Here is a 54,223-nt window from a genome sequence, read left to right on the forward strand (position 1 = left end):
AACTACAGAAAGTTAAAGTGACATCTTTGTTATTGCTTTGTCTGATCACTGGTCAAAAATTATTTTGCTGTAATGCTAGATGGGAAAAAAAGATGTTTGGTGTTTTGCATAAACATTACTGAAACAATAAATACTTTTCTACATTTATGCAGAGCCATCACTGTATTAGCACTTTGGAATGGAGTACAAGGATACAGTGGAATGAAACAAACTCGGGTACCCCAAATTTGTGTTCTACGTAACTAATGTACTTTCCAGTTGTGGAGTCCTGATTTGGAAGTGTGTGGGTGACTGGAGGGAATAAAATCTGTGTCTGTATTTGTGTCTGACTGATAACCAGCTGTAAGCCAGCTCCCTGGAGTCCTTGCTGTGGTTCTTACTATTTATTAGCTAAATTAGAAATTTATGGCGCACAGAAATTGGGGGTAGGGGGTGGGAAAACAACATCTGAAGATCAGAGCGGGGTCTATTTTGGTTGTTTGGCATTTTAATGTTACCAATCTCATCAGTAATGTTCGGTTGGCTGTTCTGGCCTTTTAATCCTGGAGGTACGCAGTTAGCTACCTCATGGAAAATGTGCATCATTACCACTCTTGGCCTGGTGTGCAACAAACATGCCAGCACACAAGGACACACATTCAAATGCGCACTTATGAACATACACACACACGCACAGGACTTAGTGTTTTAAAGCCAGACATAACAGAAAGCAACTTTGTCTGATGCTGGCTTACAATATTTCAAATGTCTGATCCATCACTTCCTGTTCCAGTGTGGGTAAAGGCGATCGGGGGAGGTGGGTGTTTTTCTGGGCATTTCAGTCTAATGAGCAATTCTTTCGCTGAACCAGACAGTGTATGGGGTGGCTGCCAGCCTCATTAAGAGCAGCTCTTAATTGCCCTTTTCTAGCCAAAACCCAAAAGCTAAAACATCTGCTGGACCATGAACCGTGTTCCTCCTCCCTGTACCCTCTTCCGCAATGCATTTTGCTCTGCCACTACTGACATCACAAACTTCTAAAACCAGCAAACGACACCATTGTAAGATGGCCTCAATGTGACATATTTTATGTCACGCTGTAATCATTATTATAAAGTCATTAGGAATCAACAACTACTGTTATTAAGCTGATAATAATGGAAATAAAAGAAAAAAATGACTAAAGGTTAAAGTACAATGGTTTTTTTTATATTAAAATGAAAATAAAATAAACTGTAAATAAAGGATGGAAGTAGGCACCATGAGCTTAATTTGGTGGAGCAGCTTGATTGTCACCATCTTGGCTTTTCAAAGGCGCACAAAAGAGATTTAGTTTTAAATGTTATCTGCTATTGCTAGCACTGGCTAGCTAGCCTGGTTAGCAAAGTACAACCCAAATTCCTTATAGCATTGAAAAGAATGCTACTTTTGGCTAATGAAAAAAAAATCTAAAAGTGTTTAAATTTAACCTCTAATATAATTTGAATGGGATTATATAGAAATGCACCCCAGTGCAGTTGTCCTGAGGGGAAACTAATCATAATTATCTTTATTTTTTGCCTTTTAACATGAACATTTATAATAGCACCATTCCCAAGTGGTCACCAAAGGAACTGCAGTTTTGGCTTCATGTTGGCTGCTTTGTTAGGACACTGCCAGGCACAGAGCTGTGTTTCACAGTAACAGAGCTGGAGGCCCGAATAAAGCTTTTGCAGTAATTTTCGTACTTAATTTGGCATTGGGTTTGTTCATCACCCATTGCCACAGCTACCAGTTTTCTTCTTCCTTATATTTTGCTGATAAATTTCCCCTTACTTGACACACTGTCATCACCAAATAGCAGCAGTTGAAGCAGAAGTCCTTTTGAAGTCACCAGTTCCAAATGCACGTGTCTTGTGCCCCTCTCTCGCAATAGCTGATTTCTTTAGAAATTTTTGTGCTGATTCAGTACGAATTAAACAACCTTGAGCTCTGCATCCTCGCCGCTAAACTGTTGCTCAACTTCCCGAGCAGCTGCCTCCTGCACTTGGGCGCGCTGATTTAATGTTTTCAAGTTACTGTGACACGAATCAGATTACAGGAAATCATGTAGATTTAGTCACAGAAAGTTATTGACAGACCAGCTTTCCCTTTGCAGAGCATTTAAAGGAGTGCCTTTCAGCTGATTGTTTCAGTGTTTTTTGTCTCCTTTTCTCATCACATAGCTGTTCCGATTGAACAGCTGTCCTTTAGCAGCACCAAAACAGTGAAACATGGCATTTCCCTCCAAGTTATTGAAACCTACAGCAAACACTCAAAGAAAACTTGAAACTGAACGTGACCACAATTCCAAATTAATGCTCTGTGTCTACTGCATATGCAAATAGGGAAATGTTTTCTTCACAGCAGCTTTTAGGGGAATAACATCACAGTGGTAAGTGGCCAAAAAATTAACAGATGCATGTTTAAACTCTTACACACTTGCTTTCAAAAGCCAGATGCACACGTATTCTTCGCCTGTAATGTCCAGTTTGGAGGAAAGTACAAGCTGTTCCCAAAAAAGCTAAAATAGCAACTGTTTGAAAAAAAAGGAAGAAGGTATACCTACATTCAAAAGATGCATACCTGTACAGCTTGAAGTAACTTTAAACAGTGAATGGAAAGTGCTGAAGATAAATAAAGTAGCACAAGAAGGAACGCAGTTGATTTGATTTACTGTACCATGTCCCAGATCAAAGCTAAGCTCCACATTGCCATGGTTGCATATCTTTCCTTGTGTCTGAGCTGAAGAAAGTTGTAGGAGACTGTGGGAGAGTTTAGCCTGAAAAGACCTAATGATAAGTTTCCCAGATATAGAAAGGCTGCTTGGAGACTGATAAGACAAGCAGATTGGACAACATCTTATTGTCAGGTGCCCAAGGTCGCTAATTCCCAGTGTGTGGCAGAGGCTTTGATGATGAGTCACCGTATGGTCAGTGTGTTCTTTATTCACTCTGTGATAGATAGAGAAGAGAAGAGAGAGCTTCTGGGATAACAGATCATGACCCCATTAAACAAAGCAGTAGCTCAATAGAGGAGCTTCTTGTTCTGTCTTCACTTCCACTGTATTCGCTCTGTATTGAAACCACCTGAGACCTTCTCCTGCGGCAAATTAAAATGATACTAAAACAGTAAACAATATGATCTTTTTTTATATTTGCATGTGGCAGAAACAGATTCCCAACAATGGAAAATGAAAAACACAGAATATTAATTTATTTGAATATTGAAGAATATTTGTGGGGTTTTTGTTTTTTTTCGCCTGCTCTAAAACATACAACCGGAAACATGGTCACCGAGCCATGTGACAGATTTGTTTGTATGGCCTACATGTCACAACAGCCTGCCCCGATCTCTCCGAGTACCATGTTGTGTTTGGGTGTGCATTGCCCATTGATTACCTGGCTGGGAGAGAGACGTGAGAGGGGGGGGGGGAAGTGTGGGAGTGGGTTTGCGAGAGCGTGTGCAGTGGAGGTTTTCTTGACTCTGGCAGGCTGTGGACAGCTGGACCACCAGTTCGAGTTTCTCCTCACAGCGAGGCTGAAATTTCAGCCACTGAAAATCGAGGGTAATAAACGATTGAGGCTCTCAAAACAACCCCTCTGTGTGTTTTTTTTGCTTCCCGCCCTTTCCTTATTTTTCCTGTCCCAGTTCCTTTTCCCTGGCCTGGGCTCGGCTCCGACAGGCGCTGGTATGATAGAAAATGTGATTATGTCAAAATATTTGACTCCAAACATGGTCAAACGGTTAAAAAAAAAAAAATAGAAAGAAAACCTTAAAAGCGTTAGAATTGTGTTGAATCAGCAAAGCACACAGCTGTTCTGGGCGCAGCGTGGTTCACGTGGTTGGAATCATTTCTTTACCACAGTGGCTGTGTTCTTCGTGATCTAAGGTCAGCCATCTTGTTGGTTTTTTTTGTTTTTTTTTTGTGTGTTTTTTTTTCAGTTGTGATTTTGAGGAAGTGAGAAGTGCTGATGAGACAGCTGTGTAAAAGCACTGCTGCAACTGAGTAACAGCAAGATGGAGTAACAGCAAGATGAAGCAACGCTTGGACATGACTGGGGAAGTGGGAACACAATGGAGATGCATCTCAGGTTGAATCATAGTGACAGTAAAGGGAGAGCTACTTGAAATTACAGATGAACAAACCAGCAGCGATTAGTCATCACTCGCTTGTGTGCATTTTCAAGTCTTTTGTGTGATAACCCAAGCTTACATAATATACAAGTTGTGGTTCCAGCTTTTGAGTTGATAACTTTAAGAGAGACTTAAAAGGTGACTGTATGTTTCCTCATTAATACAGCTATGCAGTTACAAAGATTTATAATACCTATAATACTATAACATACTATAACAATGCACCCATTACATCTGAGCGATATAATGGGTCCTGTGGTGTTGGTGATGTTACATTCTAGGCCATCATACTACAAAGAGAGGCCTCACAGACAGCTAATAACACAGTGGAGCTTCTTTGGGACCCTTGAAAGCCAGATTTAAATGCACTTATGTTTTGTTTTTAAGCTTGTAAGTTAATTCTGGAAAGGAGCTATTCCCCAACAGAGTCTGTTGCTCTTTAAGAAAAAGGAACTTCAGTGCTCATGGTCCAATATTGCTACAGCCAGCACTGTGTGCCGGTGCCAAATGACAACTTGTGTGTTACTTTGTGACATCAGTGTCTAATAAAAGAATTGAAGTCTTTAGATGGTAATACTTTTTAAGAAAAGCTCCACTTGGTGTAAAGTTTAATTTTGAACAGCAGAGTAAGCCAGCGTAGCTGTGCGCACTGGCTTCTTTTCTTTATGCAATTCCAAACTAAACACGTTCCGGTTCCAGCTCCGTGTGAAATTATTGCTTTGAAAAATTCCTTGCTGGGAATTATATGAGAAGATTGATACCGCTCTCATATTGATTGCATAAAGCTACAGCGAACTGCTTCTTAGTTTGGCATAGTACAAAGACTTGAAACAGCTGTGTCTCAGTTTAAATAGTTGGGACACTCCCTTGTAGGACATGATGCACTGTGCAGTTGTGTATGACAGTTGTGTTGTGTCTCAGTCAAACAGGCTTAGAGACCAATAAGGGACCCCCCTGAGAGCCTCTGGAGTAAATGTGTATTTGGCGAGTGGTTGGAGGTAGGTGGCTGTTGCTAGGTGAAAACCATCACAAAGAAGGTTCTGCACCGAAAACCTTATGATTGCTTTGGCCAGCTGCAGATTGCAAACACACCCCATTTACACTCTGAGCTGTGGTGAAACAGCAGAAATGCAACATAAGCTAGAAACAGAGAATGTTTGCCTTCAGATTAAAAGTTGTGCCTCACCTCAGAAACCAACATGTTTAAAAGGTGCAGCTTTTACTTTGAAGTGTCTAGATTGCTTAGAGAGTAAATGGCAAGTGTTTGCAAACAAATCAGTCTTCCATGCAAAAAAAAGTGACAAACGCTGGAACATGTTAGCAAACAAGCCATTCTCAAGAAGGCTTTTGGTGCAGCGTGGTGTAACTCCTTGTGACAAAGTTCATGCTTGCAACCAGCAACCATTCACCAATCAGTTGCAGAATTCACGCTTTTCTCTAGCAATCAGTGGTCACTGACCAGTTAGGCCCTTACGCCTGTGTTAATGCGGCTTTAGCAATCCTTTAGCAAGCCAGTAACCACCCGTAGCTGGCCATTTTACACTTCCAAAGAGTTGGAGGTGAAGCTAGTTTAACATTCAGGTCTTTTGCATTATGAGCACCTGATGCAAGTTCTTGTAGTGCACTTCATGTAGCTGTGTAAATATTTGACACACAACAAAGCCTTATGTATACTGTACAAGTATGATTGTGGCATCCTGTTGTTAAGTAGTGAAAAAGCATATTTACCTGTATTTGTTGTGCCCGATTCATCAGTTTCTTAAACACGAAAATGACCCACTTTCTTTTAAGGGCATCGGCTATAAATATAAGCAAACTTATAGCAAAACCGTCACATGAACAGATCATCCAAGCAGAGGTTTCAGGCCAGCTGTCAGAAAGCTGAGCGCACCTCTCTTCTTACTCAGCAGAGCATAAAAAACACACACACACACTCTTGTCTCTTCATTTCCTTGCTCTTTCTTAACCCCCCCCCCGCGCCGTGTGATGAATGGAAGGTATGAATTCTCTGCGGCCTCCCCTGGTTTTTCTCTGAGGCCCTCAGCAGCTGAACAAACAACACGCTCTCAACTTAAAGGCGCAATCAAGAATTTATTGGAACCATGTACGTTTTGGGTATATTTGTGTATGGTCCTGAAGCACGTGCGCGGTAACATGGAAAATACTCTTTTGTGCAGTTGTTGTAAGTCAAAACCTGGATCTTTTCTTTTCTTTCTTCATTTTGAAAGTGTAAACAAACCCTTTATGAGCTCAGACTACGCAGTTGGACGCTCATTTATCAACACCTAAGGTAAATTTCAATGAATAAAAATGAAAAAAAAAAATAAAAAATACGCCCACACCCAAATAAATCATAACATAAACAAAGGCAGTAACAAGGAACCTTCTCTCAAGTTCTGTCTTTAAAACATGTGGATTCAGACTCATAGAGGTGCTGGTGGTCATTGTGGGAAAGAAAAGGGTGTGTTGTTGGTCAAGTCTGGAGGGGTGGTCCTGCTCAGGACTCAGGCCCAGCTGTTGCGGCCTATTTATCCATGCCACAGCTCCAGAGGTTGTGGTAGTGGTAGAGAGTTGGATGAATTGGTGAGGCAGAGCATGAAACAGAGAGTCTAGATGACAAGAGCGGGGGGAGGAAGACGAGATGGATGACGATGATGAGAAGCAGATGGAGGGCGTGCTTTTTTTTATTCTTTTCTTAAAAATGCTATCAGACTGTGACGCAGGTTGAGCTCTCCAGGTGCATTGTGGGTAGCCTGTGTAAATACATGCCCAGCTTCTTGTGGCTCCAGATTGATCGCCATGGGCTGCCTGCGGTAATGCAGCTGTGCGCATCAGTGGGAGAACTATCACTGGCTTAAAATACCAAAAATCGTACTTAAGGAGAAGCACAAAATTATTATTGGCAAAATATAATTAAAATATCAAGAAGTAACACTTTTTGCTTAACTTTCCAACGTGAGTCGACCAAATTCCACTGCATAACTGTTAGTGCATTTTAACTATGAAAAAGGAAAAGACAGGTGGGATTTACATTTCAGACCTCTTGGACCTTCAGTAACAGGGGAAGGATTTAGCCTAATCAATCTAAAGGCCACTCAAATAATATGGAAATACTACTAAGATACTAATTATCTTATTATAGTACCTGAGTAAATGTACCCACTTTCTAGTCCAACATGTGAGGTGAGGCTGGTCATGAGATGATGTGAAATACACAGTGAAACATTGGAGGCTTGACAGCTCTTTAACGATCTGCAGGCTTTAACGATTCGACCGGTCTTCTATTCCTCCCCCCCGCTCGCTAGCTCGCCCGACCCACCCACCCATGCATCCACCCACCTCTCTGCACGCTGCAGCAGCCAGAACATTCCTCACACATCTGGCTGCCGAGTCTTTCCCATACGCTCTCCCTCTCTCTCTCTCCCACCACCCTCCACTACAATTACCCACAAATCCTGTGTTCTCCTTTTCTCTTTTCTTTTTACGATTCTCAGCCCCCTTCCCCAGCCCAAATCATAAAAGCATGGAGCGCACAAACATCATTTATAGTTATGATTTAGAAGGAAAGAGGCTTTTAGCTGTCCGTAGAGATGTGCCATCCAGAAATATGCTTTTTTTTTCATGTCAGTCGACTATGTGTTGCCAGAACTTATGAAAGCAAGACAAACATAATGAATCAGTTAACCAGTTTGAACTGTAATTTCTTCTCTAGATAACTGTTTGCCCCTTGAGATGATTGTGCTGTTTGGAAGGGAGGCAAGTAAAGCAGGAATCAGTGAGTGGGAGTGGGAATGAGAAGAGTTTCTGATGATAAGGATGTCTTGTGGGACCTGGTGTGTGTTTTCCACTGTTGAAAATTAATTATATTTAGGTACCTTTACTCAGGGGCCATTTTCACGCACTTACTTTACTTGAGTATATCTATTTTGTGCTCCACTTTATTTCAAAAGGAAAGACTTCTTTGTGCTGTAAACTCCACTGCTTTTATCTGATAGCTACAGCTGGTTACGTTTACAGTAATATTTAAGAATTATGTTAAAGGATAAACTGGTTACCTCACAAAAAAATACTGTTTGGAGTTTGGCCCCTAATCACATTTGACATGGACTGTAAGCTGTTGCACCACAGAAGAGTTTAACCTCTACTTCACTGATGATTTTAATCTTACGTGTCCCGAGAAACAAAGAACTACAACTAATTAGCAACGTGTGTTTTACAGAAAGAAACCTCGGAACAGGTCTTTCAAGTAGCATAGTGGCAAAAGAATTTACTGTTGGTTGAACAGGTATTTCATCTACTTTCCACCAAAATATCCAATCTGTGCTTTGAACTTTGGGATTTTGTCCTGTGTTAAAAAGTTCCTTTTTTCTAGTATTTAGTTTTTTTTTTAAATTTTGTGTGTTTTTCACTAACTGCTTGGTTAGGATTAGGTAACACAAACTACTTGGTTAGATTAAGAAAAACATAATAGTTTGGGCTAAAAAAAGATGAATGTAGCGTTTTGACTGCTGCCATTTTCCTTTCAAAAAAATGGATGTGACAAGGAGCGGCTGGTCTGACAGTGCGGCTGCATTCTCATTGGCTGTCAAATTGTGATTAATAAGTTGTTAGCCAATGAGGATAATGGTTTCATACCGCAAAAAAACCCAACATAATTTTGAATGATTTTATAAAATGATTTTTTTTTCAGCCTGTCCCAAGATGGGTGACTGAGCCCATAAACTTGTTAGGAAACAATTGTAAAGGATGTATTTCCATAGGCAACCACAGCCATCGCCATCTGGTGGCCTTCATATAGAATGCAGGTTTAAAGCACGAACGCATTCGCTTCATGTTCCTGACCAGGAAGCTGCATCCATATTTTATACTGTCTGTGGTGAAAATATAGCTCTTTACATCATTAACTCTGCACTTTAAGCTTAAAGGCAAACCCCGCCTTTATCCTTACCCCTATCCTTAAGAAATGTCCATATTTGACGAGCTGGAAGTGAGACTCCTTTCAGCCTCCACCAGGTGCATCACAGCATCAGCTCAACCTTGTTCATATCTTTTAGACAAAAGTGCTTTGGCAAAATGTCAGTATGTGATGTCACTGAATTAAAAACAGAACAGAGACGATTAGGATTTTTATTTTGTTGTGGAAAATGAGTTTAATGAACTAAACCTTGATCAATGAGATTTTTTTGGCATTGCAAAAAATAAGCACACAGAGAAATATTCAAACCATGGCATTGGCTTATTTGCCTAAAATGTATTTCTTTTGGACACCACGACCACAACACAACAGGGAAAATTCAGACGAGCCCACCTGCCACAGGAGGAGTTTATGCGAAGAACAAAGACTTTTTGTATTTTGTTCGTTGTGTTCATGTACTGTATATTCTTTTCGTTTTTGCTGGATTGTCGCTTTTAAGTGCTTCTTCTGTTTTCGCCATTGTTGTGTGTGAGAAAGCTGCTCAGAGGTCAGAGGTTGATGGGACATAGAGTCGGTCAGTGCTGACGCGTCTCCGGCGAGCCACATGTCTGAGCGTCCACAGGAAGTGAGGGCGCATGCAAGGGGGCGCGCATGCAGGAAGGCGCTTTGGTGTTACTCCCCACCAGGAAAGAACTATTGTTAAAAGTACCCGACTGTGTTTTTATCTGAAGGCAGTGTTTACTCCTGCTTTGTCTGTAATCTCAGGCCCGTCGCTCCTGTACCTCCCACTGTTGGCGCTCGGCCACACATTTGTCTTGCAGCTCTTGTGTTTTTTAGATTGTGGCTTACTTTCACACAGTGGGAACAATTGTTGCGACACTTGAGTGCCTGCTATCTGAATTGGATTAAAGGTTTGTTTGGAGCTGGATAACACCCACTAGAACTGATATGGTGGGAATACATATGACTAAGAGCAGTGTGTGACAGTACCTAACAATACCTGTAAGTTTAAAGGGGGAAGCAGGGGAGAAGGAGAAGATAATAAAAGAAAGAAAAGAAAATAGAAGTTCTGTCAAGCGTGAACTCTCAGATCCTTTAAAGCAGTTTTAGTCCCGTGGCCTTGGCATTGAGTTCTGCTTCTATGTTGTTTTATTCTGATAAAACCAATCAACCCAGGAGGAAAGAAATCAGACACGTTTCAATGTCCTTTACCAAGAATCACAACAAACACTGCACTAAGAAAACAAAAGTTCCTTGGCTAACTGGTGCTAAACAGATTTATGGCCACTAACTGAAGGACTGGGTCAACACCTACATGGTTCATTTGTTTTATTTGAGGAACATTTCATTGTTCCATGTGGCTCCTGTTAGTTTGATCTTTGGTTCTTAACTCTGCAAGACTTCTCACAGTTTGGTGTTGCTGTGATCCAAGTTTCTTTACAACCAGCTTCCCTGTGCGAAAGTATGACCCTGTCCATAGGGTTAAATGTAAAGTAAGAGCTCTATGATCAGCACCAACCCCACTCATATCACCTTTTCTGTCACTTCAGTATCGGACTGTATACTGTTCTTCTGCGTTCCTGCTCTCTCGGCTGAAATCCCCTGCGTCTGCCTTTAATAGAAATGGAAATTTGAGGCCCTCCTCTCCCGCGGCTCACCGTCTCCTTGCTCCACTCCCCCAGAATGAGCCAGGATGTTTTGAGAAGTGGGATATTGCTCCTAATGGATTCCAAACACCACAAATGTTTATTAGGAAGCAGGGCATCGTAAAGTACGTCGGAGGTGGGAGTGAGGGGTGAGTGGGAGGAGGGGTGGGAGTGTGCATGGTTTCTGTTTTGTTGTAGTTGAATATTCATTTTTAGCGACATTAACCCACTTTACTGGGTCTGTATTTTTAGCACAGCCAGGTGCTTCATAAGCTTCTCAGATGAACATTTTCTTTTTCTGTCCTCTCCTGCACAGCTTTTCTGGTGTGGCAGATGCAAATCTAATGACAACATCTGGATGACTATACATGACCTTGGTCAGGCTCGACTAGTTGCTTTCAGACCGTATATTGGATGCTGTTTGATTCTAAAGAATACAATGAACCGGTGGATTTTCCCATACCAGTATTGCTAAAGGTATTTGTGCCACAGCATATCTAAATCATGGAGCTTCATTGTTCTGGTTATCCACACAGTTTTTCAACTGCTTGACCCAATTCAAGATTGCAGGGAGGTTACAAAGTATCTCGGCTTCCACTGGGAAAGATTCAGGGTACATCCTGGGCAGGTTGCCAGTCCATCACAGGTCCAACATAAAGAGACAATGCTTGAATTCACAACTATGGACTGTGGGGTAAAGGCTGAGTACACAAACAACATGCAAACGCTACATAGGCCGCAGCCATGAAAGCCAATGCAGGGCCTTCTTTGTGTGATCATCATGCGGGGACTATTAAAGAAACTCTTCCAGATTCTTCTGTCTATTAAGAATCTGTATACTTATGGGCAACAAGTACCACAAAGATCAAGATATACAATAAAAACCTGATACATCTTATTCCCATTTGCCATAAATATTCTTTAGTACACAAAAAAAAGCACATCACTGAGCAACACAGTTGATTTCTTCCTGCACTGCAATAAACATGGCAAATGTTGTTAATTTGAAGTTAGTTGCTGTTCCCCAGCATGCTGCTGTGAATAGCCACCGAAGCATCAAATGTCTATTAATGTGTGCAGTCCACAGCAAATGCACTATTTGACTGATGTTAGCTAGAAGCTTAGTTGCCCAACTGTCTTATAAAATTACAAAGCCTTTATTAACAAATGTGAAACTATATATTTGTAACCTTTATGTCATCAGTATGAACAGATGGACTTGGAGCAAAGTGCCGCAGGCGGGTTGGAAACATAAGAAAGTACTGGAAAACACACTGAAGCTGCTCCTTAAAGTGTAAAAAACAAACGTATGTTGGTTTCAAGTTGTTTTTTGAATGCAAGACTAACATAAAAAGCACTTTTATAACTAAAATGATTACCTAGAGGATTGTTACAACCACTAATCATAGTATAAATTAAATAAAATGTTAATGATGCTGAAGTTTTACAACCTTTTTTTTGCTGAGCTTCGGATAAGGAGATTGATAGAGCTGCCTCTATCTTTAGATTGTAATAGCAAGCATAAATCTTGTGGTGTATTGTGTGTTGGGGTGCAGATGATGTGCAGGCACATATGCTTCTGCATAGCTGTGTGTGTAGCCATCCAGCAAAGGCGAACGGAAAATGTGAAAATAGATTGAATGCCTTTGCAGTGTGTTGGCTTGCGTGTGTGTGTATGTGTGTGTGTGCATGCATTCATGGCCTCCTCTTGGCTAGGTCCATCCTTGCGTCAGAGGCCCTAATCTGGTCCTCTCCTCACAAAGCCTGTCTTTGATGTGATTCTGCTGCTGCTGCTTCCTGCCATGTTCAAATAAAGCTTCACAATCAAATTGAGTCTGCCTCTACTGAATGCATTAGCATTTAATAGCGTTATTGATCAAGCTGGAATAATTGTACAAGCCCCTCTCACTATTCCTCCCTGCTTCTAGGCTAAACCCCCCTACCTCTGCAATGCCAGCGCTGCTTCAGAAGTGAAGCAGTGAGTTGAGGAATCCTGGCAGGAACAAATACCCTCCAATGACTTTCCCTCTCAATGGGCGATGTGAGGCTCTTTAGAGAAAAGGTGGGATTGCATTTGTGATTTCCTGCTTGATCCTTTAATCTTTTTGGTCTCTTTTCTTAGACAACAACACATAATTTCACTCCTCAGATGCTTAGTTGGCCCATCCAGCTCAGTAAAGTCACTTGTTGATTTACAGAAAGGAATAGCGCTGCAAATCTGCTTTCTTGCTAAGAATTAAACAAGCTACATATATAAATATCTAAAATCTTCTTAATTTAATCCATAGAAACCTGAAGAGCAGAAATGACAGGCTGGGATTTTCCACAAAGCTGTGTACCGGACTTCTTGGCTGAGATCAGTAACTTCTTGAGGCCTACTAACAATTGTGGTCCCCTAAATTCAATATGGTGCATTTTTGCCACTTTGATGGGTACATCTTAACTGGCTTAGTTTGTGATTGCATCCAGACTTTGTGGTGGCGTACTTGGTAATAGAAAGTACTGGGGGAGAGTAACTTGTTGTAAAGTAACTCATTAGTAACGCAACATTTTAGTTTTGCACTAATCAGTTAGTAAAGTTACTTTGTCAGATACACAATTTAAAGTTTTGCCGTATTTCCCTTTGTTCCCTACTAGCTTCTGTTGCACCCTATGCACGTTGCAGGCAGCTGCATTAAAGGGGCCAGTGTTGGAAATATTCACATTACTTTTAATTTTTTGGCTAAATAAAAGGCAAGAGCAGTGAAATGCCAATTGTGCATGAAGAACATTCAGTGTCTGTCAACTGCAATGAGCGCTAATTCAAATTTGATCAAGGACATTTACAAGCTGCTGCACAACTTATGGATAATATGACTAAAGTGGGCAAGAAAAAAGAAGGGGTGTTCAAGTTTAAGTTACCCAACACTGATCACAGAATAATGTTATAGAACAACTTACTTCAGCTTAATTACTGCCCTTTAGGAGGTGCTGATAAAAAGCAAATGTGCGTGTTTTCTAAAATATCAGACTCTTCTTTGAAGTTATTTTTCCCCACAGATCATTGGCTGTGCCTCTCCAAGATCGTGCATTGAGAGAGCTGGCGTCTCTGTTCCTCATCAGTGGACTCCTGACAGACGTGCTTTCCAGCCCCAATAATCATCCTCAAAAATGAGGGGAGATGTTTTCTCTCTGGTGCTCACTGGGAACAGAAAAGCGCAGTGGGAGGGGAAGAAAAGGGGGAGTCAGCTGAAGATTGGAATTCTCCGAGACATGCTCGGCCCCCGCCTCCACGGGCCTTCCCGAGCCAACTTAGCCGTTAAATCTCCTTTCTTCTTACTGATGACCCGTGAGTGATGTGGAAGATTGGGTCACAGGTCAGTTGAGTGTTGGGAGGAAGGGCATGATGGCGATGATGAAGGTGGCAGCGGTATCGCGGTTAAACAAAGATGGGGCAAAGCCAGGCGAGGAGGCGCACTTGTCTTCTGCTTGTGTAATCCATCCAATTTGGATTGTTAAATCTAAATCTGTTACGGATTCATCAGAGCCCATACTGCTCGCAAATTACTCCCAGGTGTGAGTAGGGCGGTGATTTAGAGGATGTTACTGGAGAGTGAAGCTCATGTCACTCTTTCTCTCGCTGGTAAATAAGAAAATATTCTCAGTTGTGTAGCGTTTGATAGAGTTTTTAGAGAGCTCCTTAAGTGCCAGTAACCAGCTTCCTGACACTGCTGGAGTTACTACTGTGATTAGTGCTTTCCAAATCATAAACCTTTTCCTTTTTCTTGCACTGTGTGCTGCAAATACCCTTAAAAACTACTTTGCATCCAATATGCATTGCACGTCTGACTTAACACATCCCTTCCCCCTTGCTGTATTTGTATTTGCTGGGTAAGACTGTGAATCAGAAAAATGATGCTTAAACATGAAATTGGAGGCAGTTTTTTTTAATATATGTTTGATATACTCTATATTGGTTGCTTTTTATAGGATACTAATCACTATGGTGGGATGAACAAAACACGCCCACAGTAAAGTGTTTTGTGGTCTTTCAGTGGAAAAAGTTTCTTGTGAATCTGAGAAAGAGGAAAGGAACTACAGTAAAGTGAAAACAAGTGGGAGAGGTTTCAGTACCCTCTTTAAATGCTGTGAATGTAAACATTTAATCCTTCACTGTGATGGCAAATAAAACAAAACAATCAGAAACCCCCTAAATTCAAACTACTCCAGGCTTTGAACTAAGCCATGTTTTAAGGAAGTGCTGCATTAGATTTTGAACTTTTGTTTGCAGCAACCTGATGACTTTAAATAAAAATGTACACTCTCTTTGCTTTAAAAAAATCCTCACTAACTTCCGAGGATCTGTATCACCTGTTGCTTGAATTTTGTATCCATCCTTATATTTTTTTTTTTACATAAAACTGCTATTAAGAGTTAATGACAAGAGTCAGATGTATAAAAAAAGTCCTCGCAGTCAACATTTCCACAGTCTCATTGAGCAAGAACAATAACCAGGTGTTAAATGTAGAGCAGCGAGGGAGCAGTCAATTATTGTAGGCTCCGAGCTCAGCCTTGTTTTTGATCTGTACACTAAAGCCACCCTTAGATTTCCTGGCCCTGCCTAAGCTCGTACGATACAAGGGTTTGGCACACTTCAACCAATGGACTCCAAGCTGAGGTAAACCGCGACACGCCCACAATGCTCTCTCCTATTTATGAAGATTCATATCTATTTTTAGAGTTTCACTACCATCTAAGGTAGCTACCAGGTATCCTTGTTGTTTAAAATGTTGTCTAAAAGCCAGAATGTCCCCGTTTCCTCATTGGGGTTATGTTAGGATAGCCTGAACTGATCTATTATTCATTCCCGTTTCAGCTTTTCGTAAATAAAATACATGTGGCTCTTTTGTCTTTTTGGAACGGGACATTTTGCGTTTTCAGCCTGTTGTTTTGATGAAGTAAACAAGGGTTTTGAGTCTTTTATTACAAAGACTTCTGGTTTTTCTGAGCCTTGGCAAACCCCATTTTGCTCTGCTGGTACAAGGTCTGTTGCTCTTCATTTCTTTTATCATTAGTGCTCTGATCAGTGTTGTGGTCAATAAAGAGTCCAACTGTTGAGTCACTAAAAGGCAACTGAACAATTGCAGCAGTTTACCGATTTCATCTCATTTGGAGTCATTTAAAGCCATCCTTTGTGCCTCTGCGAGAGGCACAAAGGATGATTACATGCCAGAGACAAAAGTCCGTTGACCTATTCTACCACTTAATAAATGACAGGTGTATTAGAAGTTCCAAAACAAAACTGCACCTCATTTGAATAGTGTTTTGCCTGAAAATCCCTCTTGAGTGAACTATGCCAACCAACACATTCCAGTGTCAGTCGCATGAGTGATGGCTGAGAATTCAATACACTGTAAAGACAGAGAGGACGAAAGCGGCTTGGAGGAAGAAGACACAGAGGACAGAGTTGTTTTGTACACAATGGGGTGTTTCATATTTTAGGGCCTTAAGGGTTGAATTGAGCCCAGTATCTCGAGAGCTAGCACAGCAGTGCCGGGGTCAACACCTCTCCACTGTGATTGAGGAAGCATGAAATCTGGACGAGTGCACCCGTATTTTCCAAATCCTGCTATTGTCTAAACAGAGAAGTGGTTGTGGGGGTGTTTTCAAATGTGTACACCGTGTTTCAAAAGAGATCTAACATGTAAGACTGATTACTGACTTAGCCAGAAAATAAATAAAGAGGGACTTTCACTTGGACTTTCCAAAATGTCCTTATCAGGTTAGTGTGCCAGGAACGTGCTTTTAGTTTTACCAGACATCTTTATCTAATAATGTTAGTAATTGTCTTTAAAAGAAACATGTAAAAACAACTTTAGAAAAAGCATGTCTGAAGGACATTCAATTTTTTTCTTTGGATGTTGGCTGCCTTTTTTTCAATTCTCTGTCAACATACTGTCAACATTTTGATCTGACCTCAACATTATTGAAGCACAATAATGTTGAGGTCAGATCAAAATCTGATGGTACTTTTCATAGTTTCAAAGACTTTGACAGAATCCCCCACACCACCACAACATTAGCTGGATCACAGGTTGTGATGTCTTTTTTCTTAAGGACATTACTTCAGATAATTTTCATCTGCTGTAGACAGATTTTTTAGACCCTTAATTTCTTCTTTTTTCCCCCCACTCATTCAGTTTCATTGCATTCGCATTGCAGATAACGCAGGTGTATGCCACACTTTCAGGTATTAGCTCTTTGGGAATCAACTTGTGCTGACATAATTTTACGTCAAGTTATGTCATCTTTGGTATGTTTTGTAGATTCATCTAAACAAAGTGCGTAAAGACATCGTTTAAAATCGGTTCTTTGTTTGTTATGTATAGACAGAACCTTCAAGAGACGAATCACTTGAACATCCCTTAAGTGAGGTGTCTTTTATATGCTTGAATGATACATAAGCCAGCATTAAAAGAACTAACAAATAATAAAACATTTGTCTGAAACTGGTGAGATACACAGACTGGACTGAAAAAGCGGTCCATGTCCAAAGAAACACACTGAAAGACCTTCAGAAACCCAGTAAAACTGTTGCTCTATAAGACCACTTTAAGAAAATGAAAGCTTTGAAAACTGCAAGTTAGGTGATTATGTTGCCAGGTGGAACACAAAACGATTGAACCATGAGGTCATTGTTTTACTGGGACACAGTGATGTAAATTGGACTTGGTGATTTCACAACTCTGTCTTGTCAAAACAATCACACAGAGATAGATACATATTCTACTTCATTGACTTGATAAACTTCTGAAACTGAAAAACTTGCTGCAGCGCTATTATCAGTGTGTACACATCTTCATTTCAGTTTTAGGTTCTTTCATATTGCTACGCTTTCCAGGTCACATGTTTGCAGTTCTTGTATCAGAGATTCACTGAAAGTTGAACATGATGAGGTTGTTGTTTATTAAGTTTCCATTAAGGTATTTCAGAAGCTAGTTTGCAGCTCGAAGACACGACTTGACTCTACTTCACCATCTTGCAACTTTGCGTGTGTAATGTAAGAAAAAAAGCAATATCAGTGCATATCAGAAACATGTCTACATACATTAGCCTAGCTCTACATTTACACTGCTTGAATGAGTAATTTTACACTAGAATAGGAAAGAGAAACAACAAAGAAATAATAGGAAAGAGCCAACTCATAGTGATTATCAGATATAAAAATTAACCGACCTCTACAGTTCCCCTCACTCATAAGGGGCTTTCTAAGTCTGGTTAACCATCATGGGTCCAAACCCTCTTTTCCTAACCACAGTCTAAAAACCCAACCAAACCAAGAAAAAAATAAACCACAATATCTCTATAGCACAAACTTAGCAACTACCCAGTGAACTTATTCAACGTATTTAGAAACGGCACAGGCAGATATTTTACTCCATAGCTGGTGGATTTATATTGGATTTATAAATTAGCTGCAATTTAGCATATTTGATTTATAAAGGATTTGAATATTATATCATGTATATTATAGCTGTATATAATATTAAATTCATTTCAATTCAATAAAACTTTATTGATCCTGAAGGTTGACCCCGAAGGAAATTGGGTTAAGGCTGCCGACCTTTTGCCAGCGCCATCTTACCTTTATGACCATACATACATTACACAACATCACATGGGGAAGACAGGTCAGAGAGGTGTAACAATGGAAAATGCACAACATGAGGAAAGAAGAGGAGAGAAAAAAGCTTGTTTGCCTCTAGTGGGCCATATAAACCTAATTCATTAAAGAGTAACCCTTGCAGTAATCTTTATAGTCAACTTGCATAATCTTTCCTACAAAGTAAACAGCATAGTCCCGGACAAGCAGTGTATTTCACTATAAAAGCGCTGATGCACTACAGAGTCATTTTCAGATAAATTATCTCTCTAAAATGTCAATAAAACTCTTGATTTATGTACCTTCCCAAATATCATAATCATCTTTTTTGGTGCAAAACAGCTCGGTAGCTGTTTATTTCTGTTCATCCGACTTTTCCCATGAACTGAGGCAGGGGGTAATACAGGTAACTGTTTGTTGTGTGATGACAAAAATGTATATTCATGTTATCCACATAAAGTTCAAAATCTAATACTATACTTTCAGTATTATCAAGTGTATAATCTTTTATTCAAGGCTTTTAAGACTAAGGGTACATAGGCTTTTAAGGTCATTCAAATTTAGAAAAAGGACTCTAAGACCAAATGATTATTATTCTTATGGTATAGTTCTGGTTAGCTTAAACCATAAAACATGATGCTTATTCAGCATCTTGACTGAATTAATAACTTAATGTCACAATATACAGCGATGGTATCGTTTTGACTTGTGTTTGTCTTGTACGTCCTACTTCGCTGTCTTTCTACCTCCGTAGTGTCGTAAACACTTTCTCTCTTGACATTTGTCGTCTCCTGTTTGTGCTTTCCAACCACATCACTCTAGCCAACCACAGTCTGTGGTACCCAATGCATCACAGCTATGCTGGGTCTTATTTTAGACCCCCAAAGGAAGTTCTTTCAAGGTTTAAGTCTCCAGTGATGGGGATGGAAACCCACATTTTGGCCATGACCATCAGCCTCTCTTAGATAGTCTCCATTTGTGGTTTGCCCTTTCTAGATCTGTAAACACGTCTACTGCACCTACAGACAATGAAAGATCAGACTTTGAAAAAGATGATGTGTGGGAGGCTCATTGCAGGCAGCAAAGGTTGACAAATATAGCAACATGGCCTTTTTATATGCCAAAACATGGCTGTGCAAAGTCACTAGTAAAAACGGGATTAACAGAACTATTATATTCAAGTACACGTTCAAATCTTAAAACATATCCGAGGCATAACCTTAGCATAACCTTTGCGAAGTCAGTTGCAGTATTTTTGCTACATGGTCAGACTTTAGATGTCACATTGGCCCAAGTAGGTGAATCTGTGGCCAAAAACATTTTACTCTTAACATTTTAACCGAGAAAAATGGAGCTGATTTTAATCTGGAAGCCACTAACATGCAGTGAACAAAAAAGTCAGTGGCAATCGTGAGCTGGCTATGGCCCAAAATGTTGAAGTAGACCAACAGAAACCACAGTATCAACCAAACAAAACAAACAAAAACCAGTACAATCCAGCAATAGTCAGAACAATTAAATGTAACATGTATAGGGAAATAAGCAAGCAGACATGTAACTTTGTAGCATGATGTCATTTACCTCAACAAGCACTCCCCTTAACCCCCACAGCTAAAACCCGCCATATATTGAGATGAATATGTACAGCTGTAACTGTACCTATGTGTACAGAGGATTCTCTATATTTAGAGTGGCATTTTCCATTGAGTTCAGTTGATCAGGTTTTTCAGGTTACACCTGTCAAGTAATTGCAGTGCTATCTAAATAAAAAATAAATAAATTATAAACCGTCTTATATTTGAATGCCTGATATAAGTACTGCGGTTGAGGATGGTAAATAATTCCAGCACAATCAGTCTAATCCAGTTAAAAATGTGCAGTTTAGAACTAGACAGCAGTGACACTGCCAATTATCTGTTTAGATGATTAGTCATCTCTCTTTTTAATAATCTTCTTCACGCTAAAATATAGAAATTTCACTTACGAGATAAAAGGACTAAGAGTCTAAAGCTATGCTAGCAGCCATTGTAATTATAATGAAACAGTTGAGGAAGTTATGTTAGTTAAGCTAATTTTATGGTCGAGCAGAGGGAGCACGTTCACTGTCCGCTCCAGCTTAGCGACTGGGCGTTTGCCTGCAGTGAGCTCTGTTGTCAGATGGTGGCAGTGTACAAAGCATGGTTGATTTCTACATGTTGTTGTTGGTCTGTGATCCAGAAGGAGACCGAAGTTATGACACAAAAAGAGCTGTGAAACCAAGTGGTTTTTTTGTAGTTCCCCTATTCCCAGTAAACTCCATTATCGCTCCTTTTTCTATTGCGCCCTACTTGTCAACCAATCGCCATTCGGCAGTTACTTAAGTCATCTGCTTCCAGCAGTGTGCAGTCAGCATCTTGAATGACTGCATGAGAGTGCGTCGCTAGGTTAAATTGTGGGCAAAGACGGTGCCTCATCAAAAGCTTGCTTGCGATTGCTTTGGTCGCTAGTAGATGGTCGCTAGTTGCTACAGTTGCTTGTCTGCATGGAAGATGACGACCTGTCTTCAGACACTAAACATTTACTTTCTAAGCTGTAGTGAAAAAAAATGTGCCGCAATATGGAAACATAGCATGTTCACCTTTAGAGTAAAGTCTGCTAGTCAGCATCTTTCAGCATGATGGGCGACCTAGCTGCCAAGACATTCAGAAGAGATTTTAAAGCAAATTCTGAACTCGTCCTTGGTACTGCACTGCTTTGAACTAAATGCTATATACATTTTGACAGTGACCATACTAATGTGCAGATATTTAGCTTATATGTTGCCGTTTTCAACTTCATGTTAGCATTTTAGTTTGCAACCATTTACTAATTAGCATTACAGCCAAACAGTTTCCTGTAAAGCAAATTATTGGAATAATTTTCTTTTCTCTTTTCTCTAATTTATCCACTGTTTGATAATGTAGTCTTGGAGATGTCATGTTGACACTTACAGTGTGCAGACGAATGACAGACAGATTTAAGTCCATGAAGCGATGAGTTAGACACAGACATGCACAAACCATCCAATTTTTGTATCCTGAAATGTTTATGTTCTGGTAAATGTGCTCATTTACAGAATGGGGCTTAGTTAGAAAATTGCATAGATATGTGGTATCAAGCTTGTGCCTCGGCAACATATCTTATCTGAAGATTATCATCCAGATGCAGGGATACACTTCTGCAACTGGACTTGTTCTCTTTCTTTCCTGAAGGCATCTAATATATTAAAAGGGAACTTTTCTATGGAGATGATTTTAATTGATTTAGGTTTCTCCCATTCAAGAGTACTTACCTAAAACTGGTTTAGGGTTGAACTCCTCAGAAAGGTGTCAGAAGAGGGAAGACGTGGATCAGGACAGGAGTTCTTGGGTAAAATAACATAATAAATGACCATGGTCTTGCTGGCGCAAATAGGAGAATGGTTGTTGGTTAGCTGAGGTGTGTGGGAGAATAATGAAGGTGGGGTGGAAGAGGGGGTGGTGGTTAGGGGAGGTTGCAGGAGGGTCAGGAGGAGCTTATGGAAATGCAGATTGCCTCTTTTTAATTCTATTGCCAGGCCGAGCTTTGATGTGGAAAAAAAAAAGAAAAAAAACCTTTTCATACAGACTAACTTTCACCGTGCCTCCTTCCCACCCACCGTCCTCCCGCCTTTACTCACCTCATTGCTTTGCTCTTCAACTGACAAAACAGACCCTCCGGCACACTGAGCTGTCTCCTCCAAACTTGTCCAGCTCTTTTGGCGCTTTGCTTTTTTTTTTTTTCTTTCACTCTTTTGCTTCTCGGCCTCTAACCTCAGCTGCAATTTAGACTTTGCTGAGAAACTGTGAACTTTCCAACGGGCACAAAAACAATCACCTATTAAAATGGGATTTGTTCCACATACTGTATTCAAAGGGGTTTAATCACAAATCCCCCAAATTTATGTATTGCTTCCATGAAAGTGTTGAAACATGGTTATCTTAGCACCATAAAATTTCAAAAGCGGGGAAAAAGTCCTGCGTTGATGAACAACTCAAGTAGTTTGGTTGCCAGTTCCAGATGCAAAAATGTTGAACATTATATTGTCTGGTAGAGATTTTCCTCCCCTATTAGTGTTTCTCCAACCGCACTATCTGGTATCCAGTGTATCACAACTATGCTGGCCCTTATTTAAGTCCCTAAAGGAAACTCTTTGAAGATTTGACTCTTCAGTGGTGGGGAGGGAAACCTACATTTTGAGAATGACCATCAGCATGTTATATTCTCCATTTGTGGTTTGCCCTTTTTAGATCTACAAATACTTCTCCTACACCTACAGATTACAAAACAGACTGAAAAGGATCATTTGTGGTAGGTGCATTGCACGCAACAAACTATTTCATCAAATGTCATCATTGTAAATATTTCAGTTTTAGTATTAATCTAAATATGGTACTAAGGTAAAGGAATGGACGTGTGACTCAGCTTTCAAAGTATCATTACCAAGTTTATATGACTATTGTATCTGCTTTTTTGTTTTATTTTAACCAATCAATCACTTATAGTTAGTTGGACATTTAGGTATTCTTATGGAAACACCAGATCAGATCTCTAATGCTTTGTTTTACAAGGTAAAAACACTTTGAGTTCAATGCTGTCAGGGCACTACAGGCCACCACAGTCTCTTCTGAGCTTATGCGAAAAATCATACATCAGGAGTTCGTAGATTTTTGGCACAACTATACTGGGTCTGATGGAGCAGAACCCAGAGGCTTGTCTTTTTAAATTTCACACACCCTTCTATCTGTTCAAGACACGAAGCAGACCACCTCCTTCCATCAGAATGGTGCCCATCCAGTTTCAGTTCTGCCCCGGTGCATCTGCCAATCATGCTGAATTTCTTGTGGTAGCCCAGACCATAACCACTAACTTTAGTTGTTTCAACTTTGGCCCCAGTAATTTTGTGGCACACCAGTGTTTTTTTTCTTTTTCTTTTTGATGGAAATGGATGCAACTGGTTCTAGATTAGGCACTTGCACCATGTTGGTGGAAAAAGGCTATACATTACCCCCAAATCATGCCTGACTGCTGACAGTTTGCATGACGATTTGCATATATTTTACCATTAGTGCTAAATCTAGTCTTGAGCCCCCTAGCCCTGAGCAGCTTTGTAAAGCATGCTACAGAGGCTTTTATGAAAGTTTTTATGTTCTTTTACCTTGCAAATAGTATTCATCCACAGACATGTAAAGATCATTTGATGTATAAAATCATTGGGGTTAAATAGTGCAGATGAGAGAAGCTTAAAGTAACATGCATTTTCTTATATAGCTGCATTTGTGTCAGTGTAGTCAAAATAAATGAGAAATTTGTCCAGTCACATGAACATACATATAAAACTACTTATGTGCCTGACATATACACAATCACAAGCTCCTCATGTGGCTCTTCACACACTCCAGACGTGTTGATAGGATGCTTAATCCCTGCTGAATATAAAACGTGCATTGTTTTTGATGGACAATATACTGTAACACCCCCTTCACCCTCCTTCCCAATTTGAAACCCTTTCCCTCCTCACCCAGATCACCCTTTTAAACCTTCCATTCACTAAAGACCTGGATTTCTGATTAGGCAAAAGAAAAGAACACACACACACACACACACACACACACACACACACACACACACACACACACACACACACACACACAGAATGATGGAGTTAAGGTTTTTAGGTGGTCTGGAAAATGCAGAGTGGGCATATTGAAATACAGATAAAAGAAAAAAGGAGAGGAAAGACTAAGCCTTACAGAAACGGTTGGCTAATTAAATCTTTATACCGTCTTTCTGAAGAAAAGCTAATCTGGTGGTGGGTGGGGAGCTGGCCATTTCTGCTTTTAAAAGAGTTTTCAAAAAGTTTTTCTGTTCTTGTTTCATGCATTCTCTTTCTCAGCCCACCCCTGGTTTTCTTTACTTTGAGTGAAATTTTTTTTTTTCCTCAGCGTTTGATGGAAGATTGAGATTGAGTTGGACAATGCAGAGCCTCATTACTGGAACGAGGTCTGAGCAAAGATGTCGAGAGAGAAAGGGGAGGGAAGAAAAAAAAGTAAATCACTCAGCAAGGAGGAGGATTTAAAGCAGGGAGAAATGTGAGTTTCAGCTTACATCTGAATGTATGAATACAGTGGGTGGTGGGGTAAGGGGTGGAATAACAAAAAGGAAAGGAAGTGTGCTGTAAAAGAAGCAGTTAGTGGCCAGTCTCATGGAAGGAGGACACACCAAGATTTTACCTTTGTCTCCGTCCCAACTCGATAGAGAAGCAGAGAGTGATGAGAAGGAGGAGGAAAGCCAATGATCTGAGATCAGATGTTTCCCTCCTGATAACAAGCAGCTGTGATGATCACTTCCAGACAGGGACTGTTTTTTTGGGTTGTTTTTTTTGCAGCAGCAAGGCCATAGGTTGACGTCCACATGCCCTGACCTCAGCCTTCAGATCCTCCAGATTTCCCCTCTCTTGTTCCACCTTCAGCAGGAAAATCTGACTCGGCAAGCCAAGTCAGGAGACTGTGAGGCCCAGATGTCATTTGCTAAATTGGATAATGAAGGCAGAAATATGTTTTGGCACTCTGGTTGTAAACAATGCTGGGATATTTTTAGTGTGGAAGGAGAAACTGTTGTTTTTCAATATGTATGTATCTATCTGTCTGTCTTTGCCTACTAAAAGTTGAAGATTGCAATGAAGTGGTGAAGCTGGTGAAGCATTAAACAGCTAAACAGCTACATACACTGAATAACCACAACATTAAAACCTCTGACTGCTGATGGTATTAACACAAATCCACTCTTCATAACCACCGCTCTGCAAAAAGTGCTCAAGAACCCTTGACCTGGCTTTGAAACTCCCCAGATCCAGGACACCTCCAGATGTCCCATGTCTGTGCCCTGACAGGTCAGACGGGGTGTAATGGTTGTAATGTTGCGGCTGATGTGTTTATTATACCAGCATTCGCCATTAAGTGAATGTTAATGTTTCCTGCAGGATGTCTGATGAGGTAACACGTTAGCCGTATCAGCTTTATACAGCACAGCGTTGCATCCGTATTGCGGTGGCTGTAATGGACCAAAAAACACAGCATTTACTGCCAGCAAGTGCACAAATATTAACACTGCAAATGGTTAAGAATATCTGGCTCATGAACGAGGAAGGAAATGTATTCAAGAAGTCCGTTAAACTTTGATAATACACTGTGCTTATGGATGTTTATAGTTTTAAGCCTCTTTAAGTTTGATATAAAACGAATTTCTGTTCTGTTTGGACTTAACTGGATGAAAGTGAGCTCATTAAAAGACTCAAATAACCAAAATTAAGAAGGGAAGCAAGAACAGGTAGAGTGTAAGGGAATGCAAGGAAAGGAACGAGTTAAGTCCATTTCCTGAGTATAAATTAAAAGCGTCTTGTAATCACATTGCAGGAATGCAGTCGGTGTACACTGTTAAACACTCCCTAAGCCCTGGCTCCACTTCACTCTCTCAGCACTACGCACAAAAGAGCCTTTGTTCTCTGTGCTCTTGAAAAGCAATGCTCAGTCACTCCCTCCTCCTCTACCCACCCCCCATCCCCTTCTCTGTGCACTCGTGCTGGTTCTGTCATTCCCTCTTCACACTCCTTTTCTTTTGCTATCTGTTTCTTTCATTCACAGACTTGTTTTTGGCCTTCTATCTTTCCAGCCACGCTCTAGCCTCCTCAATATCTGCACTCGTGTATAGCAAAGGAGCAAAAGAGAGGCAGCATATATGAGCGTAATCCTCATACAAATGCACAACTCAAAAAATAATAATCATCACAGCCCTGGGTGATTCGCAGCCTTAGCAGGAGCAAATCCACAATGCCCTCGATCTTACCAAAAAATTTGATTTTTCAAAATGCACTTCCCTCAAGATTTGCTCTGGCCCCACAGACAGCTTTTTCTGGTTAACCACACATTTACGGTAAGAAACTGAAATGTACTGTGGAAATCGGGTGGAGGATGGATGGGCACAGTCTCTTTCTCTTTCTCTTTTCAAAGCCCCTAGAATCTGGCTGAAAACATTTAGAAACCAGATATATGCCTAACACATATTGCCAACCAATTACAGCACACACACACACACACACACACACACACACACTTGGCAGAATGGAAGATCTTGGGCGTGGAAACTGTTATTTTGTTTAGCAACCAGGTCATATGTGACAAGCTTATACAATCTCCTTGTTGAAACACGTTTCCTTGGCTGAAACCCTCACAAACTCCTCCCTTAAACCTCGCGGCCGTCTCCTGTTGATTGATTTTTCTATTATGTCAAAATAAAGGAAGCGTACACAGGCATGTTTCGGCACTGAAACACCTTTGTCATGGACTGAGTTATCTCTTCTTTAAAAGAGCAACGCCCTCACCAGCTTTAACTGTCTCGGGGCTATAAACTGTAACACCGATGGCAGAATTACTCAGGCCTACTTTTTGAGTTAATTGGCTACACGAAAGAAAAAGAGAGCTAATTTTCTGGGAATGGTCTTTTACCTACTTTAAAGTTATGCTAGAGAAATTAGTTTATCGGTTGTGTTCACTAAACACTCTTTTACAGGAGGTGTCTGATTGCAGCTTAACAACTTCAGATTTGTTAAACATGTTAAACATGCCCACTTGGGATTATATATAATGAAGATTTTCAACATTTTTTCTTTTTTAGTTTGGATTTGCTCTAACATAGTAAAATCTATAATCATTAGCATGTCTGGCTAACTAGCTTTTGACCTGTACTAGTAAGCTAACGCACTGTTGCCAGCCAGGGCACTTCACATTTTATTACACTGTGACAATGTTATGTTAAAAAATAAAGAAAGATAAATTAAAAAAAAGTCCCACTTAGAGCCATCACATCCACTTCATAGTTGTTCTGTTTGCTGTGTCAAGCTAGTAATGTTAGCCTTGATGCTATATTCCACAGCACAATAATACCACAGTTAATTCATTAGTGTTTATCAGCTCAAAGCTGCTCATTAAACAGTTTTATTAGTTTGTAATAATGTTAATTTCTTTAATTGTACACCTATGTTTGTGTATGTGACAGCTCACTTGTCTTGTCAGTTGCAGACTGTGATTTATCTTTTGGTCTTAAGCGAATTCGCTGCCTTGAGTCATGAGTCTCAAGGCCTAGAGACCTGTCAGTGACTATTTGGCAAACACCAGTTCTGAGGTAAAAAAAAATCTATATTTCACAACTGGTTGGCGATTGTCACTGTGAGTCACTAGCATGCAATTGCTCGCAAAGAGGTACTGAAAACCTCCTGGTGATTGCTTCGGTTGCTAGAAGACTACCGTAGTCACAGTAGTTTGCTGTAGTTACTCATAGTTCATATTAAAGATGCTAATTTGCCTGCAAACACCCACAAACTCCTCACTAAGTAGTGGTGAAACTTCAAAGTAAAAGTTGTGCCTTTTGAAATGTGTTCGTCACTGTGGTAAGGCCCAAGTTTTACTTTGAAAGCAGATGCTTTCACGTTGTATCATACTTTTCACAGGTTCACTATAGCTTTAAGAGTAAATGAATGCTGTCTTCAGACAAGTCAGCGTCTTTCACGCAAACCACGGGTGACCACGGCAACCATCTAGTAACCAACGTAATCGCATGGAGATTTTTCGTGCAGCATCCCCCTTGTCCTCTCGCCAACCAGTCGAGGGGTTACTGGGGGTTGCAGGAATACTAATTTTTCCCCAGAAACCAGACTGTGACCGGTGTTGGTGCTGAAAAGTGGAACAAGCCTGATGTCAAGAAAAAAGAAAAGAAAAAAAACATCTGTTAAAGTCTATCTAGTTTTGTTTTGATGCTTCTCTTATCTCTTTATATGATGTGAAATTTGTTAGGACAGCATAACTGTAAGAGAATGACACTAAAAGAATTGTTCACACATCTGAGGTGTGAGCGTTGGCAACCTGAATGCAGTCTGTATATACCAACAATCTCTTTCACTTGTCTGCTAGCACTTTTCTGAATTCTGAATCTTTCATGTCCTAATTGTAGGAGATTAAATGGTAAATGGTAAATGGCCTGTATTTATATAGCGCTTTACTAGTCCCTAAGGACCCCAAAGCGCTTTACATATCCAGTCATCCACCCATTCACGCACACATTCACACACTGGTGATGGCAAGCTACATTGTAGCCACAGCCACCCTGGGGCGCACTGACAGAGGCGAGGCTGCCGGACACTGGTGCCACTGGGCCCTCTGACCACCACCAGTAGGCAACGGGTGAAGTGTCTTGCCCAAGGACACAACGACCGAGACTGTCCAAGCCGGGGCTCGAACCGGCAACCTTCCGATTACAAGGCGAACTCCCAACTCTTGAGCCACGATTAAGCTTCAGTTACTTCTTCATGAGCTGTGCAAATAAAGAGTATGACACAATTTTGGCAACAGAAGAAGATACCTGTGTTTGCTGATTGTGGTCAGAGAAATTTCTATGAAGAGAATAATAACTCAGACACACCCAACTGCATGTGTTGTTTTTATCCTGTTCAAGCACAGTGCACATCATGCTACTCGTGCAACATGTGACTGCATGTAATTAAAAACGTTTTCTTTGAGGTAAACGGGCTTGCGGTAAATGAGGTGATTACTCCACTTGAACTCACTTGAACTACTTGAGGCAGCTGCAGAGTTAGACGACCCTGTGTTCTGACCCTTCTAGAAAAGGCAGTTTTATTGTACGCTTTCTCAAATCCTATCCTGCGATCACGTGATCATGTCCTTTCTTGTGAGCTGCAGCTTGTCTGGACCTGCCTGACTGCAACCCTGCCAAACTGCGAGGACCCGAGGCATGAAGTGCAATCACGTCCATCAACTCTTATCAAACCTGTCATAGGGTGTCTGATGCAAGGGTGCCTTGCACAATCACCTCCCGACAGAGGAGTAGAAAGGCTAAGCTCTGATTTTATGTCGTTATTATTAGGTTGAAATATATGTTTACAGCTTTTATTCTTATTAATCTTCACCACAGACATATTAGGAGCCACACTCTCTCATTTTCACTCACAGCTTACACCTGTTTACCAGTTTAAATTGTATTACTTACATATAATACAATATAAATATGACTCTTTATACACAAATATACTTTTCCATCATGTTTATCAGAAGAAGAAGCCTGTAAAACTGCTTATCCATAGTTACTGTAAACATTTGTGACTAAAAAAGAAACACTAAATCAAAAATATAGTTGAAAAAAGTCATTTGGGGCAAGTTATAGCTGTGTTTAAAAGCATAGACTTCATTGTCCAATGGATTGATTCATAAGAGGAAAATCTCTTTGTTATTTAGCTAAATTTGATTTCATTCAAAGTGTTTGTAATACTGTTTTTATCTTGGTTTTGTGATATGGTTTAATGCTCCAGCTTAGTCAGGAAATGGAATTTGTGGTTGTGAAGTTGTTTTGTTTACCGGCGTTTCCACGGTCAAGGTTCATCTTTCACTCTCGGGTGTCAAACCAGTGTGACAGAATTATTTCTAAAGTGGTTGGAAAATGGAAATTTCAGCAGCTTGTGTTCCACAACACAAGGGGAACCTCCTGTGAAAGACAACAATCAGGTGCCAGTCGAGGGTTTCAGGATCTAACAAATGCACCTAGTGGCAAATTTGTAATTTTAAGCAGATGTTATGCTTTGTCATGCAGGATAGTCATACTCATACTAAGAAAGTTGTGAGCAATTCTTCTAATCGCTCTCCTGATAAGGCAAGTAAAACAAGAAAACACGCCCTGCTGGTTGACCTAATTTCTTAAGAAACCCTGATATAAATCATATTTCTGTATGCTGTAATTTACTGCACCCCTATATAATTAAAGCAAAATCAACCAACACAGAAGAGATATGGCTTTTCACTGTCTAATATTCTTAGTATTTAACAGAATAATTATTAAATCATTTGGAGGATACAACATTGGCTCCCTGTTAAATTCGGATATTATTTATACATCACTCTGCCCCATCCGCCCCTTTGGGGATAATGGTAAATGTGTTAATTGGGCTAGCAAGCTTGTTACCACTTAACTAGCTAGTTAGTATTTAAGCTTTATTTATTTTATGTTTTTTTAATGGAAAAAAGTGCCAAAGGGAGAGATAAGAAAAAAGAGATCACTAAAGCCTCAGGCCCAGAAACTACCAGTTGCTAGAGAAAAACATGCATTCTGTGACCAGTTCGGGAGGGTTCTTTGAGGTTGTGAAAGTCACTAGTGTAAAACTGGTCACAAAGAGGTATATGGTGCTGCACGGACACCTTCCCTATGATTGCTTTGTACACTGGTCACTGATGAGTTGCTGTGGCCACCAGTAGTTGGAATGGAACGTTGCTGACTTCTCTTTATTCGCAAACTATTTGGAAGCAGTAGTGAGACTGAAAAGTGCAACACACACTGGAAACAGAAGCTGTTCACCTTGAATATAAAGGTTTTGCCTCTGTGCTCCAGCCATCGTGTTTCTAAAGTTCCAGCTTTTACATTAAACTCAAGCGGCCTCCTTTTTTAGGTTGCATTGCACTTCTTCAAGTTTTACTACAACTACCGTAGTAGTTTGTGAGATTTTTCACATATGTCAGTGTCTTTATTCAACTACAAGCGACTGCAACAAGCAGTTGGCAACCAAAGCAGCAACTCTTTGTCTCTACTTTCATTGATTGACCGCCAGTTACCTCCAGAAACAACTCAACAGCCATTCAGGGAATACACATTTTTCCTTCTTGACTTGGAGGTTTATATATTTACTACATATATACAAAGGTTTGCTTTTATTTGCTTTAGGGGTTTAACTCCAAATGCCTTTATTTTTGTATTTTTTTTTTTGAGAAGATGTTATATAAAGATTATTTTACAGTATTACTCACTGAAAAGAAAACAGCAGATCCTAGCAGCATGCAGCAACACGTTTGCCCTTTCTAGCAAATCTGTTTCACTATCTGCAATCACACAATGACACACACACACAGAGCAGTGCACAGGCAAGATTCGCTCCATGTCTCCCAGTCCTGATCCCAGATGTGGGGACCTGTAGCAGCCTGTTTGAAACCAAACCACCTTTATAGGGTAAGAGAAATAGCTCAGGGTGTACAGGCAGGGCCAGACGTATCCCAACATCAGCCAGACAACTCTGGTGTCTTTAATGGCAACTATACGGATCAGAAGACTGAAAGGAGACACTGATATGAAGTGGCGGCAGGTTCAACTCAAAGTCGCTTCCATTTGCACCATTAGAGACTGGAAAACATGGACTGCTTTATATAATCATATACACATGTAGACACGCACTCCATACATCTTATGTAAAACATTTTATGTATCTGTTCGAGTCACTCCAAGTCATCCCATCTGGTCTTAGCACTGTTTGCATCTGCATGTTTACACCAAAAGAAATGATGTCAAGTTGAATTGCATTTGTTTATCTTTTCTGGCGTCATCTCCTGAACTTTACTCCCCCATGCTTTGCTCCCTGTTCCACAGAGAGAGTTCATTTTTTGAGACACGCTTGTTTTATATGAAAGAAGCAGATGAGCACAACATCATCAGCCTTTACTTGGGCAGATCATGTTCTCTTACACTAGCTACTTTGGATTTTAAAAATAGCTTAGTCTGAAGGTAAGTGAAAATTAGCACTATAATTATAATATAGAGTTGAGATATGAATCAGTAGTTAACTGTATTAAGTTGCAAAAGAAGTAGAAAAAGTTGCAAAGTAGCAGGTTAAGTGAGAAACTAAACAGTTGCAGCTGGTTATAATAAAATAGCTGCTGTTCCCGAACATTTTTGGATTTGAACCCTTCACAATTAAGGATGTACTCCCTTTTACATATTTTTAAAGCTTTTTAGTGACCTAACATAAAAAAGTTTTGTTTATTAACCTTTGTGTTTCCTATTTTATTGTCTTGGGTCTTTTGAAATTGATTAAAAATTCCATTTTGTGCCCAAAGTAAGTTTCTCTCAGAATAATACAGTGAATTTATTTTAAATTACTTCTATAAGATGTATCACGGTCCACAGAAAAATGCAACATTTACTGTGGCTAAACTCAAATAATCTCTGAGCTTCATCAGGTAATACACAGAGTCAGTTGCCCATGCTTTAGAGTGAGTCTGACCATGCCTTTCTGTGCTATCCTGTCCAACTCTTATTTCTTGCTGCGGCAGTCAAAAACATGCTGAAAGAATAAAGGATGACTCTTATTGACCAATCACTATCGGTGTTCACACTATGAGTCTCTTAGTTGATGATTTATTCAGTTGCGGCCACATGTGTTGGGTGTCAAAGGAAGCTAAAAATAAAATAAAATATATTTCCTAAAATATCAATTGCTAAGCAGCAGATGCAATTTGGCCAACACCTACAAAAGTAAACATCAAAATAAAAGTGCATACTAGTCTTTGGAAAGGAAAAAAAAACCCATGTAAACAATTTTAATCATAGCCTTGCTCTCTGGGTCCGAAACTATCTCCCAGTGACTGCTTGAATGGAGTTGCTTACTCTGTAAATACAAGGGTACAGCAAATGTGAGGGATACACTGTGTCTTTTCATAAATAAATACACCCTGCATGCCTGTAACCATGTGTTAAAAGTGACTTATGTGCATTAGGTTGCATGTTGAAATGAGCCCACATGCAGAACAGTAGAACTCAAGATGTGCTCCAGGAAATACGGGTGAAGGGGGAGACACGAGGACACATATAAAAGGTAATGCTTCTATGTACCCCTGTGTACATCATTGACTCTCAGCATGACCACTGAACCCCCAGGGTAAGGGGTCAAAGGCTATGGGGCAAAGGGGTCATGACTGCTCTCCCCTCTCTTCCCCTTGAGGGACAGACATAACATAAAACGTCTCTGTTCATAATGGGGATTCTCTGTACTCATGCTACTGCACTTTGCTGTAACGTGCTGGCTAGTGGCACAAAGCTGACTGCTTATGGAGAATGTGAGGCTGCGAGATGTGTTTCTAACCGTGTGTGTGTGTGAGTCCCTAATGACAGATAATAGTAGTTTTGAGTTTGGCAGTGTGTTTGTGAGTGATTACACCTCTGTGTGTTTGTTTGGGTGTGTGTGTGTGTGTGTGTGTGTGTGTGTGTGTGTGTGTGTGTGTGTGTGTGTGTGTGTGTGTGTGTGTGTGTGAGGGAGGGAGAGCGATGGAAAGAGAGAAGTTTGTAGTGTGATAAAGTGACTGTCTAATTGCAGAGAGCCTCACTGTGTGGCATGTGAGATTGTTCTTCCCCTGTGGCCTGAGGTCTCCTGCAGTGAGGGTGTATGTGCATGAGCGCATGTGCGTGTATATGTGACTGCACATGTTTTGTGTGTGCCTAACTGCGATGAATTTCAACTGCCTGCTTCAAGTCTTGGCAGGTTGCCTGAGCACCAGGGACCAAGTCAACTATATTTCATGCTCATTCAGAAAAAGGGAAAAAAAGAAAAAGAAAGAAAGAAAAAATGCCATACATTTTACCCTAAAGTGATTCTCTCAGTGCTTTAGTCCATTCCAGCTGTTTTGTGTGTATATGTGTGAATGACTGTGTTTGAAGGAAATGGAGAAAACTGAAAAGGCTCCAGACTAACTGTTCCACAATGGCCCGCATTGTTCTAGTGCTATAATCAGAGCGGACATGGAACTTGGCCTGGAGACCAAGAGGTCTCTGCAGCCCACGACACAGCTGCTGGAACCCAGATTCACACCAAATCCCGGACTGGAGAGTGAACACAGGGGGTGTAGGTGGTGAGAAACATTGGCTTGTGTTTTTATTCTAAGATCTAATCCTTGTCGTTGTTGTCTCCGTGTTTGCGTGGGGGTCCAGATATAGTAGTCATATTGCCTTTATTGCAGAGGTTTTTATATGCCTGTCAACTCAATAAAAACAGTGTTTAAGTGCTAGCTGCTTCCGTGTACGGAGATTTCCTCTGAGTTCTTGAAAATTCAAACACTTAAAAACAATGAAAACAGTACTTGAGGAAATACACATATTCGGTCCTTTTAAGCAGCCTCAAAGTTTTTCTGGAAATAGTAACAAGATGTAATCTAGTGATTAGTGTCCAAGCACAAAGGTAAATTGACACAAAAAATAACTCGGATCAAAATTGTCACAAAATTTTATCTGTTCATTGAGACAAACTGTAATGGTTCCAGTTGATCAGAATTACAACTTCCACTTTAAGGCGTAAGCTGGGCTGGCATTAGTCACTAATGAGTCAGTTCAGAGATATAGTTCTTTTTTATCGTGACAAGAGCTTTTAAGTTCAAGATAAGAAGTAGATGAGAAGATTGATACCACTAGAGCTCCAACATGATTGGTTTAGCTTTGCATTCAGAGAGGCAGAGGAGTATACCTGACATAACAGTGGCCAAAGTTGAAAAACCTCCACTAGTGATTGCTTTCTAAGTGATTGCTTTTCATTTGTTAGTAAAGATGCCATTTTTATGAATTTTTGATAAAAGCTGTTTTATTCAGTGTCATTCTGTGTTTCTATTCCCCTTCATGTCTGGCAGGAAACGTCATTGTGACATCAGGATGGAAATTGTTTTTCTGGTTATTAATAGGTGAAACAAAACAAGTGCAGTTGCTGGTAAGCAGATTTGTGAAGTTTGGAGAGAGCCAGCTCCTTCAATAGCTGTTTATCGGTGAGGCTGTATTGCTTACCTGCTCTAGCTCGGTTTCTGTTGAATTATTCCACTAATACAAACAAATCTGCATTTTGTCTTCATGCCCTTTGTAATGCTAAACTTCTTTTCCCTGCAGCCATCGCTCTTCACCACAAATGAAAGGTTAAATGCATGCAAATGGCCGAGGTTTATACATATATGCTGAAACAAAAGTGTTTTTTGCAGAACAGATCATGCTTCCACGCTCAGCACCAGCCCCCACATCAAGCTGTCTGCAAACGCTCTAAAATGTCATATGATTAGAGGGCAATGCAGTCCCATTCCCTTCTATTCTCCCCTGCCTGTGTTTACATGTTGATGTAAACATCTGCACTTTTCCAACTGTTCATTTGATATTGCTTGAGCATCTGAAACCTTAAAGGACTCAAACAGTTAAATTGTCATGCCTCTTTCACCACAGCTATTGCTGTTGTTGTTATTCACTTCGACTTCCTTTATCACTGCTGTTTCCTGTTTTCCTGTGTTAGATTAAAAAAAATGTCAGTGATTAAATTCTGTTTTTCTGCTTGGAGGTGAAATGACCTGGTTCAAAAAGAAAAAAAGTGTCTCCAATCTGCAACATTAATGCACAAAGGAACAAAAACACTGAGTTGATGGTATTTGCAACTTTCTTGCATGATATTATATGCCTGTTTTAAGCAAGCATGACCTAACTTTCAGTGTATTTGCTGTTGCTCTGTCCATATTACTTAGAACAATGTTTGAGCAAGACTGATGAAAGATTGAGCTTTCATCAACTGCACAGAACAGTGTGAAAGAAACTGTGACTTTAATGACACCTCAATGCCGCTTCACCCTGTGCTTTTTTTTTTTTTTTGTTAGAATTCAGAAGGGCCTCCCTCGAAACAGCATTTTAAAGTAAGTCTAAAGTATAAGTCAATTTGCCGCAGCGGAGCACCAAAAACAGAGCAGTAACTAATAAGCCAGTGGTGCAGCACACAGGGAGCTGGTACTCAAAGTTTTATATGATTAGACCACAAGTTCTCTGAGCAGAGTTGTCTAATAAGAGGCTTATAATTGGCCGGCAGTCTACCAGTGGTCCAACCACCTTAATGATACAGCTTTCTGTCTCTCACTCCTTTCTTTTATGGAGGCTTGGGTGCCATGGTGCTGCTTGATGTTTAATGTGAGTTAGTTTCTGGGGCTTGTTTATGTGAGGTGTGAGATTTATTCCTGTGCACACTGTGGTTTGGTTTTCTTGCAAGTTTGCTTTAGCTCTTTTATGTTTTGTGTTGTAACAATAGAGGTGTTTTAGAAATAAAATTCTTTCTCCCCCACCACCATTGCAGCTGTGAGAAGGGAGAATTGAATTAAGGCCCCGTGCTGGTGAGTCAGTATTTCCACAGAGCTGCTGCTGGCCCTTCTGGAGCCGAGTAGACCTGGCCACGAGCCGTTCATCAGCTAGCCAGGTCGAGCTGGTGGATGAACCGTCACACACTGTGTGCGCTTATTCACTTTTTTGCTCTCATATCTCTAGCCCATTTGTCAAGATATGACTAACAACTGATTAGCTGAGTTTAAAATTAGTTTGCTCAAATTTGTGTGTCACTTAACTCAGTGTGTGTGATCTCACTTACACAGTCGCACAGAATCTCGTGTCTGCAGAGTGCGAGTCAAAAAGTAAACCTGATTCTAGCCAAGGAACTGCTTACAAACGTAATAACATGTTATATTTATTCCATCAGTAAACAATGGAAAAGATGTGTTTTTTTTTATAAACGGCCCCAGAGTATTTCTTAGTTGTGAGTCTTTTCATGATGACCTGTTCAGAGTGTACCAGCGCTCCCAGCAATAAGTAGATAAGTGATCAAGAGTATGTATGTATGGAGTCTTTTCATGTTAGGACCCCACCAAGAAATACTCAGATGCAAAACTCCCTTCCTTGTTATTTTAAAACAGCAGTTTAAACAAAAAAGACCTCATGTGTAATAAATGAACCTCGAAAGTGCTGACAGGCAGATTTTGTTACTTTTGGACAGAGTCACTGTGGCTGTTTCTTGTCCTTTTGTTTATCTAAACTTCATGTTTTATGGACACATGAATGTTATGGATCCTCTCATTAAATAAGATGCAAGAAAGCAAATAAGTGTATTTACCAAAATGAAAATCCATTCTCATAAGGTATCCCATGTTTGTTTTAATAAGGCTAAACTTTTGCTCCTTCACAGAGGAAATGTTTGGAGATTTTTTTTTTCTTTTTAAGCACTGGAAAACACAAGGAGAGGCCCTGTAATAACTCACCACAAGAGATCTGTGTCACGGTATGCTTATTTCCACTGAGAAACGTCCAGGGAATAATCATCAGGATTACTAATGCATGTTATATAAAAGAGACCTGAAGAAAGACTTTGTCAATGGCAATCACTGTTTTGTCTCTTGTGTGCCTGATCACTTAAGTTACAGCTGTGACCGTCTTCATTCTTCTCACACTCGTGAGGGGACCGTCTCATGCGGCTTGTCGACAGCGTGTTAAGCTGTAATAGTTGCACCATAACTTCTCAAAAATTGATTTGATTCAGGGCTGTGTTTGTCTTGGCCGGGAACTGTCTCTGTGGTTGTGGTCTCAGAGTGGAAAGCAGAGGGCAAGAGGGGAGGAGGAGAAGAAGTTGGAAACACAGTGGAGAGAAAAGCAGAAGAGGGTGGTATTCAAAGAATTATGTAAGACTTCAAACAGGTCCAGTCTGGCGAGGAGCGTTGATTTGAGAATTGTGGGCCCCTTGGGTCAGGTGGCCTCTCACATAGCCTCCCATATGGTCTACATTTCCCCTCGTTGCCTCCGCCCTTCATCTAATTGCCAGGTAATGTATCGTTGCTCTGGCCTATCTTCCTCTCTGTCACTGTTATTCTTCTCCTTTATTAATGGAAGGCAGAGTGGTGTGGTGGTGACGGCGGTGGAGGTGATAGTGGCTCTTGGTTTGGCGTGACGCCACCGAGGGGCCCAGCACTGACACTTTATACATCAGCAGGTTTTACCAAGGTGTTCATTTCAAGAGCATCTCCTCTGCTTTGGCTGCTCCTCCTTTTACTCCCTTCGGCTGTGGAAGGTAAATCAAAGCTGGGGATGATACAGGAGACCTTATTCAATCCAGACAGTTGTCTCACACATATGGAAACACAAACACACACACACACACACATATATATATACAAAACTACATGCTTGTTTGCCTCTGTGCACTTGTGTGTGTAGGTGTTCTCGAACATTCATCAATCCACTTCTTACCATGTAATCCCACAGCGCAGATCGCTCTTTGCCTGTTTGACTCATAAGCAGCCAGGCAGTTTATTTTACAGCCTTTCTGCTCCAGTCACAGCTAAGCATAACAATACACCAGCGGACATGTGTTTGTCATAAACTGGAAGGCTCAAAATTGCATTACAATCGTTTACACTTTGAACAAAGTTCAAAAAGAATCATTGTACACCACATTTAATTATGCGTTATACTTAATGTTCATAATTCTCTAGTGATTTTCCACTGCTGCTGGACACTGGAAGCCTAACTACAGCAAAAACAACATGGGCTAATCAACCAAAGTAAGCCTTTTAGTAACAGTAAATGCCAAACCTTGTTTGTTATGCTCCACGGGCCAAGTCTCTTACTTCAGGGACTCCATGTAAGGGGCTGGAACTCAGATATTCTGAGTTAGTGACATGCTACAGGCATGGCAGTAGCAACATGAGCCCGACTGAATTTATCAGACCTTTGCGAGGGGCATAAATGTCCATAAGACTTTGCTAACCTCCTGTGTTGCAGATCAAGCCAACATTACCGTCTGGTGCACATGGAAGAGCTCAATTACATAACTTAAGACTTTCATTAGCCTCTCTGCTCCATTGACTTCTCTGGGAAAGGTCCAGATGTGACTTCATGAAGGGCTCTCTCTATGCAGAGCTCTGTTCCGCTATGCCCCCCTTCTCAACCCCCGCAGCTGTAAGCACTCAGAAGAAACCAGGGAGAGAGGGGAGGCTGGCTGAGAGCTTTATTAAAAAAATCAGACACCCCATAGACCCCCCAATCTTGCTTCAAAAAAAGAGAGAGAAAAGTTCCAGCCCCACCCAAAGCAGGCCTATGGTCCCCTTCTACCCCATAGGTCTTCTAAAGTAGGCCAATAAGTCTTTTAGCATGTGGTCTCCCTGTCAGCCTGAGGTGGCTGACTAGACAGGCTGCTGCTCCAGGGGCAGGAAGTGGGAGCCGGCCAGGAGACACTCTCTGAGAGGCTGCCCAAGTAAACAACCCTCCCCCTTCAGCACACATGCTCATACACATTTATATGTGTTTATATGCTCATACACATTCGGATGTGTTTACATATGACTATATACACACACACACACAGACACACATATAATACGTCACCTCCAGAAATTCTGACAAACTTTAACTGGGAAACATTATAAATCTGAATGGCACTGTCTCACTGTTAATATCATTATGGTTTATGGATGACTTTAATTTATTTCAGGCTTTGGTTTTGCTTAGACCACAATGCACTTTTAAGACTGAAAACTGGAAATAGCTGAGGGCCTTCTAATCTAATTAATGGCTGTGTTGTTTGATCGCATGTGTGCAAGGCATAAATTTGTACAGCTGAGTGTGCACCACTGTGGAACGTCATTCTAAAATCTTATGCCAAAGTAACAATTTCTACATTAAAGAGGGAGTTTGTTCTACTCATTGCTGGCATTTGATATCCAAATCTCCTGTTGTGTGACTTCGTGTCTGAGTATTATGGCCGTGACGATTTTCCAGAGCAGGGCAGCTGCTTGTGTGACTGTGTTTCTGGGAAGGCAGCGGACACAGGTGGCGAATAGGTTAGGGCTGTGATTTATCGAGAGCTCTTTTGCCACGCATTGTGCTGCGGCCTTCCTTTGGGCCTCAGTCTGCTCTCACACATTATATTGAACTTGTTGCTTGTTTTTCTGTGTCGCTGATAACAATGATGTTTGATTCTCAGAGTGGAAAACCCAGATGAGTTCCTCTCAGAGAACCAATTTATTGTTTCCCCATGTGAAGCTATTGTATAGGTGATTTAGCTTTTTCTTGGGTAGATGTAGACCCCAGGAAAGATGTTTTCTATCGAGGTGAGTCTTAAATTAAAGCTCTAATCCTTAAGAACACATCAATATTAGGGTTGGGAACTTTTCTAAGTGGTTCTTCTACGTTGACTGCTTTTTTGAGGGATGTTATCAGCAAGCAGGTATTGGTTATATGCAGGAGATGGCAATGTGAAAACTAAAGTAAGACAAATAAGCAATATTATTTAAAATATCAGGTGATTGGCAAGGTATTGCAGATTATTCTGAATACTGTAAACCCCCAAGATCTTCTTCAGTACAACTCTAATGTGAAGCTTAGTTGTAACTCTTATTTATATTTGGTATTTAAGGGTTAAAAATCAGAGCCAGTCAGTCTTCAATTATGTGATGACTCATCCCCTGGATTGATTTGGCATGTTTGCTCAACTGAATCTGTGGCTTCAAAAATACAGAGCTCTAGAGGCCTCTGCTTCACTTTTTTGGAAATGTAAGCAAAGTTTTCAAGGCTCATAAGTAAGGTGTCAGAACACACACCTCTGGACCAGTATATTGCTCTGCTTGCCAATACAATCTGCTTGTTAAGTGATGACCTATCAACCTTGTTCCAAGGTCCAAGGTTTAAGGTGTTGTAACACTTTGTCTCTTGTTTTATTTGATAGAAACAAGCCCCTAAAAATCATCGGTGGTTGCTCTTGGCCTCTCTGGCTTTTCATTAGCTCTACTCATGTGCAACTCATTTTTAACCTCAGTTTTTAAAAACTCACAGGCTACACTGCAAACCATTACAAACACCAGCTCAGGAGCGTGACTTTTTCATAGCGAGTTGTCCAAACCACACATCAACATATTAATGACTAACTCCATGTTACAGATAGATTTTCTTTTTCAACATCTTCTTGCTGCTATATGATGACATTTGTCTCAGCTTATCTAGGACCCTCAACATGAATGTGCATTGAGGAAAAATGTACCCAAATGTATCCAATTTAACCATTTAATACATCTTCTCTTTGCTAATGTGTTTATATTAGCCTAACTGTAGCTAGCCACCAGTTAGCATGTTATAAAAGGTAAGCTAGGACAACCTCACTAACCCTACATTTACCTGGTATTTAATTTTCAATCTTTGTTGACGTCCAAATGTATATAGGAGCTGTATGTTTTATTTTTATAGAAAGCTTAAGTCATACGATGGTGTAACATTGGCCTAGCTAACGTCCTACCAATTTCTAATTCCAGTAACCTTGTAAATCCTCTTTTTGATAGATGCCCTTTTGATAAGCCTTACTGTAATATTGGGACAACAGCCACACTGATGATTTTATTGGTGCTGATAGACTCTGGATAATTTTTAACCCTGGTTGGATTCTCAGTGTTAAATCTTTGGAAAAATTTAGACCCAGAGATGGCTAATGATGTCAGACTTTATGAGCAGATTTTTTTAACAAGAAATAAACAATTGTGTTTTTTTAAACACTTGACTGAATAAATGTACCTGTATATACAAGTTCAGGATGATGTTGACATAAAATTGTACTGGTGTGTTAATGTGTAACATGATAAGCACTGTGCAAAGAGTCATAATAACAAAAGCTCTCTCACAAATGTAATTTATACAGCAATATTCATTTGGAGATTCGATAACAGCCACTCAATGGTGATACCAGCACAAAGTAGTAACAGCAAAACCCTACTGGACCAATCCAACCAGTGTTGTCTTTATTGTTTGCAAATTAAGACTTTAAGCTAGAGGAGTATGGTATTTTGCATTTTGAAATTGACCTTATATTATCTCAGTTTAACACTTCAGCAAGTCATTTTAGGCCAAGTCACAAAGCAGTCAAGTCTGAAGTTTGAAACTTATTTTTGTGGTTTAGGTCTGACTCAAATTTTAGTTTCACTTCTCAGATCCCAAGCCCTGAACCCAGACACACTTCACTTCTAGTAATAATAATAAGAATTTGACTCAACTGTTTGTCATCTTCTCGTAAAGTTTACAAAGTCTCGCGCAAAAGTGTTTCCCACTGGGCACAAGATGAGTCTGTCATAGTAATGCCCTTACGCCAGTATTACTCAAGGCTTCATGTAAAGTTAGGCTTTAATCCTTTTTTCCTCTCTACCTACGCGAGTGCTTGTCACAACAGGTTAGCAGGTGATGCTTGAGGGCGAGCACAGTGCAGGAGCGAGCTTGACAGGTTTCAGGTCGGCCTTATCTTGATCGAAGACATGCCTTGAGAAATCTGAGCAGCAGTCAAACACTTCCAAACAATCTGGGTTGTTTTTAAAGTAAAATTCCTCCATCATGAGAAGCCTCATGCATGTTCCTGAGGGAGCGCACTGTTAAATGCATGTGTGTGTTTGTCTTAGACTTGCATACGAGCGGGAGAATGCATGCACGTTTGTCTCGTATATGTGTGTGTACGTGTAAACGAGTGGGTGTGAGATCTGTGGTTTCTCACAGTCAGTTCTTATCTTTGTCCCTCTGAGTCTCCGCCAGCAGATCATTGTGAAATACACACGCACATAGAGACAGAGTTCACTTTTAACTATTCCCTAACGTCCCAAGGCCAGATACTGTATCTAGGGCTTGTTTACAAGTCAAACAAAAAAAAACTTATACAGTCATGGTTATATTAGCAGGAGGGTAACTGAAGTCCAGACGTACTCTCTGTGTCACTGTGTTCATTCTTTGTCTAGTTTTCAAACACTGTTTAAATCCTTCTGGCCATGAAAAGGCTTGTACTTTATCTATTTCATAATTTTAAAAACTTTTTTAAAGTCAACATCATGTGAGTGCATTTGAGTGTTAGATTGCAGATAGAGATGATCGTCTATGTGTAGTGCAGACTTGGCCTCGGTGCAAGGACTTCCTGTAAAACTGTCACTGATGTCATCTTTGTCTGCTTTTACCTCTAAAAGGCCAGAGTGACTCATAGTTAGCCAACTTTGAGTCTGTCGTTCTCTAATATACTTCTGTAGGTGTAAGGGTGGAGGAGGAAGTTTATTTCTAGGAGCGTGATATGTACATGTGGGTGTGTGTGTGTGTATGTGCGTGTGAGGTCATTTAAATCAGTATTGATCTAGTGAGAAACTGAAAACTGCGTTTAAGAAGTGAGAATGAGACTGTTTTCCAGTGTCGCTGTCACCAGAGGAAACAGATGCTGCAAAACAAAACTGAGAATCACGTGTAAGGAAACGTGCTGTTTTTAGCTTTAGCATGGTTCAGTGACTTCGAGCTAACCTCATTCACTGTCTTGTGTCACACACAGAGGCATAAGTAAAGAGTTGGATATATAGTAACATGTCTTTTCGATATCCAACATGGAGTTTTTACAGACTTTACCTCGAAATAAAACGAAGCCAAAGCTCAGCTTTGTGACTAGCTGATGAATATGCTTTATTTTTTGCACAATTATTTGCTTTTACATGGAGAGATATTGTGTAATGTGCCTCTTCAGGCACCTAAAACTCATTCAGAGATGGAAAATCAGACTTTGAGTGAGTTACAGATAGAAAAGGCTTGTTTACAACCTACCGGATGATCAGTGCTGCCCTGAGCCCCGCTGTGACCTTCATAAATGTCATAGAAATATTGTCATACAAATGCTTGTCAAGGCCATTTAAGCAAGAATTTGCATTTTAATAAAGCAGAGCAAGTGTTGTTCTGCTAATGGAGGCCGCGTTTTTCCCATCAGGCCGTGACGCTGGAAGTCATAAGACAGGAAGACTGAAGTGGTTCAATACTCAGGAGAACTGTGTGTGACTCACTCGGCCCAGTGGACCAGAAACCCAAAGCAAAACAGTGTCAGGTTTGTTACAGCCTCTCCTATTGGTCACTCCTCATCTCCTGTTTCCACTGGGCCAGTGTCTCGTTAGGAAAAAGTCATCACCTGTCCATTAGCGCAGAGCTCAGCGAGAGTCTAGTGGCTTTGTGTTTGTTTTTCTGTCACAGTAAGGAGTGGAAGGGTGTGTTTCCACAACCTGTCAGACAGCCATCACCAGTTCTCTCCTCTGAAGCCTCCTCACCTCTCTGCTCCTCTGCTCAACACATGTGTTTTCTCTTCCTTTCTTTAAAAGGTCAAGGGTTGCCACTTTAGCCTGAGGGGAGGAAAAGCACATGTGACACTGGATCCAGACACGGCTAATAGTCATTATTGGGTAAGTAGTATGTCACAGCCTCAGTCGGCTAGATAACAGCAGCGTGGAGAGCCCGGATTAAAGCCACGGGATCAGGGAGTGTTTGTGACTGTTGTCTTTGTTGATCTGCAATGAGTCTAGCTGTGACACATACAGCCATAGACCTACAAAGATAAAGCCCGTTGGCTGCTGCGGGCAGCAGAAAAAAGTGCATATACTGTATACTGTATACTGAGATTGCAGCAGTGTGATTACCAAAATGCTAACTGTAAAGCAACTACTAAAGCATGACTTTCAGATAAGATATTTTATGAAATGATTACCCAGAAACATGTATGGTAGGGGAAATCATGAGGTTGTGAAAATAGGTTGATGCTATTGATAAAAGAGGGTGGCGTCACTGCTGTGATGCCATTCTACAAACAGCAATGCAGCTCCTTCAAAGGACATAGTTAATATTGTTTTCTTTGTTAAGGCAGTTATCGACAAGGGTTTTTTTCCCCCATAGATTTAGGTATTGGGTGTTCCACTTTCTGTGTCACTCAGTGTGACTAATCTATATTGTTTTGTATTCAAACGGTAAACTTCACAAACAGTAAAATGCATTCACTACAGGCTGATAATAGTCAGGAAGAGATTAGAGGGGGGATGAGAAGGTCCCTTGTTAGCACAAATTATAAAACACATCCCCATAATTAAGTTAAGAATTTCAATATTTAGGAAACCAGACTTTAACTCCCAGCAACCTCTTTTGCGAAGTCATGGACAAACAAAGAGCAGAGCTAAAAGTGAGGACAAACAGAGAGGATGACTGTGCATTGCCACTGTATAAGAGCAAATGAGGCCTTTGGCAAATCTGTCATCTGACAGCAAGGTCAGCGTATGGGGATTGTGACAGACAAACACTAAGACGGCACTCTTTTTCCTGTCATGGTTGATTTGTCAGAGTTTCAGTTTAGAATCATCAGAGCAAATGGCTCATTATTACTATTTATAGATTTATTTATCTTCACATGGGTTAAACCCCCCTGAATACTGTGTAATGTGTTAATTAGGAATTTATGGGTGGCTGTATGCCTGTTTTGCACAGAGTGACAAAGCATAATTTTCTCAAATTATGCTTTTGATGTCCACGGGTCAGTGTTTTGCTGCTGCACAGATGATCTCTTTACCGTTTTCCATGCAGATTTCTGAGCTCCCTCTAACCTCCTCGCTCGAGGTTGACCTTAGCCGTTGTCCCACAACACCTGCTGTGCTGCAGTAACACACAAGCATGCACACATGCATGCACACCGCACTGCAGCCACCCTTCTCTCAGCTGTCAGTGTAGATAAAAGACAGTTAGAACATCAGCACTATTTACTCACCTCTTTCTCAAACAAGGAGGTAGACCTTCCTGCGATAACACAATTGCAAAGTGTACACGCTCTGACATTCTGTTGCTCAACCCTGCAGGTTAAAGGTGAATGGAGATTGGGACTGAGAGCTGAACTACAAACTTGCTTTATCCTGTTTTGCAGGAAGCAATGAGTGAACGAGCTTGGTCTGTGTCACTGCATCGTCTCCATATTGGAAAATTACCTGCTGTTAAGTTTGATGAAGTAATGGAAGCTTTCTTTTTCTTTTTTTCAAAAACATATCAAAGAGCAGGCGACCCCCTCCATCCGCCACCTTCGGAGGTTCAGAAACCCACTTCCTGGTACTTCATCTCAAGGTGCCTCTATGCGTACACCACACAAACAGGAAACAGCCCTCTTTCATCAGCCTCAAACTGCATGCACTTCATGTTCTTCTGAAAGGGTGCAGCAAAGAAAAAGGTGTGCATCACTAACGCTCACCTGATTTAGCTTGAGAAGCCTTTCCTTTGAATTCGTTTTTTCTTTGCTTCTTATCTTATTAAAACCAAATACGCAGAACAGTTTTGAAGTGGCAACAAGTTTCCATCGCTTTCATCTTGCTTCAGGCTTGCACCAAATAAGACAATATGCGATGTTTTATACGCTGTGTGGCATTTGCAGATACAAGAACACTATGCAATATTGGTTTTGTTTGCCAAAAACTCTTTTACAAAGAAATATAGAGTATGATATCTTTCAAGTGATGTTAATTAAGTTTCAAGACCCTTGTTTCTTATGAACAAATTCTTGTAGAATTCAAATGAAATGAATGCAAACAGGCTTTTTCAAAGTTTCTAAAAGGGGTAGTGCATAGAAACATCCATCTGCAATCCAAGCAATTTTCACTGTGTTGTTCCCAAACACAACACCCATCTTTGTACAGGTAAAACATTCCATAAAGCCACAAAAAAAAGAGGCCTTTCAACAAGAAATTACTCTCCATCAGTAGCATTTAAATATACATGTTATATCATCTCATCTTTTTAAGCTGACTCCTTAAGAGCACCTTTGTATAACTCACTTCTAAACAAGCTCTTGCATCGTGGTTGGTGTTGATCATTGCTTTATTTTATAGGAACCATGAATGCTCTCTGGTTTTGAATGTAATCAAGGACTTTCTTTGCTTTATCGTGACCACCAGTATGTTTTTAGACCATTTCCAGCTGGTCTAAAATGGGATGGGGGAGTAGGTTGGTGGGTGATGAAGAATGGAGGGACCTAAGGATCAAGACTAGACGCCACAAGGCCCAGGTTCTCAGGGATAAAGCAACAAGGAGGCCTCCATGGGTCAGCTGTGATGGGTCAGCACCCACCATTGTATGGAGGGAGTTCCTGTTGCTGCTCCGGTTTTTTTTGCAATCTGAGAGAATATAAACATGGACAGACGGGAAGTGTCCAGAGGCCGAGGAAATGCAGAAGCGGTGCGTATGTTGAGTCGAGTGCATAAAGTGGAAGTTGCTACTGAAATCGAATACCACTCTACTCGCATTAATGGCCAACTTGTGATTGTTATCTGTATTTATTCTCAATGTAAAAACAGAATATATCAAATTAACCCCAAGGCATATTGTGTTAACTATGACTGCACCGTTTATCCCCCTTTTTACCTGAAATATCCTTGTGTACATATTGATTAGGTCACAACCTCATCAAATCTGTTTTTTTATTCTTGGAAACTTTACGGTAACAGCTCCCCCTGATCAATATTTCTGCTGAAACTAAGTATGCCAGGTCTTTGTGTAATCAAGCCTGCTCAGACTTTGACTATCCCCGGGTCAATACCCCTGGCTGCTGCCTGCACAGCTCACCAATCAACTTGCACCACACCGAAACTCCCTTTAGTTCTGTATTATGCATCGAAAAAGCACTCACCTGATTACAGCCTCAAATATAATACTGTGTCCCTCTTTTGTTAAAACCCAAGTTTCCTTGGGTATGATGTTACCAAATGTAACTAGTTTCTTTTTTTCCCTTCACATTTTGGACAAATGGCAACATTTAAAGTATGCAGTATCAGTCATTAGAGCTTCCTCATAGCCATTATTGGATTTTTTGATACTGAAGAAACTTGAATACTGATTAAGCTCTGGAATTGTAAGGTTTTAGAATAAGACTGATTTTGTTTTTAACTCACATTCATGGGAAGCCCTCTAGAGCTTGAATGGGTACCCAAAACTGAGCATAAACGTGCCCCATATTTGCTCAATTTCCCAGAACTTTTTACACACCACTCATCACAAAGTTGAACTTTTCAAAAAATACAGGTTTATTGACTTAACTGCAATCAATACTTACAAAAAGAGAGAGAAAGAACGAGAGAGAAAGAGAGAGAACAGGTTTTCATATAAACTCACAGAAATTACTGTAGTGAAAAAACATGGCTGGGAAAAAAATAAAATAAAATACATTCAACAGTTTTACTTTCTTTGTGTCAGAATTTGTTCACCTCTTCCGAACACACGAAGGCAACACAGAACAAGTGACTTGAGGAGAGGAAAAAAAAAAAAAAAAAAAAAAAGTCCTCCATTATCAAATATAAAAAGGCGGAGAGCCCTTAGCTACCTGGAATGTATTAAACGAGGCACTTCCACTGATCAAGCATCAAGAATCCAATTGAATTAAAAGAAGATATACTTTCAACTCATTTGGTCACAACTATTGCTTGTAACAAAACACATTTCAACACAGCCAGCCTCTGAACTGCTAGACTCTGCTAAACGAGTCATGTTACTAATTTTCTTTTTAGCACCCCTTTAAGTCTACCATCAACCCGAGTAGGAATAATCCTCTTCAAAGTTGGGACAAGAGATCAGGGGGAAAAAATAAAAAAAAAATAAAAAATCGAATTAATGTCATAACAGTTAGCTACTGTTACTGTCAGATTACTGTAACATGTGCAAGGGGAGGAATGGATACAAGCAAATCTAGTTTAGATGGAAATGCAGTCCAATAAGAGGGAGTAAGAAAAACAAAGTACAATAAATAATCAAAACGCAAAACGGCTTTTTTTGCATTTTTTTTTTCTTGCTTTAAATTAAGTTTCATTTTGACAAAGTGTAGTTGCAGAACAAAAGTCATTGAAGTACAATATATTAAACTGTGAAAAAAAAAAAAAAAGGAAAACTGACAAAAACGTCTTCACAATCTTTAGATTAATATGGAAGATCATAATTTAACATAAAAGAAAATATATTCTATTGTTCATTATCCAGATAAATACAAAAAACAAAATTAACAAAAAATGCATATGATCACCAATAAATATGTTCTGATAAGTTAAATAAGCAGTGACACGCAAACCTTCTGTCTGGAAAGTTTCTCAAATAATAATAATAACCGTAATAATAACATTAATAAAAAATAATTATCAAATAAAGAAAGCAAAAAGGGATGTAATGAGAGTAGAGAGCTCCACGGAGCAGGTTCTAAAGTGAAGGAGATGGGAGGGGAGGGGGACAAGTAAAGTAAAATAGCTTGGAGATCCGATCTTGTCAAGTCATGCGACGTATAACTATATTATGGGAATTCTGGAATTCCCCGGATCGGTGAAGATGAAGGTGTAGGTGCTGGGGGCAGGACAAAGTCTTGCAGGTTTAATGATCAGTTTGATATCAACTTCCTTCCCAAGGGGGGAAAAAAAAAAGAAAGAAGAAACAGCCAGTGACCAGCAACAGGAGGAGAGGGGGGGGCCATAACCAACTTCCAGTTCAAAGTCCTTCCTGCAGACTCACCCGGTTCAAAATTACATAAGACGGGGCTTGACTGAGGGGTAGAAGGTGGTGGGTGGGGGCAAATGAGAAAGAACCAAAACAAACAGTAGTCCATTCACCCTAAACACATGCAGAAACTGCCCAGGCACTTTTTTTTCTCCATTTCTTTAAAAAAAAAAAAAAAAAAAAAAAAAAAGAAACTATTCATATATTTTCAGGGTCTGTCATTTCTCTCCGTTTGTCTTAACTCAGTCTGTAAAAACGTCTGCGGTGTAGAGCTACAGTTACATTACTGAGCACCCTCTAGCAAGCTCAGGGGAAGTGGTATCATCAGGGAGGATGGCAGGGGAGAGAGGGGAGGGGGATGAGGGCTAGTGCAAAGCACACCCCTTTCCAAGGCCACTTGTGCTGCAACACATTCAATAATACATGAAGAAGAAGAAAAACAAAAAGAAAAACAAGTGGCACCTGGCATAAACAGTCATTTCTTGTTCTCATCATTTTCATTGTTCAGTTTCCTCTCCTTTTTTGGCACTATGACACATGGCGGGGTACTTTCTTTTAAAACTTGCTGTGCAGATTAAGTGGGAAGAAATGATAGATTTAGCTGAGGGTTCCCTTAGTTGATTATATCCTCATAATGCTAACAAGGAACTAACGTGATGTGTAAGGGAGCTTCGAGGGCAGAGGGGAGTCTGAAGGGCAGAGGTAGAGGGGAGTGCCATGTTCTTTGTGTCGTCAAATTTAAAAGTCACTAGTGGATGCGTGCAGTCTAGTCATCAGTGATGGAGAGGCGGCTGAAGATGGGAAGGCGGCGGGTGTTATCCAGCGTGGGGGACTCAGAGCCACACAGGCTGCCACCAGAGCTGCTCTGGTAGCCCTCTTGATCCGACATAGAGTCTGGGGGGCTGGATGAAGACTCCAACATCTGAGGGGACTCCAACATGGGTCTGAAATAGTAAGATGTGCTTGTTGGAGAGGGAGGTGCAGGGGTGTTGGGCTCTGTGCCTACAGGACCGGCATTGAGACTGGGCCCGAACAGGCTGGCCAGCTCCTGGCTGGAGTAGGTGAAGGGATTTCTGCTGGGCCAGTCTGGGATCTCATCAGGGAAGAACATGGGTGGAGGGGTGACTGAGGTGGGGCTGTCTCTCAGCCCAGCTGAGTTGGAGAAACCAGCAAAGCTGTAGCTGTGCTGCAGCCGAGGTCGCTCCATCTTGTTCATAGAGTTAAGAGGAGAGGACTGCTGGGGAGGTCCACGACGCTCCTCGGCATTGTGGATGAAATGGCAGCGAGGCCCATATGGGCAGAAACCGATGGTGTGGAAGGTGCGGCACAGCTCAGTTTTGTACTTAGGATGGCGGCTCAGGCTGCGCAGTTCATGGATTCCGTGAGCAAACTGGCATTTGTCGCCATATTTGCAGGAACCGTTCTCCTCAAAGGGCCTGCAGAGCTCTGTCTTGTAACGGCTGGAGTTCACTTGGCTGCTGCTGCCAGTGGGACTGGCAGGGCCCAGGCACTTGTTGATGAGCCTCTCGCCCGTCTCGGAGTAGGAGCGGTCTCGCAGGCGGTTCTCCTTGTTGTTGCTGGCATTGCCAACCCCTGAGATGAGTGAGGAGGACTGGTCCGCTGCCTTCAGGCTATTCAGAAATTGGTTCTGGTTGAACTTTGTGCTGCTGACAGAGTGCCGCCGCTGGTACACGCCTCCCACTGAGGGAGATCCCACCGCCTTCCTGTCCAGCAGGGGTCCGGCGGAGCTGGAGATGGGCACGTTGGTGCTAGTGCAAGGAACAGACATTGGATGGGAGACACCCAGGTTGTTGTTGTAGCTGAGAAGTTTGTTCTGCAAGAAAAATAAAGTACAGAAAATGCAAGCATTAGAAAAAGTAGAGCACAAATAAAAAGCTACTTTCAGCAGCTCCCTGATTTTTAAGTCCGATTGCCATCCTGATGCAACTCCTGAAAGTGACTGAACGCTTGTTAGGTGAGCCTATAAACCATTTGTACAGATACTCTCCCTGAATAAATAAATAAAAATGACAGGCACTGTGGGACTGGTGGGGCTACACCTCCGCCTGCATGACTGTTGTTTTTTGGCTCAGACCACATTAGCGGATACAGGCCTATAGAACAGCAGCTGGTTTGGCAAGTTGCCCAGGTTAGGAATGTGTGCGCCTGTGTAGTCAATAGGACAGCAGCACATGAGAGGCCTGTGGACGACCAGTGTGGGCTACAAAGAGCCTGCATCATTTGAAAGAGAAAGAAAGTGGCCAAACATTCTGTGGATTACAAGGGAAACCTGATCTGCTTTCACACATTTCCATACTAGTGGAAATGAACAGTTAGTCATGATTTACATAAACATGACAGTGTAAATGAAATCCAACAAACTCCAGAGGGAGGCTAAAAGAAAAACAAAAACGCTTTGAGAGGCAATCTGACACTCAAAACGGGGTATGAAAACGAATTACGCATCAAGTGTTAAGGTGAGACGATGCCGGTAGTTTAAGTAGTTTTATAGGGGCAGAAAGTGGGCTAAAGCCAGCCAAATCTGGTCAATGATTAGCGAGCATGTGGCTGCTCTGAAAGCGGCATTAAAAGTGGCGCAAAAGTGATCTCATTAAAATAAAGAGGACATAAAGCTTTCACTTTAACAGCCACTGGCTGCCTAAACTGCACACCAACCTCAAAGCATAAACCATAGATATTAAAGTTAGCGGATGTGGCTTATGTTGAACATTAAATAAATACACAAGTAAATAAAAACACCATGTTTTTAAACAAGTTTTTAAATTAACGCTCCCGCAGCGCTTCGGTCCACTTTGAAGGCGCTTATAGCGTAAACCCTCAAGAGACGAGGCCGAAGACAGGAAATAACAGACGAAGCAAACAAATAAACACGCAGCTGACTCAAAGCGGAATACAAAGCAATAAACAGCAAAACAAAAACAGCCTCCGCGCAGGCGGCAGAGGGCCGCGGGCACGGAGCTCGTCATTCCTCCACAGCGGCTAACTCCCCGCTGCTAACAGGCTAACGTCAGCCCACAAGACACACACACAGAGAAGGGGGTAGAAAAAGTTAGGAAGCTACCTTGTTCATTACTTCGAAGTCGAAGAAAGGCGATACCACGGCTGTGGTCATCTTTGCAGCGACCGGAATCAAATCACAAAAGTAGTTTTAAAAAAAAAAAAAGAAAGCCAGTCTACTTGTTAGAAAGTTGCTCAGAGCTACTGAACTCTCCCCCTCTGCCCTGCACCAACCCCGACATTTGCTTTTTAATCAATCGACTGCAGGGAGGAGCTTCAAAAAACGGGCGTGAACTTTCAGTAACTTTAGTAACTGTAGAGAAAAAAACTTGCATTGGTTTGTCAGTTTATGTGAGATTACTCCAGTGCTGGGTGAGCTTTGAATGCCAAACAGTCTTAGGCTACCAGTTAGGAGGGGTAAAGCACTAAAAACAAGTTTCTTTTTCTCTTTAACTTGATCGGAGAATCTGAACTTTGGGTTAGATTTGTTAAAAGTTAATTTTGTTGGAGGGAAAAGTGTCTTCATTTCATAATTAAGCAGCTTAAATATATTTATATAAAATTAAAGTCCGATCAGAAGCCTTCAAAGGCAAGTGAAGAGGAGTAGGGCAATGGAAATCTTGTACTTCTGGAGTTGTTTACTGTATTATCCTCGGGGTTTCAGCTACCATCCACTACTCTGTAATTAATTTACTCTTAATTGCTGGACTGTAACGTCACTTGTGGGACTTTCCGGTGAATTCAGGCACTCGCACTTTTAACTCTTTCCCGACCACAGCTATTTCACTGTTACAGCATTCTTCTTCTCAGCCACAGCTCATTTGTTATTCATTACCAGCAGGTATAAAACTCCTCTTCTGAATTGAATACGTGCATGTCATTTCATCAGGTACTGTAGGCGACAATCTGATACATGAGTGACCTCACTAGATTCGACCGCACTGGCGTGACAGACTACAGAGAGTGAAACCCATACACATGTATTGTGGCTCATCTTGCCCACCCCCCTTCATAAAGTCTATGACATCGGCCATGTGCAGACCCTAATGTCAGGGTTGGGTTGCAGTAGAAAAGGAGAGGAGGGAAAAGAAAAGCAGGGTTGAGGAGGAGGGGGAGAAGAAAAGAAGCTGTTAACATACAGAAAAAAAAGTTGGAGTATGGAGGAGGGGATGATGGCGTGAGGGGGAGATTTATGGAGGACGTTTATTACTACACAGCATTGCCCCCAGGGAAGTGAGGGAAGAGGGGTGGGATAGAGAGGCAAACATTCCCTTTCCCCTTCCTCTTCTTCTTTGCCTATACAGGAGCCATGCAGGGGGGGGGAGTGGGGAGGTGGAGAGCTTTGTCTCTAACTGCTAGCAGCCCTGAAGGAGGCAGGGAAGTTGTTTTTGCACTGAAATGTTGAAACGAGCTGAAATAGAACAGGCCAGATTACACCACAGCTTCTCAAGCAAGTATCTGACTAAGACCTCGTGAGCTGACCTTTTTGGAACTCAAACATCCTCCTCGCTATGCATTAAAAGTAGATGCAAACACCCGGTTACTCTGGACCTTGTCAGTGAACAGCAAGGGTGTGTGTTGGAACATTAAAAAAAAGAGTTTTACGAGCCAGGCCTGTGCAGAGCAATCTCCCCCCGGAGTGTTTTCACAGACGACAGGGTGGGATGACAGACTTGCTAGAAATCTCGTCTGCAGTTCAAAGGGCCTGTCACTGATTGATTAAGTGGGCCAGATCGATTGTCTCCCTCTAAGGGAGAAACAGAGCAGGGAAGTAGAAAGAGAATCACTTTTCTCCCCCTTTTCTTTTCATTTTGCAAATGCAAAAATCCCGTAGCTGGTGTGGGAATTCGTAATATGTAACACAAGTGAAGA

The 54,223-nt window shown here is 40.9% G+C and overlaps 1 protein-coding gene and 2 long non-coding RNA genes across 3 annotated transcripts; 2 read left to right on the forward strand and 1 right to left on the reverse strand.

Moving 5' to 3' along the window:
- Positions 1-10,562: 10,562 nt before the first annotated feature.
- On the forward strand, positions 10,563-15,469 carry LOC120740461. Its single transcript, XR_005697380.1, has 3 exons — positions 10,563-10,844; positions 11,012-12,757; positions 12,984-15,469. It is a non-coding gene; the product is annotated as an uncharacterized LOC120740461 (long non-coding RNA).
- A 17,993-nt stretch (positions 15,470-33,462) lies between these two features.
- Positions 33,463-48,151, forward strand: LOC120739995. The gene is made up of 2 exons (XR_005697308.1): positions 33,463-45,763; positions 45,871-48,151. It is a non-coding gene; the product is annotated as an uncharacterized LOC120739995 (long non-coding RNA).
- zfp36l1a (zinc finger protein 36, C3H type-like 1a) lies at positions 47,863-52,583 on the reverse strand. The gene is made up of 2 exons (XM_040042042.1): positions 52,416-52,583; positions 47,863-51,167 (listed from the first exon to the last, which is right to left on the reverse strand). Exons 1-2 carry the CDS (start codon positions 52,464-52,466, stop codon positions 50,100-50,102), a joined length of 1,119 nt encoding a protein of 372 aa, XP_039897976.1. The 5' UTR covers positions 52,467-52,583; the 3' UTR covers positions 47,863-50,099.
- Between the last annotated feature and the right edge of the window lie 1,640 nt (positions 52,584-54,223).

The sequence above is a fragment of the Simochromis diagramma genome, unplaced genomic scaffold, assembly GCF_900408965.1.
Source record: "Simochromis diagramma unplaced genomic scaffold, fSimDia1.1 OVJJ01000304.1, whole genome shotgun sequence".
NCBI classification, from domain to species: domain Eukaryota; kingdom Metazoa; phylum Chordata; class Actinopteri; order Cichliformes; family Cichlidae; genus Simochromis; species Simochromis diagramma.

Excerpts from the sequence above, each read along its gene's own strand:
- zfp36l1a (XM_040042042.1), bottom strand. The coding sequence starts at position 52,466 with ATGACCACAGCCGTGGTATCGCCTTTCTTCGACTTCGAAGTAATGAAC. Across the intron at positions 51,168-52,415 it reads ACTTCGAAGTAATGAACAAG|AACAAACTTCTCAGCTACAA; the intron begins GTAGCTTCCTAA and ends TTTTTCTTGCAG.